General features: G+C 41.7%; 1 protein-coding gene across 1 annotated transcript; it reads left to right on the top strand.

Moving 5' to 3' along the window:
- Nucleotides 1-14,671: 14,671 nt before the first annotated feature.
- Nucleotides 14,672-33,650, top strand: sybl1 (synaptobrevin-like 1). The gene is made up of 8 exons (XM_072270606.1): nt 14,672-14,756; nt 20,215-20,378; nt 23,909-23,966; nt 24,345-24,482; nt 27,294-27,384; nt 29,052-29,119; nt 29,797-29,889; nt 31,992-33,650. The coding sequence occupies exons 2-8, from the start codon at nt 20,233-20,235 to the stop codon at nt 32,058-32,060; spliced, it is 663 nt and encodes a 220-aa protein (XP_072126707.1). The 5' UTR covers nt 14,672-14,756; nt 20,215-20,232; the 3' UTR covers nt 32,061-33,650.
- The last annotated feature ends 23,376 nt before the right edge of the window (nt 33,651-57,026 follow it).

The raw sequence follows: 57,026 nt of genomic DNA on the forward strand, positions 1-57,026 counted from the left end.
TTAATTGATTTTTGGATTGGAAGTGGAAATTATCTTTTCCAATACCATTTGCCCAATAACCCTACCTTTTTCTGAACAATAGCCCCACTTCTTCCCAAAGGTTTTCGCTAATATACTTCCCACTCATTATGTCACTTGGAACCATAAAGAGCTCATAAAGAAAGTGTATCAACCATGTGGAATTAAAACAAAATGTAGTAAGTTAAAAATAAGAATATAAAATGTCGACAATAAAACATTCAACGGTCAGCATTTGGCAATCAACACCAAAAACAAAAAAAAAATCGGTTACCTCAGTAATAGCTTGGAATACTGGGTTCTTGTTACCAGACATTCTTTCTGGCACAAAACTCTTAAGTGTCATTAGCTTTACATGCAAAGCATTTCAACTAACCAAATATAATCATCTTTAACACGAGGAAATCTGCAGATGCTGGAATCTCAAGCAACACACATAAAAGTTGCTGGTGAACGCAGCAGGCCAGGCAACATCTCTAGGAAGAGGTACAGTCGACGTTTCAGGCCAAGACCCTTCGTCAGGACTAACTGAAAGGAGAGCTAGTAAGAGATTTGAAAGTAGGAGGGGGAGGGATGGAGCCAAGAGCTGGACAGTTGATTGGCAAAAGGGAAATGAGAGGATCATGGGACAGGAGGCCTAGGGAGAAAGAAAAGGGGGAGGGGGAAGAAAGCCCAGAGGATGGGCAAAGGGTATAGTGAGAGGGACAGAGGGAGAAAAAGGAGCGAGAGAAAAAGAATGTGTGTATATAAATAAATAACGGATGGGGTACGACGGGGAGGTGGGGCATTAGCAGAAGTTTGAGAAGTCAATGTTCATGCCATCAGGTTGGCGGCTACCTAGACGGAATATAAGGTGTTGTTCCTCCAACCTGAGTGTGGCTTCATCTTTACAGTAGAGGAGGCCGTGGATAGATATATCAGAATGGGAATGGGACGTGGAATTAAAATGTGTGGCCACTAGGAGATCCTGCTTTCTCTGGCAGACAGAGTGTAGGTGTTCAGCGAAACGATCTCCCAGTCTGCGTTGGGTCTCGTCAATGTACAGAAGGCCACATTGGGAGCACCGGACACAGTATATCACCCCAACCGACTCACAGGTGAAGTGTCGCCTCACCTGGAAGGACTGTCTGGGGCCCTGAAAGGTAGTGAGGGAGGAAGTGTAAGGGCATGTATAGCACTTGTTCCGCTTACAAGGACAAGTGCCAGGAGGGAGATCGGTGGGGAAGGATGGGGGGGACGAATCTTTACTTGCTCAGGCAACATCCAAAACAGGAAAATTAAACCAATAAATAGATTTGGATATAAATGATGTGCAGAAATACAACAGCATTCAGACAGGAGGCGGACAGAGAGGGGGTGGCATAGAAAACAGACCTCCAGCACTAATTACAGGGAATGAGATAGTGCACATATAAAAATCCATTTTTCAAAGCCGAAGCTGTTCCACAATTATACTTATGGTACATTAAAAATTAATTTACTTAAGAATCAGAGTCACAGTGCAATACAGCACAGATACAACTCCTTTGGCCCAAGCAGACCTTGCGGACTATGGTACCCATTCAGCTCGTCCCAGTTTCCTGTTTTCAGCCTTTCCTTGTGTGAGTTCAAATACTTTTCAATATCATATCATCATCATCAGGTGCCAAGCCCAGTTTGAGCTTTGACTATCAAGGCCCACACACTCCCGTTTCGGGTCAAGTGGATCAATTCATTGGTATTCATTTCCAGTTCTCTGGCTGCTGTCTCCATCATCATTTGTCTTTGCCTTCTTCTTGCTTTCTTCCCTTCAATCTTTCCCATAATTACTGTGCATTCTAACTCCTCTTTCCTAATCACGTCCAATGAAGTCACGTTGCCTTTTCATGATCTCATACATTATTTCTCTTTTTGTGCTTGCTCTGTTCATGACATCCTCATTAGATATTCATTTCGTCCATGATATTCTTTGTATCCTCCTCAAAAACCACATCTCTGCTGCTACAACTTGTTTCCTCACGTTACTGGATATTGTCCAACGTTCTGAGCCATATAACATAACTGGATAAACGTATCATTTTAGTGCTCTGAGGCGAGTTGTCATGCCTAGTTTAGTGTTGGTCAGTATACTCTTCATTCTTGTAAAGGTGTCCTTTGCCATCCCTATTCTTTTGATGCCCAAGTCGCACCTGCTACCTGATGTCACCCAGCTTCCTAAGTAGCAAAAGTTCTGTACTTGTTTTATTCTCAGCCTGCAGATAGGATTCTTCTTCTTTTTGGATATCACCATAAATTCTATGACATTTATGAGACTGGAATAATACTAAAAGAGATTTAAAAGATCAGTATTTATCACTCTTCCTAAGAAACCTGGAGCAATAGAATGTGAATTACATAGGACCATAAGCTTAATGACTCATATCACTAAGATACTTCTAAGAATTTTGATGACAAGAGCTAAAAGTAAGATACAAGCTGAAACAAGTAAAGAACAATGTGGTTTTGTGAAAGACAAAGGTACAAGAAATACGATATTTATATTAAGGATACTATCAGAACAAGCTATTCAAGTGCAAAAAGATTTGTTTGTTTTATCGACTACACAAAAGCATTTGATAAATTGAAGCACAATAAGTTATTCAAAATATCACAGGAAACTCCAGATCTAGATTCGAAAGACCTCCACCTAATCAGAAATCTGTACTGGGAACAAACTGCCTCTGTAAGAATAGATGGAGAAGTAAGTCAGCTTACGAAAATCAAGAGAGGCATTAGACAAGAGTGTTTTCTCTCCCCTGATTTGTTTAATGTGTACAGTAAAACAATATTAGAAAAAGTAAAAGACATCCTGGGAATCAAAGTAGGCGGTGAAAACATCAATAATTTTAGATATGCGGATGACTGTGTTATTGCAAGTATGGAGGAAGAACTACAAAACTTAATTGATATAGTTGTTGAAGAGAGTGCAAAAATGGGTCATCTATCAATTGCAAAAAAAAAAAGACTTTTCAATAAAAGAACTATAAATTTGTTCCAACCATTGTAAGTGTGGAACTAATGTTCCAGAACAACATGATTATACCAGTGGAGTTAATTCAATAGTGAAGCTATCAGTGTGAAGTTCAACAGCACAACCTGGTTTCTAAGTTTGGTGAAGATATCCGACATTGCTGTTTAATTTATGCTATTCTAACATGAATACTCATAGCTGATTGTTACTAATACATTCATTTTCTGACTAACATATTAAGCACAGAATACAGTATATTCTTGATTTTAATTATTTTTATATAAACTTTGCAAAGTCAAATGCTACTGTCTTGATTCTTTTTCCAAACAGTGAAGAGTGAATATTTTATTGAAGTAGTTCCATGAAGACCACAAGACTTCTGCAGACTGCAGAGGGGTGTACTTGGGTTCCAGTGGTTTCTGTGAGTTCAGAGCTGATAGCACTGCTGAACTTCTTCCAATTTAGAAGGGACTTCAGTTTAATGTATCTCTCATCTTTTACACTTTCCATTTCCTACCACTGCATTTCTGATCCTCAACCTTGCCCTCTTCTTTGTGCTTCTTCAGAAGAGCTTCAACAGCACAACTCGAAACTCCTGTATGCCACAAAATTTCTGTTTGGGAGACCCTGCTGATGCAGGATGACAACCTTGTGTCTTGTTGCTATGCTCACTCTTGCCATGGTATATGTATTGATGATTTGAAGATTAAATTGTCACATAAATTGTGTCCAGGTTCAGCTCCTGAAGGGCCGTGTTGAGGCACTGCAGAGGCACCTAGATGACCTCAGGTTCATCCGGGAAACAAACTTTTCTGGACAGGACCTGTAGCGAGATCGTTACACCGAAGATACCGGAAGAGAGAAGGTGGGGCGACGATGAGGAAGGGATGGATGCTTGGAGTACAGGAGACCACGGGGGATGTGCCTCTTGAAAACTGATTCTCCCTCTTAGAAGCTGTCGGGACAGAAAACATTGCCAGTCTGAGAGGCGGACGGGGCTGCGAGCCAAAAATTGGTGCTGAAATAAAGCCGAGGAGACAGACGTCAGGCAGAGCCATGGTAGTAGGGGACTCCATAGTGAGAGGTACAGATAGGGGTTTCTGCGGCAACAGGCGGGATTTAAGGATGGTGTGTTGCCTCCCTGGTGCCAGGATCCAGGACATCACAGACCGATTGCTGGGCATCCTCAAGGGAGAAGGTGAACAGCCGGAGGTGGTGGTGCATGTCGGCACAAATGACATCGGGAAGAACATGAGACATTTTGCAGGGTGAATTCAGAGAACTCGGAAGAAGGCTGAAAAGCAGGACCTCCAGGGTGGTTATCTCCGGTTTGCTTCCAGTTCCTCGTGCTGGAGAGGACAGGAACAGGGAGATAGGGGATCTGAATGTGTGGCTGAGGAGCTGGTGCGGGAGGCAGGGATTTAGATTCTTGGACCACTGGGATCTGTTTTGGGGTAAGGATGAATTGTACAGAAGGGACGGGTTGCACCTTAACAGGCGGGGGACCAGCATTCTGACAGGCAGGTTTGCCACTGCTACACGGGTGTGTTTAAACTAAGCAGTGGGGGGGGGGGGGAGGGGAAGAACTGGAAATATAAGAATGGAGTTAAAGGGAAAGAGAGAATAAGAAAAGTTAAAGAAGACAACAGAGTCAAAGGGGCAGAAAGATCAGGAAGGGATCGGAGAGTATGGGCAAATGTAATAGGAATCGATGTGAAAGATGAGGGGAGTCAAAGTATTACTTTAAAAGGATTAAAAGTATTATATATGAATGCATGGAGTATAAGAAATAAAGTGGATGAGCTTGAGGCTCAGTTGGAAATTGGCAAGTATGATGTTGTGGGAATAACAGAGATATGGTTGCAAGAGGACCAGGGCTGGGAAAAGAATATTCAGGGATATACATCCTATCGAAAGGACAGACAGGTTGGCAGAGGGGGTGGGGTGGCTCTGTTGGTGAGGAATGAAATTCAGTCACTTGCGAGGGGGGACATAGAATCAAGAGATGTAGAGTCAGTATGGATAGAACTGAGAAACTGTAAGGGTAAAAAGACCCTGATGGGAGTTATCTACAGGTCCCCAAACGGTAGCCTGGACATTGGGTGCAAGTTAAATCAAGAGTTAAAATTGGCATGTCGCAAAGGTAATTCTACAGTTGTTATGGGGGATTTTAACATGCAGGTAGACTGGGAAAATCAGGTTGGTACTGGACCCTAAGAAAGGGAGTTTGTGGAATGCCTCAGAGATGGATTCTTAGAGCAGCTTGTATTAGAGCCTACCAGGGAGAAGACAATTCTGGATTTAATGTTGTGTAATGAGCCAGATTTGATAAGGGAACTCGAGGTAAAGGAGCCATTAGGAGGTAGTGACCTTAATATGATAAGTTTTAATCTACAATTTGAGAGGGAGAAGGGAAGATCGGAAGTGTCAGTATTACAGTTGAACAAAGGGGACTATGGACACATGAGGGAGGAGCTGGCAAAAGTTGACTGGAAAGATACCCTAGCAGGGATGACAGTGGAACAACAATGGTAGGTATTTCTGGGAATAATACAGAAGATGCAGGATCAGTTCATTCCAAAGAGGAAGAAAGGTTCTAAGGGGAGTAAGGGGCAACCGTGGATGACAAGGGAAGTCAAGGACAGTGTAAAAATAAAAGAGAGGAAGTATAACATAGCAAGGATGAGTGGGAAGCCAGAGGATTGGGAGACTTTTAAGGAGCCACAGAAGATAACTAAAAAGGCAATACGGGGGGGAGAAAAGATGAGGTACGAAGGCAAGCTAGCCAAAAATATAAAGGAGGATAGTAAAAGCTTCTTTAGGTATATGAAGAGGAAAAAAATTAGTTAAGACCAAAGTTAGGCCCTTGAAGACAGAAATGGGTGAAATTATTATGAGAAACAAGGAAATGGCAGACGAGCTGAACAAGTACTTTGGATCTGTCTTCACTAGGGAAGACACAAACAATCTCCCAGATGTAATAGCGGCCAGAGGACCTAGGGTAACAGAGGAACTGAAGGAAATTCGCATCAGGCAGAAAATGGTGTTGGGTAAACTGATGGGACCCCATGTGAGGAGGTTGATAAATCCACAGGGCCTGATGGTCTGCGTCCCAGGGTACTTAAGGAGGTGGCTCTAGAAACCGTGAAGACATTGGTAATCATTTTCCAATGTTCTATAGATTCAGGATCAGTTCCTGCGGATTGGAGGGTAGCTAATATTATCCCACTTTTTAAGAAAGGAAGGAGAGAGAAAACAGGCAATTATAGACCAGTTAGTCTGACATCAGTGGTGGGGAAGATGCTGGAATCAATTATAAAAGATGTAATAGCGGCTTATTTGGATAGCAATGGCAGGATAGGTCCGAGTCAGCATGGATTTACGAAGGGGAAATCGTGCTTGACTAATCTTCTGGAATTTTTTGAGAATGTGACTATGAAAATGGACATGGGAAAGCCAGTGGATGTAGTGTACCTGGACTTTCAGAAAGCCTTTGATAAGGTCCCACATAGGAGGTTAGTGTGCAAAATTAGTGCAAATGGTATTGGGGGTAAGGTACTGACATGGATAGAAAATTGGTTTGCAGACAGGAAACAAAGAGTAGGGATTAACGGGTCCCTTTCAGAATGGCAGGCAGTGACTAGTGGGGTACAGCAAGGCTCAGTGCTGGGACCACAGCTATTTACAATATACATTAATGATTTAGTTGAAGGGATTAAAAGTAACATTAGCAAATTTGCAGATGACACAAAGCTGGGTGGGAGTGTGAAATGTGAGGAGGATGTTATGAGAATGCAGGGTGACTTGGACAGGTTGGGTGAGTGGGCAGATGCAGTTTAATGTGGTTAAGTGTGAAGTTATCCACTTTGTCATCGTCATAGTCATACTTTATTGATCCCGGGGGAAACTGGGTTTCGTTACAGTTGCACCAACCACGAACAGAGTATAAATATAGCAATATAAAACCATAAAAAATTAAATAATATGTAAATTATGCCAGGAAATAAGTCCAGGACCAGCCTGTTGGCTCAGGGTGTCTGACCTTCCAAGGGAGGAGTTGTAAAGTTTGATCGCCACAGGCAGGAATGACTTCCTATGACGCTCAGTGTTGCATCTCGGTGGAATGAGTCTCTGGCTGAATGTACTCCTGTGCCCACCCAGTACATTATGTAGTGGATGGGAGACATTGTCCAAGATGGTATGCAACTTGGACAGCATGCTTTTTTCAGACACCACTGTCAGAGAGTCCAGTTCCATCCCCACAACATCACTGGCCTTACGAATGAGTTTGTTGATTCTGTTGGTGTCTGCTACCTTCAGCCTGCTGCCCTAGCACACAACAGCAAACATGATAGCACTGGCCACCACAGACTCGTAGAACATCCTCAGCATCGTCCGGCAGATGTTAAAGGACCTCAGTCTCCTCAGGAAATAGAGACAGCTCTGACCCTTCTTGTAGACAGCCTCAGTGCTCTTTGACCAGTCCAATTTATTGTCAATTCCTATCCCCAGGTATTTGTAATCCTCCACCATGTCCACACTGACCCCCTGGATGGAAATAGGGGTAACCGGTGCTTTAGCTCTCCTCAGGTCTACCACCAGCTCCTTAGTCTTTTCCACATTAAACTGCAGATAATTCTGCTCACACCATGTGACAAAGTTTCCTACCGTCGCCCTGTACTCAGCCTCATCTACCTTGCTGATGCATCCAACTATGGCAGAGTCATTAGAAAACTTCTGAAGATGACAAGACTCTGTGCAGTAGTTGAAGTCCAAGGTGTAGATGGTGAAGAGAAAGGGAGACAAGACAGTCCCCTGTGAAACCCCAGTGCTGTTGATCACCCTATCTGTCACACAGTGTTGCAAGCACATGTACTGTGGTCTGCCAGTCAGGTAATCAAGAATCCATGACACCAGGAAAGCATCCACCTGCATCGCTGTCAGCTTCTCCCCCAGCAGAGCAGGGCAGATGGTGTTGAACGCACTGGAGAAGTCAAAAAACATGACCCTCACAGTGCTCGCTGGCTTGTCCAGATGGGCGTAGACACAGTTCAGCAGGTAGACGATGGCATCCTCAACTCCTAGTTGGTAGGCGAACTGGAGGGGATCTAAGTGTGGCCTAACCATAGGTCAGAGCAGCTCCAGAACAAGTCTCTCCAGGGTCTTCATGATGTGGGAGGTCAATGCCACCAGTCCGTAGTCATTGAGGCCACTGGGGCGCGGCGTCTTCGGCACAGGGACGAGGCAGGACATCTTCCACAGCACAGGAACCCTCTGGAGACTCAGGCTCAGGTTGAAGACATGGAGAAGTACTCCACATAGCTGAGGGGCACAGCCTTTGAGCACCTTGGTGCTGACAAAATCTGGGCCTGCAGACTTGCTTGGGTGGAGACGTTTCAACTGTCTTCTCACCTGTTCAGCTGTGAAGCCCACCGTGGTGGTTTCGTCTGAGGGAGGGGTATAGTAGGGGAGGGGTACTGGTGGCAAGAACAGGAAGGCAGATTATTATCTGAATGGTGTCAAGTTAGGAAAAGGGGAAGTACGATGAGATCTGGGTGTCCTTGTTCATCAGTCACTGAAAGTAAGCACGCAGGTACAGCAAGCAGTCAAGAAAGCTAATGGCATGCTGGCCTTCATAACAAGGGGAACTGAGTACAGGAGCAAAAAGGTCCTTCTGCAGTTGTACAGGGCCCTGGTGAGACCACACCTGAAATATTGTGTACAGTTTTGGTCTCGAAATTTGAGGAAGGACATTCTAGCTATTGAGGGAGTGCAACGTAGGTTCACAAGGTTAATTCCCGGGATAGCGGAACTGTCATATGTTGAAAGACTGGAGCAACTGGGGTTGTATACACTGGAATTTAGAAGGATGAGAGGGGATCTGATTGAAACATATAAGATTATTAAGGGATTGGACACGCTAGAAGCAGGAAACATGTTCCCGATGTTGGGGGAGTCCAGAACCAGAGGCCACAGTTTAAGAATAAGGGGTAGACAATTTAGAATGGAGTTAAGGAAAAACTTTTTCCACACAGAGGGTTGTGGTTCTGTGGAATGTGCTGCCTTAGACGGCAGTGGAGGTCAATTCTCTGGATTCTTTCAAAAAAAGAGTTAGACAGAGCTCTTAAAGATAGCGGAGTGAAGGGATATGGCGAGAAGGCAGGAAAAGGGTACTGATTGTGGATGATCAGCCATGATCACAGTCAATGGTGGTGCTGGCTCGAAGGGCTGAATAGCCTATCCCTGCACCTATTGTCTATTGAAGCTTAACAGAAGTTGGATAATGCAACAAAACAATGCTCCAAAAGACAAGAGTAAATCAAAAACAGAATAGTTTAAAAAGAATAAAATTCATGTTTTGGAATGGCCAAAGTCAGTGTCCTGACCTTAATCCTATAGAAATCTTGTGGAAGGACCTAAAGCAAGCAGTTCATACAAGGAAGCCCACCAACATCCCAGAGTTGAAGCAGTTTTGTAGGAAGGAATGCCCTAAACCTCCTCCAGGCCAATGTGCAGGACTGATCAACAGTTACCAGAAACATTAGCTTTAAGTTATTGTTGCACAAGGGGGTCACAACAGTTACTGAAAGCACAGGTTCACATACTTTTTCCACCAAATGTTTATAATATTGGATCATTTTTCTTAATAAATAAGTGAACAAGTATAATGTTTTCTCTCTTATTTATTTAATTGGGTTCTCTTTATCTAGTTTTAGAACTTACATAGAGAACTGATCCCATTTTAGGTCATACTTATCCACTATAAATACCTACAAAGTAATCAAGTTTTTTTTATTTGAAAAAATGGCCTATTACTTGATATATTACTTTCTTTAACAAAATACAAACAATTCTCTGTAACATTTAATTTTTTGGAAAATGAATGTCTGGAAATCAAAAATGTGTTCTTTTCTAAGACAGAGACAAAAATAAACATCTGAAACAACATATATATTAAAAATCTAGGGTGCCTAAACTTTTGACGATACTATATCTCTGACAGTGGTTTGGATTAGTTAACAAAGGAAAATCTACCTACTTCTTCATAATCATATATCGTAAGGAATTCCCAAGAGTGTGGTCCTCATCATGCAATATGAAGGTGACACTTGAGTCATCACAGCCTTCTGCCTGTACCTGAAAGAAATGGAGATTGTGATATCAACAATAAACCCTGAACACACGATGGTACTGATTCTTAACTCCCACTACCCATAAGAGAAATAGCAAAAGATTGTTCAGTTGCAAGGTGTCTGCTGGGCGCGAGAGGTTTATCTCGGCCGGATTGGTGTCAGTTAAGGAGGGGTTAAAACCAGTTCCAGTGCGGATCTGGAGAGACACGGGAGCGTGTCAGTCACTGATACTGAAGAGTGTATTAGAGTTTAGCTCAGAGACCCAGACTGGGGAGGTAGAGGTCAAAGGTGTTGGGGAAGGGACAGAGTCAGTCCCTTTGCACCAGATACACTTACAAAGCAACCTGGTCTCTGGACTAGTCACGATCAGGGTGAGGTCCGAATTACCGATGAAAGGCGTGGAAGTCTTGCTCGGTAATGACATCGCCGGGGGAATCGTGTTCCCAGTCGTGAGATTGACAGGTCGGCCTGCCAGCATTGAGGCCCCGCCCATGGACTCACAGGTTCATCATGGGGCTGCGGTAGTAAATTTAGCTGAAACGTTTCTGCCAAGCTTGTACGAGAAGAGGGTAGAAAATGAAAAGAAGGAGTGTAGTGAGACAAGAGGCAGTGAGGGAGCTGGGACAGATGTAGCAGTAGCCAGGAAAGAATTTGTGCAGACGCGGGAGCGAGACGAGGGGCTGATGGTTTTGGCAGAGACAGCTCTCTCTGACACAGTTTTAACAAGGGAACTAGTAGGCTATTGTGCGGAGGAGGAAGTGCAAAGGAAAAAAGGGAAATCAAGTACAGTACCCGTAGATGAGGAGTGGGGGGTGGTGCAAAAGAGTTATGGGGATGAGGTTTTTAACATGGCCCACGAGGTACCCCCCGGTGGACATTTTGCAGTGCTGGAGGAAACAGTTGGTGGAATCATGAAAGAGGTTTACCAGCTGCCCAGGGGAAAGAATGTTATTGATCATGACCGACGTGAACTGAGACGGTCACAGGCTTTTGATATGCTAACAAACCTAGTCGGTGTTAGCGTGGAAATCAATGAAGCTAGGGGCCCCCTGATAAGAGGAAAAAACCATTTTGAAAAGATTAGTATGGGATCGATCAGATGGGAGAAGGCTATTGTTTTGACCAGGTCTACTGATAAGGTCTCTCCCTTAATCCCCGAACAAAGCGAATCTTTAGCAGAAGTAATTAAACGACTCACACCCGTGTGCTTGATTGTCCTGAGGCGATGCAAAGAACTGGGATGTTGGGTGATGTCTGTTACAATAGGGCAGCCTAGCAAACAACATCCATATATAATGAGTAATTCAGTGACTAAAGGGCTGATGAACACAGAGGTGTGTATTGGCAATTTAATACAGCTGTCTGAAGCCAGCTTGATAGTGAACCTTGAAAAAAATGAATTCGGCCACACGAGGGTCACTTACCTGGGAATTGTGGTGACACAGGGGCAGCTGGCAGCGATGCAAGCTACAGTGCAGGCTATCGCTGACCTCCCAACCCCGACAGACAAGAGGGCCCTCAGAAGGCTCTTGGAGATGGTGGGGTACTGTAAGAAGTTTTGCAATAACTCTGCGGTCACTACCCCTCCCCCTCCTACTAAGCCCTTGCGAGGGAAAACTGAGTCGGAATGGGACGACCCTTGTTATTGTGGTCCGGGACAAAAACCAAATGAGAGGTTACATTGATCGAAATTCATCAGTGTTTTTGGCCACTATGAAGTTTGCTGAGTTGGAGCCTGGTCTAAGGGATTATTAATAACACATGTAAAATGAACAGAAAATGTGATGACTGTCTGTCAAGGTGCTGACAACTTCAAACTCCCTGTGTTAGCCAAATAGCTGATAAAGATGTATATTTGTGCGTGTATCAAATAATGTATTCATGTTTGTAATTTTTACCTCCCGGTAAAAATCCTTAAAGGGGGGGGAAGTGTGACGAGAATACACATAAAATTAAGATGTTTGCTGGCCTGGGTTAGCATCAGTGGCATCAGCAGTTGGTCTGCCACCTGTCTTCAAGAGAGAGATAAGGAACACAATGAAACAGCATCTGGAGATGCTAGGTCTCTTCTTGAAAATATTAGTACTGGGGTCTTTCTGTAATCCTAAGGTTATTGTGCTGTTCCAGATTCAGTAAGATCTCAAATCCTGTATCCTTTTGTCCCTTGCAATTTTACCATTGGTTACTAGGATGTCACCTATTTTTCAACATCATCAATTATATCACCATCTAGTTATTCATGCCAGCAACAGATTTTCTGGAGAACTTTCTGGAGAATTCTCCTTCCAATCAACTGCATAATTTACAGTAGCCAATTAACTTATCAACCAGCATGACTTTGGAACATGGGAAGAAATGGTGCACCTGAGAGAATCTCATGCAGTCACAAGGAGAAAATGTAAGCTGCACACAGATGGCACCAGAGGTTGGGATCAAACCAAAGTTGCTAAAGCTGCAAGGCAGTAGCATAAATTGCATTGCCATCATATCATGGAAGAGTATGTGGCTCCAAATTAACCACCTCAGAACCCACAGAACACAAGTGGAAGTAAGCCACGCTTGAACTAGAGAGGAGAGAATAGAGGGGAGAAAGGGAGGACAAAAACAAAGCATGAGAAGTCATACAAAGAAGAGAAAATCTGCAGGTGCTGTTAATCCAAGCTCACACTCAAACTGCTGGAGGAAATCAGCAGGCCAGGCAGCATCTATGGAAAAGAGTACAGTCGACGTGTCAGACTGAGACTTTCATCATGTCACAAAGGGTCTCAATCCGAAATGTCAACTGTTTACTCTTTTCCATAGATTCTGCCTGACCTGCTGAGTTCCTCCAGCAGTTTGTGTGTGTTGCTATGAAAAGTCATACTTTGCTTCTTCCCTTTACCCTACTCTGTATTCAACATTGCACCATCTTACTTTCCCAAAGCAGCAATACCAACATCTACGTCACCATTTCCTATCGACATTACCTCTGCTACATTTATTTGAATAAACTTATAGAAGTATACAGTGCACTAATTCCATTTGCCTGCATTATGTCTGTATCCCTCCTGAGCTTTCCTGTACAAGTAGCCGTTCAAATAACTTTTAAAATATGTAATTGCATAAAATATATAACAGTGCAGCACAGTGCTGACCCTTTGGCTCACAATGTTGTGCTGAGCTATATGAACCTACTCCACTGCCTACAAACCCTTCACTCCTACACAGCCCTTTCTCTTTTTCTCCCGTTGTCCCTTTTTCGTACATCTATGTGCCCACCTGAGTCTTTTAAATGTCCCTATGGTACAGCCACTAACACCACACCTAGCAGAGCATCCCATGAAATAATGGAAATCTAAAGTACAACAGAAATATTCAGCTGGTTAACCCTCATCTAAGCAGATAGAAGCAAGAGAAATCGTTGGTCAAAATGAAACATCAGCTGTTTACTTCACTACAAACGTTGCCGTGCCTGTTGAATACCTCCAATTATCTACGACTGTTTCATAAATATAAACGTGCAGATGAAAGACTGTACCTCTTCCTAGAGATGTTGATTGAAAGATCAAACTTAACTTTTCCTTACCCAAAATAATGGTAAAAACGTGGAATTAATTCTCACGTCAAACAAATGGTAACCCTGTATTAAAGGGAAGAGGTGTCTACGGAAAAGGAATAAAAGGGATTATGAACACCAAGATGGACTAGTAGGGCCAAATGGCCTACATCTGTATTATCGATTTCGACCAGCTATTAGCTCAGATAACATACTCCCACTACAAGCGTATTATTAAACTACAAATAGCAAGTTTTTTTTTCAATTAATGAAATATTATTCTCACCACTTCTAACACCGGTTTTTTCACCCCCTCCACGGTTGCCATGCTCACGCTGCTGCTCCGAGCCAGTCTCGAGTCGGCGCACAAGTTCTATGTCATGACAGACGATCCGCATGAATGCTGGGAATTGTAGTCTGTAAACTTGAACTCTCTGAGAATCTTTTCCACACAATTGATGCTGTGCAACGTTAAGCTCAATTTCCATTGTCCTGAATTTTTTTTTTCCGTGGATAGCTTTCTTGTTCCTATAAATATCCAATTAATGTCGAAAAAAACAGACTCTGAAAATACTGAAAACACTTTAGCAGATCTGGCAGTATTGAGGAAATACAAGCTTCGGGCACTTCTGACAAATCTGAAACCTTCACTCGAATTCACTTTCCAGTAATGCTGCTCGACTTGCTGAGTATTTCCATCACCCTTGCCCTTGCATCAAAATTCCAGCATTTGTAGCTGTTTTGATTTTCAGAAACAAATAGTTCATTGTGCTCAAATATTAACTCTGGGCCTCCCTCTATAGATGCTGCTGAATATCTCAGTTCTTTTTTGAGATATCTTTCATCCGCTACTTTTATTTTCTTTCTCTTTAATAGTTGTCACCAGGGCGTTTGCTCAAACCCCACTTCCCAAGTCCTCTGTACTGCGCCGCTTGGATTGGCTGGACGTCCGCACATGCGCAGTGGGTGGAAGCGGCGCCGGCCGACGGCATTTATGCGGCGAACGCAGCGCACCTGACCGGAAGTGTGTGGAGAGGGAGTTGTTTCAGCACAACAGGGCCTTGGATAGGAGGCGGTTCAGGTAGGGTTTAATTAGTAGGCATTGTCACAACAATTTATGTAAAGCTAATGCTGGGTGTAAGGTTTCTTTCGCTTTTTTAATAGAAAATTCCTATTAGGTTCGTTACCGTTAAGTTTCCAATCTGTGAAGTAATTATTGAAAGTATAGGCTGTCAGAGTGTTAGAGGTGTAATCATTTGGTTAAAGCGTTCTTCTCCCCAAGGAATTGTTTTTATTTTTGGTTCACAAATTATTTGCAAGTTTAATTACTAGCATATATGGTTCAGAAGTGAAACTATTATCTGAACAGGGAATGAATAGGAAGGTCTGCATCAGACGCTGGATTTTATGTACAAATTGGTCATAATCAAAGACTTTAGTGCTGTGTATAACGTTACTTTGGACCAGATAGTGCAACTACTTGTTGAGCTAAGTAACATGATACTGGCCATTATTGTGAATATGAGAGTCAAAGCTGGATCTACATTTAATTTGACACTAAACAAATAGTTTGTAATAGTCTTAAACCTGGGCGAAATGCATGTTCTTTATTTTTTATTGCCTTGTTTTGCACGTCTCCAATTGCCTCTGACTCCATAACCCATACTGGCCTTCTAAGCAAGAAGCTCTGAATCTTGCTCTTTCTATGTTCCTAATCAATGCCTTTTACTGTGAGATATCTCATTCTAAAATTCTGTGCCATAACCTTAATTTTTGAACTTCCTGCCTACATCTTTCAGGGAACTAATCTTTACCAAAGTTTTGGTTATGCCTTCCTTGACTAGGCACTTCACTTTCTTAGATCATAAGACCATAATATATAGGAGCAGAATTAGGCTATTTGGCCCATTGAGTCTGTTCTGCCACTTCATTGCTGATCCCATTTATCTCTCAGCCCCAATCTCCTGCCTTCTCCCTGTATCCCTTCATACCCTGACCAATCAAGAATTTATCAACCTCTGCCTTAAAGATACATAGAGACTTGGTCTCCTTAGTTTCCTGTGGCAAAGAATTCCACAGATTCACAGCTCTGGCTAAAGAAATACTTCCTCATCTCTGTTCTAAAAGAACACCCTTCTTTTCTGAGGCTTTGGCCTCTGGTCTTCAACTCTCCCACCATAGGAAACATCTTCTCCACCTCCACACTATCACCATTTGATAGGGTTCAATGAAGTCACCCCTCATTCTTCTGAATTCTAGTAAATACAGGCACAGAGCCATCGAATCCTCTTCATATGATAAGTCATTCAATCCTGGAATCACTTTTATTATTCCCTTTTGAACCCTCTCTAGTTTCATCACATCCTTTCTAAGATAAGGTGCCCCAACCTGCTCACAATACTCTGTAAGACCTCACTTGTGCTTAATAAAGATTCATCATTACATCCTTGCATTTATATTCTAGTCCTCTTGAAATGAATGCTAGCAATACATCTGCCTTCCTCACCACAAACTCAACCTGAAAATTAACCTTTAGGGAATCCTGCACAAGGACTCCCAAGTCCCTTTGCACCTCAGTTTTTTGTATTTTCTCTCCATTTAGAGTATAGTCAACCCTTTCATTCCTTCTACCAAAGTATATGACCATATACTTCCTGACACTGTATTCCATCTGCCAATTCTTTGCCCATTCTTCTAATCTAAGTCCTTCTGTAGCCCCTTTACCTCCTTAAAGCTACCTGCCCCTCCACCTATCTTCATATCATCTGCAAATCTTGCAACAAAGGCATCATTCTATCATCAAATCATTGACATATAATGTGAGAAGAAATGGTCCCAACACCACTGCTCACTGGCAACCAGCCAGGAAAGGTTCCTTTTATTCCCACAGTTTGCCTTCTGCCAATCGGTCACTGCTTTATCTATGCTAGAATCTTCCCTGTAACATGATTGGGCATATAGCTTTCTAAGCAGCCTCACGTGTGGCACCTTGTCAAAGACCTTCTGAACATCCAAGTTCACAACATCAATTGATTCTCCTTTGTCTATCCTGGTTTTTTCTTCAAAGAATTCCAACAGATTTGTCAGGCAATTTCCCTTGAGGAAACCATGCTGACGATGGCCTATTTTATCATGAGCTTCTAAGTACCCTGAGACCTCATCCTTAATAATCAACTCCAACATCTTCCCAACCACTGAGGTCAGACTAATTGGCCTATAGTTTCCTTTCTTCTGCCTCTCTCCCTTCTTGAATGGAGTGACATTTGCAATTTTCCTGCCTTCTAGCATCATTCCAGAAGCTAGTGATTCTTGAAAGATCACTACTAATGCCTCTATGTCCTCTTTCAGAACTCTGGGGTGTGCACCATATGGTCCAGGTAACTTGTCTACCTTCAGACCTTTCAATTTCCCAAGAGCCTTCTCTCTAGTTATGGTAACATCGCACATCATGACCCCTGACACCGGGAACTTTTGCCAAACTGCCGATGTTTTCCATAGTGAAGACTGTTGCAACAGGCATGTAGTTCATCTGCCATTTCGTTGTCCCCCATTACTACCTCTCCAGCATCTTTTTCCAGCAGTCTGATATCCACTTTGTATCGGATGAAACTTTTGGTATCATCTTTAATATTATTGGCTAGTTTATTTTTGTATTCCATCTTCACCTTAACAATATTTTAGTTGCCTTCAGTTGGTATTTAAAAGCTTTCCACTAATATTTGCTCTATTATATGCCCTCTCTTTAGCTCTTATGTTTGCTTTGACTTCTCTTGTTTGTCACGGTTATGTCATCTTTCCTTTAGAATACTTATTTTTGGGATGTATGTACCCTGTGCTTTCCGAATTGCTTCCAGAAATTCCAGCCATTGCTGCTCTGCTGTCATCCCTGCCAGAGTTCTTTTCCAATCTTTCTGGCCAGCTCCTGTCTCATGCCTCTGTAATTCCCTTTACTCCACTGTAATACTGATACATCTGACTTTAGCTTCTCTCTCTCCTTCAGGGTGAATTCAATCATATTATGATCATTGCCCCTAAGGGTTCTTTTACCTTCAGTTCGCTAATCAATTCTGGTTCATTGCGCAACACCCAATCCAGAATAGTTGATCCCCTAGCGGGCTCAACCATGAGCTGCTCTTAAAAAGTCACCTCATAGACATTCTAGAAATTCTCCCTCCTGTAATCAGCACCAACCTGATTTTTTTCCCAATCTACCTGCATATTGAAGTCCCCAACGTCTATTGTAACATTCCCTTTTTGGCATACATTTTCTGTCTCCCGTTGTAATTTGTAGGCCAAGTCCTTACTACAGTAAGATCCGGCAGTTGCTTAGCTCTATCCGCAATGATTCAACACCTTCCGAGCCAATGTTATCACTTTCTAAGGATTTGATTCCATTCTTTAACCAACAGAGCAACGTCCCTTCTGCTTTTCTGCCTTTCTGCCTATCCTTTCAATCCCATGTGTATCCTCCCAGCTACAATCTTTCAGCCATGATTCAGTGATGCCTACAACATGCCTGCCGATGTGTAACTGTGCTGCAAGTTCATCTACCTTATTCCATATAATGTGTGCATTCAAATATAACACCTTCAGTCCTGTACTCACCCTTTTCAATTTTGTCCACCTTTTATGTTGCAACTCATCCTGCTGACTACAATGTTGCCCAATCAGCAGCCTCTCCTCACTACACATTGTCTCTGTTTGTAAACCAACTGTTCGTAAATTTCAGCACTATAATCCACCTATCCTATGAAACTTCTTGCTTTGATATATAGGCACCTCAGAACACTAGTTGTACCATACTCAACCCTGTGATTCCTAACTTTGAGGTTTTACCATGATCTGCCTCCGCTAACTGTTCTGGCACTCTGGTTCCTATCCCTCTGCAACTTTAAACCCCACCATGCAGCATTAACAAACCTTTCCCACTAGGGTATTAGTCCCCCTCCAGTTCAGGTGCAAACTGTCCCTCTGTACAGGTCCCACCTTCCCTGCAAGAGTTCAATGATTTAAAAATCTTAAGCCCTCCCTCTAACACCAACATCGTAGCCACTTCAGAAAGAGTAGCGGACCGCACGACCCAATTTACATCAGTGGTGCGCAAGTGGAACAGGTCAAAAGCTTTAAGTTCCTCGGGGTCAATATCACAAATGACCTGATTTGGTCCAACCAAGCAGAGTTCACTGCCAAGAAGGCCCACCAGCGCCTTTACTTCCTGAGAAAACTAAAGAAATTTGGCCTGTCCCCTAAAACCCTCACTAATTTTTATAGATGCACCGTAGAAAGCATTCTTCTAGGGTGCATCACAACCTGGTATGGAAGTTGTCCTGTCCAAGACCGGAAGAAGCTGCAGAAGATCACGAACGTGGCGCAGCACATCACACAAACCAATCTTCCGTCCTTGGACTCACTTTACACTGCACGCTGTCGGATCAGTGCTGCCAGGATAATCAAGGACACAACCCACCCAGCCAACACACCTTTCGTCCCTCTTCCCTCCGGGAGAAGGTTCAGGAGCTTGAAGACTCGTACGGCCAGATTTGGGAACAGCTTCTTTCCAATTGTGATAAGACTGCTGAACGGATCCTGACCCGGATCTGGGCCGTACCTTCCAAATATCCAGACCTGCCTCTTGGTTTTTTTGCACTACCTTACTTCCCATTTTTCTATTTTCTATTCATGATTTATAATTTAATTTTTTAATATTTACTAATTTTAACTATTTTTATTATTTGTAATCCAGGGAGTGTGAAGCACAGAATCAAATATCGCTGCGATGATTGTACGTTCTAGTACCAATTGTTTGGCAACAATAAAGTATAAAGTATTAAACTGTATAATTTTCCTCACCAGCCTCACCAGCATGTGTTTTAGGTAGCAATCCTGAGTACTCGGTGGGGGGTGCAGATGCTTTTTGCTGGTGGGGCGGGGGCCGTCATTTTGCTGCTGCTTATGCGTGGGTAGGGGGAGCTGAGGGGGGGGGCTTTAGGGTTCTAACATTTAACTGTCATTCATTCTTTGGGGCACTCCTGTTTTCATGGATGTTTGCAAAGAAAAAGAATTTCACGATGTATGTTCTATACATTTCTCTAACATTAAACGTACCTATTGAAATTCTCGATGCAGAATCTCGTTACTCATCCTACCCACGTCATTGGTACCTACGTGGACCAGAACTTCTAGCTGTTCACTCTTCTAATTGAGAATGCTGAAGAATTCATGTTTTTATATTTTGATTTTTTTGAATCACTTTCTGATTTGATTTCTATAAGAACTCCAGTGATGAGATTCTAGCAGACTACTCATGAGTGTAGATGAAGATCAGTATTAAATACAATTTTTTTTATTTTTATATGCTGGTTTTGAAATTTCTCCATCCAATATCTTTGTTCTATTGCCCACCTGAGTGGGCATGTACTATTTACATTTTTAGAAATGTAAATGCTGATCTGAGTTAAGAGTGTGATTGTAGGTGGATTTGATCTTTGTCGTGCAAGGATTAGTTATTTGCTATATAATTTTTGTCTTCTGTTTTGCAGCACCTTTTAAGAGGAGCTATGGCTATCTTGTTTGCGGTGGTTGCAAGAGGCACTACAATACTTGCAAAAAATGCCTTGTGTGGAGGAAATTTTTTGGAAGTAACTGAGCAGATTCTGTCAAAAATCCCATCAGAAAATAATAAATTGACCTACTCCCATGGAAAGTAAGTGTCAACATTTTGCTCTGAGGAGGCTGCTTGCGCTAGAACCATCAGTCAAGAGAGTGATAAAACATGCAATCTTTTCACTTCTGAATCGTGTGTATATACTGGAAATTTGCTTCTTTGTGAACATTATTTTACATAAGTCACAGTTCCTTTCAAGTCACTACTTATCTCTGGGATTAATTTCTTCAATCCTGTCTTGACTAAGATTGCCTTAGTTTTATATCCTCATGCTCATTCAGGGGTAATGACATGATTTATGACCATTGAGTTAAATATATATAATGTTTATTTCTTGGGCAGCAATTGTAGAAAAAGAAATAGTTAATGTTTCAGGTTCAAGACCCTTTAACAGCATGAAATGTTAAGTTTCTGCCACTTACTACTTGATCTGCTGTGTTTCTTTTAAAAAAAAAGCACTTGCTCGTGCAGGAAGTCATTTTTCTTCTTTCTAACATGCTTTACTTGTGAAGGTGGGGGTTTTGAGTGCTTTCCCATTTTAGTCAGCTAGTAGCTGAGGCCCTGATAACATTCCAGGTCAGGTTCTGAAAAACTCTGCAGCCCAGCTAACTGAAGTACTGACAGATATTCAACATCTTTGTGGAACAGTTCATTATCCCCTCAGTTTTCAAGGCAGCAACCATCATTCTGGTGCTAAAGAAGACACCAGCAACCTACTTAAATGACTATCATCCTCTAGAATTAACAACAACAACAAGGAAATGCTCTGAGTGACTGGTTATGGAGCACATTAAAGCCTTTCTCCTTGCTACATGGGACCCTTTCCACTTTGCTTATCACTAGAATTGAATCACTGATATGCCATTGCCTCTGCTCTTCACTCTGTCTGTCCTACTTGGAAAATGGGATCTCATATGCCAGCCTGTTTATAGACTTTAGTTTGGCATTTAACACAGTCATGCGTCAGAAACTGTTGGGAAACTGTCCTTGCTGGGTGTCAATACTTCCCTCTGTAACTGAATCATGGACTTCTTAGCAGTCAGGCCACAGTCAGTCTGTGTCAGTAGCAATGTCTCTGGTCCCATTACAATGAGCACTGGCGCTCCATGGGGGCTGTGCTCAGCCCACTACTTTTCACAGTGCTAATGCATGACTGTTGCAGGATTCAGCTCAAGCCGTGTCGTCAAGTTTGTGGATGACACAACAGTATTTGGCCTCATCAACAACGATGATGAGTCAGACTACAGTGGCTGGTGGACTGGTGTGAGAACAGCAACCCAAGTCTGAACATGGAGAAGACCAAAGAAATGATTGTGGACTTTACAATAGTGCAGATAAACCATCCCCTCTGCGCATGATTTCTCCATTGAGAGTTCAGTGCATCAAGTTCCTGGGAGTTCACATCATGGGTTATCTCACCTCTCTGAATTAAAGGCACAGCAGCGCCTCCACTTCCTGAGGAGACTGAGGCAAGCGAGGCTTCTTCCCTCTTCTCCTCGCACTCCCCCACCCCAAGTCTTTACTGAACTTTACAGGGGCACTATTGGTGCATCCTGGCGAGCTGCAGCTCCATCTGCAATGGGAGCAGTAGAGCATAGGACTGGAAGTCCCTACAAAGGACCATGAGCACAGCCAAGAGGATCGTAGGGTTCTTTCTACCATCCATTGGGAACATTATCAGGGACGCTGCATATGCAGGCCCCTTGGTATTGTCAAGGATCCCACCCAACAATTTAGCATCTTTTTTTGACATTCTACCATCAAGCAGGAGACTCAAGTGCATAAAGACAAGAATAGTCAGGATGCAGAACAATTTCTTCTCTCAGGCCATTAGGCTTCTGAATTCCCTGCTGCATTGCATTTGAAATGTCACTGTATAATTTGTACTGTACTCTATATTTATGCACTTTGTTTATGTATAATTAATTTAAAATTTAACTTTCTTTCCTAAGGTTATGTGTGCTTTACACCCTAGTCTGGAAAAACATTGTCTCATTTGACAGTACATGTGTATATAGTTAAACGACAATAAACTTGACTTGGTTTGAGACTCAGTTATAAAGCTGAAATTTCTGTTCTGCAGCATTAGTGTTATTCAATGAAACACCATACTTCATCTAAATCTTACAAATGAGCTAAAATCAGAAGTATGTTGTTTATGAAAGGAAGGAACAAGGGTTAAAAAGCCAGATATTATTAGAGATGAGCACAGCCAGACAGTGAAGAGGCATAGGCATGTATTTTTCATGTTCCTTTTTCTACTTCGGCTTATCTGTGTCTTTTGCCATGTCTCTACTGAAAATGCTGCATTTATGCAATGAATCCAAGTTAATTTTTAATGAGCACCAGGAAAGAGAAACTTTTTCATCTGAACTCATCCAAATGCTTGATATCGCCATTTAAACTTTTTTTACACAGTCTGTTGTGGAAGGAGTATTAACTATTTTGGGACAGACTCTAAGGGAAAATGATAAAATTTGGTTGTTTGTAAAATGTCTAACCAGAATGGTTGGAATAACAACTAGCAGTTCGGGCAATTTGTGATAGTGAGGAATAAAAACAGAATACTAGAAATGCTCAGCAGGTCAGGCAGCGTCTGCTGAGCTGAATCTCTGCTGAAATATTTGATGTTTTTCACCCCATGCTGGTCAACCTGGATAGTTTGACTAATTTTCTATTTATTTTTAGGCTTCCAGCATTTTTAATCTTTTGTATTACTGAGAGCCTGTGTTATTTGATTCACCAGAACATTGCTTTTGTAGTTGGTCCACTTCTAATATTGTAATCTCTTAATGGAGTCCCTACCCATGTTTGGTCTATCACTAGAACCATTGTAATTTGCACATGGAAATTTAAGTACATGCAGTTCTTTGCTTATCTATTGTATCACCTTTTCATATTTTTTTCCAATTTCTATCTTCATTGATTTCAATTGAATGTCAAAACTTTATTTGAATTTGCTGTTTAGTGCTATATGAATTTGCTTCTGCTCGTTAACTCTGCTTCCAAATAAGTGCTGGTGTGCCACAGTGATTTTGAATTTTTGAAATCAAATTGTATTTTGAATGTTTCACTACTTAATGTTACTGAGCTATTTGAACATGTTTTCCATTATGTCTCCTGCTTTCGTGGGGTGGGCAGGGCAGAACAGAATGTAATGGAGGAGTGGTGCTTATTCTTCCCTCTCCCAACCTCCTTCCACCATCAAATATTTCTTTTAAGTTGTTTCTCTGCAAGTATTTCACACTCCCTTCTCTGCCATCAAAGTCCCAAGCCCTCAATCTCATTTCTGACTGCATTGGCAATATCCATATGCACATTCCTTATTTTCTGCATAACACTGCAACTCTTGCTTTATCGGCAAAGTATTTTGGGGCAATTTACAATGTTTAGAGCAACCACAATGTTCTACAGTTAGTGATCTGTTACATAAATGTTGTATTTCTATTATTTCCCTCGGCTATCACACTGCAAGTCGTTAATTACAACATGTTAGTATCATTGCTAAAATTTTGTAACCTGCTTAATTAGCCATTTTTGCATGCCAACGGTTTTCTTCTCTTCCACAGTTACCTATTTCATTATATTTGCCAAGATAGAATAATATACCTGTGTATCACAGATGATGTAAGTATAATTTTTAAAGAAGTCTCCTTTTAGGGGGAATTTGTGATTGGTTAAATGTGTTATGTGTGAAATATATTACAGGCAATGCATGTGGGATACATGTGTTCACTTCTGGTGAAACCATTAGTTGGTTGTGTAGTTATTTTGGCTGTTACAAAACTGTATTTTTATCTTTATATTACTGTTAAATACTGGGCATGTTTTTTAATGTCCTGGCCAACTTTCGTTAATATTGAAGGAAATGTTCTTCCTTTAGTTGGTGTTGCAAAAGGATTGATGTTGCTTCATCACGGGACAGCTGTAGAGTCCTTTTTAAATGTTTTTGTTTTCAATGCTTAGTTTCATTCAAGATGTTGAAACTATTCTCTTTGTTTTAAGGATTTTGAACGATCAAGAGCATTTACCTTTCTAAATGAAATAAAGAAACGATTTCAGACCACATATGGTTCAAGGGCACAAACTGCATTGCCTTATGCAATGAACAGTGAATTTTCCAGTGTTTTGGCTGCACAAATGGTGAGTGTATGTCCACCTTCTGTAATCGTTCAGAAACTAGTAAAGGACAATTGTATTTCAATTGAGAAATAGTCTGATTGGGGAAAAAAGCTGAATACTCAGTATATTTAAAACATGGATGTGGTTTATCATCTAGTATCTAACTGTCATTTATTCCATTCTATCCATTCTTGTCACTGTCTAAATAATCCCTCTGGATCGACGATGACTTGTTTTTGCCCCAGTTCTGTGGGTTCTCAGATTGCTGATGAGACCAATGTGGGAGTTGCAAAATCTACCATATGTTGAGCACAAGGTTCTCAAAGCAAGCAGGCAAATAGTTAGGAAGGTGGTGCACTCCTTCCAGTTGCATAGACGTACTGCTTCCAAAAAAAAGCTTGAGGTTCTTCATGCCATCTTCTCTTGGGCATTGAGGGGGCCGGGTGACATGGTTGTTGGATAGGCTTTGGTTATTCTAGCAGTCGTAAGTACTTGTCCTGGATATTTTTGCTGAGGTAATGGGAGTGGAGGCAGGCCGTGATGATCTCCAAAGTGGCTACAGAAATGGTGGATTCTCTTGATACCGTCTTTCAAAATACAGTGTTCTGGAATGTTTTCATGCAGATTGGAGGATAGCAAATCTTCCCCCACCAAGGAAGAAAAATGGTAATTTGTTAATGTAACATCCATGGTAGAAAGATTGTTGAAATCTATAATAAGCAATATGATATTAATACACAGAAAATAATACAAGTTGGCATTGTGAATGTGGATTTATAAAAGGGAAATGTTTGTCTAATTAATTGAAATTCATTGGGGACAGATCTACCAGAACAAAATGAGGGGGATTCAGTGAGTGTGGTAAATTTGGACTTTCAGGAGGCTTTCAATAAAATCTGACATGGCTAAATATAGTTAGAGCACCTGGAATTTGGGGTGTTGTATTAGCTTGGACTGATCTGGTTAACTGGAAGAATAACTGCATCTCACTTGAAATGCAAGCTATAAATATTGAGGTATCAGAGGTTAGTGCTTGGATCCTGTTAGCAATCTATGGCAACAATTTGGATGAGGAGGTCAAATTTCTAAATTTGCTGATGGTATAGAACCATATGTGAGTGAGAGTAGTGATGAGGATGCAAATGCAAATGTGCTTCAAGAGGTTATAGATAAACCAACTGAGTGGGCATCACCATGACAGATTGTGGGGGGGGGGGGGGGGAGGGGCAGCAATGGAGGTTATCCACATCAGTTTAACACAAAATTGATCTGCCTGTCAGTCAATTCTCTGTCTATGCTAGTATCTTTCCTGCAATGCCATGGGCTATTGTTTCATAGCCTCATATGCAGCACCTTGTCAAAGGTATAATTTAGATGTGGCCAAATTCATGAATGGCCTGGGCTCTTGTGTAGTGTCTGGACTCATTGTCTAGTACTGTACATTCAAAGTGAGACCAAATGCTATTGCCTCTGAGAGCTGTGTGCTTTATAGAGAATGAGCAGCCAACGTATAACTTCTCCCATTCTGTGCATTCTCTTTTCCCCCACCCCCACCTCCACTGGACAGCAGATGCAGAAACTTGAAAACACACACCATTAGACTCGAGGATGGCTACTATCCCACTGTTATCAGACTATTAAATGAACACCTTGTACACCAAAGATGAGCTTTTGACCCAACCATCTAGCTCATCCTGACCCCCGTACCTTTATTGTCTACCTGCACTGCACTTTCTGTAACTAATACTATATTCTGCATTCTGTTTTTGCTTTTTGTTTTGCATGCCATTCATACAGATTTCAAAACACAAGTTTTTCATTTTATTAGTACAAGTCCAATTTGTTACTCTGTTCTGAATGTCTTACTTGGATCTTGAGTTTAATGACAGCTATTGTCAATACATTTTTGTCTGAACCTGAATCAAATAATTCAGTGAGATATTTCATACCCAGAAAGCAGTTTTGACCATTACATTGTGGGTAGGTCTGTATGTATTTTAAGGAGAATGCAATGAATTTGGGGAAGGTGGGTATTGCATTAATAGTGAGATATAAATTGTGGAGGTTGAAGTGTTAAACAAGATGTCATTGGGGGGGTGGGGGAAATTGCAGACAGAAAAGGGGTAATGATTTGCTGATGGAGCTAGAAAGTGTGCTGTTAGAAATGAACCTGTTCAGTAGTTTTGTTTGCTTTATTTCAGTAAATAGTCTAGAGGGCGTTGAACTACCTACTTCGAAGTTATTTGTACTTTTCCAATAACATTTCAGTAAAATGTTGGGTTTTCTTTTAAATATATAAAAAAATACTCTAGTAAAATTTTCTGAAACTGCACAGACATAAAAATAAAACACATAAAATGCTGGAGGAACTCAGCAAGTGAGACAGCATCTATGGAAATGAATAAACAGTCAATGTTTTGGGCTGAGACCATTCATTGCCCTGATGAAGAATCTCAGCCTGAAACAGCGACTGTTTACACATTCCTATAGATGCTTCCTGACCTGAGTTCCTCCAGCATTTTATGTATGTTGCTCTGGATTTACAACATCTACAGACTTCCATGCATTTAGGCATAAAGTTGAGACTTTTACTGATGACTTGCACTCTGCACTGATTTTTTTATTAATCTTTTTAATGAAGAAGCAATTCTTTGCCTTGAGCAGTGTGAGAGTGACTACTCAAGGCTGATGCTGCGTTCAAATTTTGTCAGCATTTATTCAACAATGGTTCTCGCAATACTCTAAAACAATCTGTTAAATGTAGGTTAGTTGAATGTCATGGATACAAAACTGAGTATTTGATGGTGTTGAATTTGTCACGTCTGATTTCAGAAATACTTATCGGAAAACAAGAACTCCGACCGTATTTTGGAGACTCAGACCCAAGTGGACGAGTTGAAGGGAATCATGGTCCGAAATATTGGTATGTATGAATATAGAGAGCATCAATCTTTGTTTTGAAAATCGAACTTATTTTAATTCTCATGCTAACACCCAGTAATAGGTGCTCAGAAGCAGTTGCTATTATTTTTAACAGCTCAGAAATATTCCTAAAGCCGGGACTCTAAAGAGCAGCATAACTTGCGAAGTGATCCATGGATATTGCCGGTCTGTGGCACTGTCATGTAACACTGTAATCAGCTGCTACTGCATTTGTGCTATATAACGTTGACTCTTGATTTTCATAATATTAAAATAACATTGAAATGTATTGAACTGATCGATGTTCTCATCAGTAACTCTGCTTCAAAATATTTTTGGATAGAAAACGCTGGAAATACTTTGTAGCCTGTACAATATAAATGCAGATGGGAATATGAGGTCCAATTTTCAACTTGATAATCATTCAGTAATTTTTGAGAATTTTCTATTTGAAACGTTAACAGTTTCCTTCGCCCCATTGATGAAACCGGAGATTTTTCATTTCGTATTTACAATGTGTGGCTCTTTGCTCTGAGGTCTGATGTCTTATTCCTTTGTTTTCAGTTAGTATTCCCACAAAATACTTTGCTAAAGATTTTAATAATCAGTAAGCAGCTTGTACTCTACTGGTATATGTATTAAAACAGGGCTTTGAAGTATTATGACCACATCTGAACAACTGAAACTATTTACTTTCCTATTGCTTAATTTTATTGCCCTTGAAGGAATCCTGACCTTCTGTTTTTAAAATGCATGAAAGGTGCGTGCTTTCTTTGAACTAATCTTCAGTAAACACTTAGTTCAGGGAATGTGTAAATATAGGGGGGGGGGGAGGGAATAAAGAAACTACTCTCAAATTTCTAACGTTCATTGCTGATATCCCAAGTTCAACATTGAATCCATATGTATGCACCATAAGCAAGACTATCATGTATTGCCCACCCGTAGATGACCTTGAGAAACTAGTGGTAAACTACCACGTCGAGTTGTTGCATTCCTTCTGGTGAAGTCAACTGTGGTAATATCTATAGGGTTTTGCACCCTTCAGGCAGGACCATGGTTCTTTTTATGTCACGTCGCATTAACCCAAGCTTGAATAGAGTATTATACAATGGCACTCATATTTTTCTCACTTTTCCCGGTGGAATCCTGTTTAACATGGTGATCTTGATAAGGTAGTCTTTATATACTTTAGAGTAATTACATGATGCACTACCACGGGTCTCTGCTGCTCCCAAATGTGTTATTTTGTCACCTCTAATCTCCTTGCGGCTGCGTCCCCACACATCCCCTCACTGTTAATTTCCATCAGTCTGTAACATGTTTGTTCCAGTGCACCCATTGTGACCTATGTTACTTCCCACATTACCAGCAGGTTGAATGTTAGTTTTCCTTCTCAAATCCATCTTTGTGCTTGTTTCGCTGTAACTTTGCAATTCCTGATGAATGGTTCAATTTTCTCCTGTTGTATCCACTAAGTGTTGTAAACCTGAACTCTTCACAGCATTTAAAGCAAACTAGTTGAATTTGAAATCTGTTAATATCAGAAGTTAGTTGTAAACCACCTTGTGGAAAAGGGCATAAAAGGTTCTGTTCTGTTAATGGATTTCATTAATCTCATGTCACCTCATGTTGTCAAACTTGACCTTGCAATTTTCCTGTATACAGATTTGGTGGCACAAAGAGGAGAAAAACTGGAATTGCTAATTGACAAAACTGATAATTTAGTGGATTCTGTAAGTATTCAGTACTTTGTAGCTAGCGCTAAAATACAAAGTTAACATTTGATCACATTTATCTGGTCAAGATCTTGTAAAACACGTTTAGAGTTGAGAAAGGCAGAGGTGTGGGGAGAGGGGGATAAATATTCATCCACTAATATCATGAGTATGTGATCTAACAGCTTGAAATAGATGAATACAATGCCCAAATGTTAGTTTGGACATTAATCCTACAGTTAGGCAAATTCCTATTTAATATTGGCCTTTTAATCAAAGGGGGGGGCAGATTGGAATGTAACGTGATCATTTGCTTGGAAAAAGTTCATTTTCATTAATGAATCCTTTTATATTTTGCCAGTCATCTGAAGCTTGTCTGAGATGCCAAGAATTATTTCAGTGTAGTTACCTACCACCACTGGCATCAATTTAAATTTTTGGCTTGGTATCAACAGATCTTCCCTTGAACTTTGGGAATCTTTGTGTCCAGAAACCTTGGGGGAAGTGAGGGGTGTGGGGAATTGTAGCTACTAGATTCTACCTTCTAGATTTGTCTGATCACTGCCTTTCTAATTGATAGATAAATAGTGAAGATGAGGAAATTTTTCCTCTTGTAAAATGTACATCTGTTAATGGAAACTTTTTTTTGCACTGAGTTTCTTAGAATCAACTAAATGCAATTTTTTTATTTGTAGTCAGTCACATTTAAAACCACCAGCAGAAACCTAGCCAGAGCAATGTGCATGAAAAACCTCAAGCTGACCATTGTTATTGTGATTGTAGCAATTGTAAGTATTTCTCAATTGTTTGTCATGTAGTTCCTTGGGTATTACAATGTTAATGAATTTTCACACCTTGATAAATGCTTCTATCTCTGTAATATAAGTCATCTCCAGCCTGCTGACTGAGGCTACGTCTACACTACACCAGGTAATTTTGAAAATGAAGCTTTTTCTCTTCATTTTGACCCTCTGTCCACACTAAAACGGTGTTTTCAGCCCCCGAAAACGGAGATTTTCAGAAACGGTCTCCAGAGTGAATAAATCTGAAAACGCCTAATATCCGTTGTAGTGTGTGCAGGGTAAACGGAGAGATTTAAAAACGCTGTCATGACTACACCACAACAACAATGCTTTTTCTGCTTCTGCTTGGTACTGCACAAGCACTGCTGTACGGCTATTATAACGTGCAGTCTGTGTGAACGGCGTGAGAGTTAAATTGTAAAGTCAGCTTTTTTGACTATTTAAAAACGCTGTCATGACGTGCCGGAACAGATGGCCGCAGCGCGGCATTTCATTGTTTTCTTGAACGCAATCCCCCACATAACCTAACAATTTCAGAACAGACGGCAACGAGACTGAAGCCAGAAGAGTTAGAAATGTACTCACCAAATACTTTGACCCATAGCTTACTGAATAAATAAGTATACTCACTTTGCCCTGTTTTCTGCCCTTGCTTGTATGAAGGTGGTTTACCTACTTATGCAAGTAATTCTCTGACAATAGATGTGTAACAGCCTAATGTAACATTGTATGGAAATACAAGATAACACTGATGCAGAGATGTTTTATACATTTAACAAGGTGCTTTATTAATGCAACAGAGTTAGTCAGTTTTTCAATGTTCGTCGTCAGCCGGGTCATACTGTCCGTAAACTCCCTGTTGGTTGCCTCCATACGCTCCAGTATTTGTTTTTTTTTAGTTTTAAGTCCTCCTGCGCGAGAGCCAAGAGCAATTCCTTTTAAGTTTTTCTGCTCTGTAGCTGGACAAACGCGCACCAGGTATACCATTTCCTCTTCGCTTGTTTTCTTTGTGTCCTGCGCATGCCCAGTAGGAGGAGATTCGCCCAAACATCCGTCTAATGTGGACAGAGATATTTTGAAAAACGCTTAGTGTGGACGCCTGTCGTTTTCACTCGAAACCGGCGTTTTCAAAATTATCCGGCGTAGTGTAGACGTAGCCTCAGGTGGTTGGAGTTTTAGGGGATAAGTTTAGTTTCTCAGCTGCATTGCTAAACTTTTAATGATTCATTATCCCCTTGTGGCTCATTGAATTATTGGCAAAGAGAAAGGAAAGGTTTAACTTGAATTGTTGAGTCAGCTAGAAGTTCAGTTTCAACTGACCAAATAAAGGAAGGAATCTGCACTTGGCAAACTGAAATTGACTAAAGAGCCTCTATCATAAACATGGGTTGTTCTGAGTTCGTAAAACATAATATCAATGCACATTTTCTATCTTTGGTGCTTTCTTTTGGTGTAATTGGTTACTTTTAAATTGAATTTATGGGGAGAACTTCAACGTTTTATGCTCTGTTGACAAGGTGCTAATTGTAATTTGCATCTTCCCATTGAGAAACTCCACTTTTTCTAAAATGGTTGTTTTTGAATGTGACCTTCAATGAGTGCACAATATTGTATAATTTGTATTGATGTCCTCCCTTTGATTTGGGTTATTTTGAACTATCAAAATGTTTTAATTCCTCCGAACAAGGGTTGGTGTTTAAAGAACGACGCAATGAAAAATAAATAATGGCATCAATCATGTCCTATCAGTGAGTTCATTCATTTATACCATCAACAGATTTGCTATGTAATAGAAGTATTAGGGGTGCTGAAAGATTTCAATTATTTAATGTTAAGCCATTTAAGTACCAATGGAAGACCTGTTCAGGCTATTTGGCTTAGACTTGCAGGAACTATAGAATAAATCATTAATACCACAGTGCAGTGGTGATAGTGTGAACAATTTGTGGCTACTTGTTTTCCTGCTCTTGGCTTCACCCGTGTGTTGCTCGTCTGTATTTAGCAAAAAGCAGGATAGTATATGGGGGGTGGGGGGGAGCCTGTGATTAAAACGTGCATTTTTATCAGTGAAATATTTTGTATTGCAGGTTGTCATTTACATCATAGTTTCAGCAGCTTGTGGCGGTCTCTCATGGCCAACCTGCATGAAGAAGTAGGAACCAATCTTATTAGTTGGAGGGAAAATCTGAAAAAAAATTTTAACCACTGCAGGAGGATTTCATTAGAGATCTATGTGTAATAGTTCATCTCAGCCTCCAAATATTATGCATTGAAAGGCTCTAGTTTCTGCTTGCCTTATTTCTGACATTTTTATACTTTTCATATTAATTGAAGAACTTGCTGCACAAAAACTGAAACACAAATCCATATTTTATTCAGTGACTGTGAAATAAAATTGTAACTTTTTTTTTAAGTAGTTCATTTTGAATCAATCGGTTGAGCACTTTTCTAAAATGGTGTGCAAAGATTTACATATTGTCACTATCCTTTAGAATACACTGAGATAATTGGGATCTGTTCTTTTCCCTTGCACCACCTCTTTGTCCACCATCACTTTCACCCAGTGAAATCTGATGCAAAATCTTGAATTATCTGGATGGAAGTGGATAATGATAATATTTCTCAGCCTTCAAGAGGGTGCTAACTATTTGGTCACTTCTAACTACAAAATGGGAAACCATATTGTTAAATAGCTCTGTTTCACAATTGGGAAAATGTATATAAAGTGTCGCATAGCTTCAGGAACAGTTATAAAGCATTTAGAACTATTAAGCAGTCATTTTAGTTGTAAATTAATGGCAATTGTTACTAGCCTAATGTAAAAATGTAAATATTTCTTATGCCAATCACATAGCCAGTATTTATGTACAGGACACCAGCAAACAAAGTATAGCAGGTGTAATACAAGTACTGTAGTGATTGTGTACACAGCTTACTTGTAATGCTGCTGAATGCAAAGCTTTTGCTAACTGAACTTGTTTGTAAATTTTTTTATGGTCTACATTGTGTACTTGTGCTGTTTTGATCCTTATCTAGGCAATGACAGTGCCAATGTTTAAAATAAACTTTGAACCTGAACTAGCTTCAACCTTTCTAGAATGACTTCAGGATGCAGTTTTTGCATGTTTCTGGACTGAAAGGCATAAAATTCCATTTTGTAACAATGAAAGAAGTTCATGGGCTTGGACAAATCACTGACCTTTCAGTGGATGGAGAACGTCCAAGTGCTTGTACTTGATATTTTGGTTTTGTGGGGGGGGCGGGGAGAGACTGCCTCTTCCTTTAAGGTCTAGGTTTGCATCATTTTCATGTGAAGATCACTAATTTTCCTCTGCCCTTGGGAGTGAAAAGACTGGGTGGTTGTGGATGTGAACAATTTCCTTTGCATGTGAATTAAATGAGCAATCTGAGTTGGCTCCTAGCTAAACTTTGCTTATTTTAATTCCTTTTCATTGCATAAATTAACACCACTGTAATTCCATCAGATCTCAGATTACAAGAAGGACCTTTATTAAATTATTAATTTGTATCAACAAAATACTTTTGCTCAGTTATGCCAGTCAATGAGTAAACACATTGGAGGAAATGATGGTTAATTGATCCATGTTGGGCTCAGAAATGTGAATATTGTTTTGCATCCAGCTTAAAATAACAATTCTCAAACTCTTGGTCCATACTTTAGAAGCATTGTTTGAGAGCTTTGCGAAGTATAAATAATAAAGTTGCAACTGTTTTCTGAACATTTTCCACAATACAGGGTACATTGAGCTTGTATATTAGCTGCATGTTTAACCGTAAGAACTATCTCCTTTTTGAATCATCAGCTATGTCACAACTTGTGAATGAGCTCTCATCCTTGCCTTTTGATAAGCACAAATTTACATAGAGGGGTTAGAAATCTCAAGTCAAGAATATTATTTAAATCAGTAACTATTTGTTTTACCCAGACTCGTGCACTGGTTCCTCTTTATACTTCTGAATAGATTTTAAATAGGGTGTAGAGCAAAGGAACCTGAGGTATAAAGCATTTTTAAATTGTAGGATAATGTGTTCATGCTATTATACTTTAAATATACTGTAATTTGTGTCATTATGAATTTACTATTAGCAAAAAAAATATTGCATCTCCCATCCCACACCGGCCTTAAATGATAAGAATTCAGGTTGCTGTCCAAGTTATAAAATTGCACAAAATGTGAATGTATTAAATGAAATTCTAGAATCTTACTATTGTTAACATATTAGATCAGTTGTAATATATAAAATTGTTTCCGCTCTGTATAAGATGCTGTTGCACTTTGCATTGTATCAAATGGTTAAAAATAAATTATTTAAACATAACAGTTTGCGTTGTCATATTTTTGGTAGAACAACTGAATTAACAAATACAACTGCAGCCAATGTCAATGTAAACATGACTGTACAGCTCATTTCTCCGGAGAATTCATTTCAAGTGTTGTCCAGTGCTACTGTCATTAACGTTTCGATGTTTTCATTGGGTGCCAGGGTAGCATAGCAGTTAATGTGGTGCTCGTACAGCTTGGGTCATTGGGGTTTCGTTCCAGTTCCATTTGTAAGGAGTGTGTGGTTTCCCTTGGGCATTCAGGTTTCATCCTGCAGTCCAAACACCCACTGGGTAGGTTAACTGTTGTAAACTGGCCTGTGATTAGGTTAAGGTTGAATCAGGGTTACTGGGGCAGCGCAGCTCGAAGGGCTGGAAAGGCCTATTCTGTGCTGTGTATCATCATTGTGTGCTGTATCACATAGTCTTCCTTCTCTATCCATGACCATGATTGTCCTCGGCAAGTTTTCAACAGAAGTGGTTTGCCATTGCCTTCTGGGTAGTGTCTTTAAAGGCGGGTGACCACCGCCACCATCATGCTCTTCAGAGACTCTGTCTGGTGTCAGTGGTTGCATAACCAGGACCTGAGATAGGCACCAGCTGCTCAGAAGACTATCCACCTGCTCAGTGGCTTCATGTGACCCTGACTGAGGGCTAAACAGGTGAAACATCTTGCTCAAGGGTGACCTGCAGTTAATGGAGGGAAGGAGTGCCTTACACATCTTTTGGTAGAAATGTATCTCCACCCTGCCACCCATCTGAATACTGCATCTGAATAACAATTTTTAATATACTGATTAAACGCATTTGAAATTCTGCACTAATCAGTGATGTTGAATGTTTAGGTTTTTGTGTTTAAGACTTTGTGGTCTGCTGTTGAAATGGATTCTAATTTAAATTGTAAAATGTATGATCATTGATCGTGGAAGTATCAATTTTAATGTGTGGTTAATATTTAGGTGGTTAAGTTTTGAGTAATAATTGAGCTACTCTCAGTTGTCTATTTAAATGTGATAAACCAATTTCATTGGGTCTGTAATTGCAGTATCAATGTGATTACAGTTTTGTTTAATGCTCAGAGCTCTGTGGATGCCCGTTTTCATGGCTTAACAGATCTCTACAATCCTCAGTGTGCAAATTGTTTATAACAAACTTCACTTTTTAAGAAATCATTTTTGTAAGAAGACCTGTACCCAGTTGTGTGGCTGGTGGCTAAAAATTTGTTCAGTTCATGATGCCATGTCAAATTTCCCTTAATCTGAAGATGTTTAAAATTGCATTGAAAGGTTAAACCTTTGGCACTATATATATTTGTTCATGTGCTTATCTTGCAACTTTTGCCTCAAAAACTTCATTCTGTGGCACATTGGCATCACATCGATTTTTATTTTTGTAGCTGGTTTAAACTCAGTGAGTAATAATGGTGGAAAATTGATGCCTTTCTGAGTAAGGTGCCAAATAAAAATATTAATTGCAGTGCACCAATATTTAAAGCTGCTGTAAGAATCTCATCAGTTTCTTAGCAACTCCACCAAGTTAAACTTGGAGTGAAGTGAAACTGACATTGAAACACTGTAACACACATCAAAGTTGCTGGTGAACGCAGCAGGCCAGGCAGCATCTCTAGGAAGAGGTACAGTCGACGAGGTACAGAGACCCTTCATCAGTCCTGAAACGTCGACTGTACCTCTTCCTAGAGATTCTGCCTGGCCTGCTGCGTTCACCAGCAACTTTGATGTGTGTTGCTTGAATTTCCGGCATCTGCAGATTTCCTGTTGTTTGCGTATTGAAACACTGTCCTAGTTGTAGGCTAAAAGTTTCTGGATCTAAGAGCTAAAGGAAAAATACCCAATTAGGATGCAGGAAAATATAGTGGAGGTAGAGGGGATTGACAGGAAGAGAAGTCCTTAATATCATTGTAGGAGCCATGTGTTCATTTTCTGTCTGTATTGTATTTTGTAGAATGTTTATGGTAAACTGTAAAATATGGGTTGGGGCATGGTAGAGGCAAATGAGTAGTTGTGTATACAAGCTTTGTCTTAGTTTAGCTTAGTTAGAGACAGCTAGGAATGATTTTTTTTGTTGACCACTTAAATATGCTAATTAGTTACATTGTTACTTCACTAACTAGATCACTAATGCTTATTTTGTTAATTTGAATGCTTATGCTATTGGACCGCAATTTAAACCATTATATTGCTAACTTAGTTTTGTTAGATTTTTATTGCTACAAGATTGTTTATCTTTACTGGTTTCATAATAAAGGATCGAACGTACCTTTTGTCAATTTGGAAATTTGTTATTTGGAAATGGTGCTGAGTACCCTGGCTTAGTGTCTCAGCAGTTTCGGTTTGTTTTCAAGTAACCACTACATTTTATCGACAAAAAAGTGATAGTTATACCAAATGAACACCAACCTATAGCCAAAGATTGCCTTGGACCTGTTCAAAATTGGAATCACAACAGTGACAACATGTCAGAAACAGGAGCAGTTTGCAGCAGGATTATCTGTGACCTTTTGTTGACTCATGCTGTGTTTATGGTTTAAACAGTTTTAAATGGTCAGTGCTGCCTGCCAATTGAGGACAATTGCTTGATCATGTGGTGTTTGCGTAAGTGTTCATTGCTTTGTTTTATTGAAGTGCTGAAATATTCTGGTTACCAGCATTTGAACTGAAGGCTGTGTTTAGTCTGCTTTAAGTGCTGTGGATCTGTGGACAATTAGTTTGACCACATTTATTAAATCTAACATCATTGGTGCTGCAGGCAAACAATGAGTTAATTGCATTACACAACTAGAGAAAGTAACATGGGTGTATCAAAGCATAGAATTAGTGCCAATGGCCCTGCAAGTGTAAAATTAAAGCTAAGGCTAAACCAATTGTAAGTCTTTAAAAGGAGTATGAAACAAATGTGGACAAAATTAAAAGTTTAATACCATCAATTAACGATCTTGCGAAAATCAAAACAAATGCCTTGTGCAATCTCATCTTGAGGACTTGACTAATTTCTGTGAAACTGTTGTTAAGCAACATCACAGCTAATCTCATCATTTCCCAAAGCCAAACAAGAAAAAACAGAACCAAGGTTTTAAAACATTGATCATCATTGCAGTGCATTCATAGAGGATGCAGAGCAATGGTTGAACCAAACGTGTTCCAGTGAAGGTCACTTTGCTGCAACATGTGAATGCGTCTCAGGTTCCATCAATGTTTCTCAAATTCCAAGGCATTAGACAATGTGTCTAATGTCAGCACTTGAAGCTCTGCTGTAGGAAGAAAATCTTTATCTACTACTACCTCCTCTGCATGCATTAAAACGGGCTTATTTCAGTATATTAATTGCACGAGCAATTATTGAAAGACAAACGTGTTGGAAGAGCAAGATAGCATCTACAGAAAAGGAAGGAACAGATTAAGTTGGAGGAAGATGCTGCACATATGGCTAAAGTTAATGTGCTAAGGACTTCAAGTATGGTGATTGTTAAGTGCTCCAGCCGAGCAGCCCTATGGTGAGTTTCTATATTGAAAAGGCACAAAAAAAAAACCCCAATGACAAGCTGACTTATTCATTCCTCATTTGTCTGTGAAGCATAAACAAGACCCTCCAGAGATAGGTCCGGTTGTCTACTATCGGCCTGCATTAATGAGGTTCTCTGAGCCTATGTCATATCCAACAGCTCGATGTGCTTATGGAAGCACTCTTGTTTTAAACGATAGAGGTCAAAATTGTAATATTGATGTTATGAGGAAGCAAAATAAAACAGCAGCCTTATTGGTACAACAGTGCATTTCATCTTTGCCTAAAAGATTGAAATTTTCAATGGAGATCTATTGCTGTATCATGTTTTCATGAGAGTTTTTGTAAGCAGTAAAAGCAAGAATGACAGCTATAGTGACTGCCTTTATTTCCATGAACAGTACACTAGAGGTCGCCCTAGAGTACTTGTCAGAAGTTGCCAGCATGCTGAGCCTAAGAAAGGATATCAAAAAGTTAAGGTTTCAGTGCAGGAACATTTTGGTAGAGAACAGAAATTGCATCTGCCTACATTCAAAAGGCTCTTGTGTACCTAACAAATGTAAAGATGTGAAAACTCTTCAAGACTACAGTCTTTTAGGCTGTTGCAATGCCATGGAAGAAGTGAAGTACATGCATGAACTGGACATGCCTGTAAATATGCTGATTGTCGTAAAGAAATTGCCTTGTATGCTTGGGGATTAATGGAGAACTGTGGTCTGCAAACTGCAAAAAAAAAGCCACAACAGTAAGATTACTTGCACTTAAGTTGTCTTTTAGAGAAAGGCAGGCAAAGATTGCTATACACATGCCATTTGGGAATATACAGGATGCTACATCACTGGCAATAAACAAGGGTGTAAACAAAAACAGGTCACAATTTTGTTTTAAGGCTTACAGGAAGCAGTTTTGCCAGTGAGAAGTAAAGCTAAAATTGAACCTGGAACCAATGGAAGGGAAATGATCTCATCAGTCAAGTGTTGGCCTGTTCTGCAAGGGTGAACATACACTAGATTCAGACCCGCACTTGAGAAAAGAGTTCATAGTGCAAAGATTGCCTTCCTAAAAGAGAATGGTCTCTGCTTTGGCTGTTTGTGTACAGGACACACCAGCAAGGGTTACAGGAGGTGCCTTCTGTGTAGGGTGTGCAGCAGCAAGCATCCCAGCATACTTCATATTCACTCTGATGAAGAGGGTGCAGAATCAAAACCAGAAACAGGCACAGCAGTGAGGGGTGCTCTGGTATCTAATGACTTTGCAGGGACAGCAATCATGGTTGTGAACTTCCTATAGTTCCAGTACAAGTGGAGCCTAAGAAGAGTAACAATTCAGTGGTTACTTAATGCTTTCCTAGATCAGCATTTTTGCACAGTGAGCCTTGTGAACAAGCTCAAAATCTCAGGAAAAAGGACAAGCATTTTGTTACGACCGTGGGTCGAGATGGCAGTGGCCTCTTGGGGACCAACCAAAGATGTGTTTTTTCTTTGTTAATTTTTTTTTTAATGATTGCAAGACTACTGGACTCGAACAACTTCAGGTACAGCAGGTCTACCACATCAGTGAGCTCCTAGTTCATCAGAGGAGCCAGTCAGCGTGCAGACTGAGTTGCCTGTAATTCAAAGGCATCAGAGTTAGTGCACAAAGGCAGCATGCAGTGTAACATGGGTAATTGTCTTTGACATTTCTCTTGGGATCACAAGACTCTGGATATTGATAATAAAAGTTGCTACAGGCCTGCTTCTCTTTGGGGAGACAGGTGGCGTGGGAGCTGTGTAGCTTCAGTTACGGCGAGGACGAGGCCTCAAGTCACAAGCTTGCCTGCTGCTGTAGTCCACGTGAGGAGACACCAGCGGCAGTATAGTGCTTGGTTGGGGAGCGGCCTCTTCTGTCATTGCTGCCCCCAGTGTTCGATTAGTGGAATAATGGGTTGATTCATTGGGAACTCTACTACCAATTTGTGGGACATGTCACTCAGGGTTTTGTTTTTGATTGTGTGACTTGTCTTTTTTTTTTCTATTTTGAATATGCTGTATAAGTTTCTGCACCTTGGCCCCAGCAGAACGCTGCTTTGTTCAGCTATATCAATGAATAGTTGAATACTAACCAGACTTGATTTGAAGAGAGCATAGGTTCAGGAGCGGAAATGGCTGGACTAGATGGTGAAAACTATTGTGAGCTACCTAACATCTCTATGCAAAAAAAAAAACGCCTGTCCACAAATGGAACATTTCACGACAGAGGGATTTCCAGTATGGTCTCACCTGACTCGTGTCCATTTGCCAGAGGCTGATTCAGAAATTGAGCTGCTATAGGAACAAATGTGCCTAAAGTATCGGAACCGTTGCAAGTAGTTCAGTGTTAATGATGGACTCTATGCCAGAAAGAAAGGGTCTCAACCCAAAACAGCAGCTGCTTACTCTTTTTCAAAGATTCTGTCTGACCTGCTGAGTTCCTCGAGAATTTTGTGTGTGTTGCAGTTAGGACAATGTTGGGTTGAACTGTGAATGGACCATTGAAAGGGGACCATGGTGATGGAAGATTCTGTATGCATAATCAGAACTGACAGGTAACAGGATCTCAGGTTTAAAGTTGAATGAGCTTTGACAACAGCAGTTCAAGGCAGACTGCCCTGAATGCAGTCAGGATGAACAAGCTGGTTTGTCAAAAGATCAGAGTTCATGGAACCAGTTATGAATTCTGCAAACCTGGTGGATGGCCACTACTAGATTAGTTTATCTTTGAGCAAGAAAATTATAAGTAATGCTAAATAATAGGAAGGTTGCTGAATGGTGTTCTAAATCTAAGGAAGAAAGGTCATCTCCAAAGGTTATGTCAGAAGAGCATCAGCAGAGTATCTGGCAAGCGGTGATATTCCACATGGTGCTTATCACCCCAGATGTTGACTTTTCAGGGAATATCATTTGCTGCTCAGCTTTTACAGTAACAAGATCTTATCAGCTTGCTGATTGGAGTCTTAACCAGATTCAGAAAAGAACCAATGGTGATCATGGCAGATATCATGGCATTTGGATTTGAATCAAGATAAATCTTCAGTAGAGAGAGTACTGAGTGTGAAATGGTGCATTCAGTTTGATACTTTCAAGTTTAAGATCATGATCCAAGATAGACCACTCAGCAGAAAGGGTATCCTCTCCATAGTTACATCTTTGATCCTTTCTGAATCTTGAGTCTAAGATCCTACACAATTTACGTAAGAAAGGGTTTGGCTGGGTTTACACTGCCAACATCAGCTGCTCATGGGTTGACAAGCTGGCTGGAAAAACTCTGCCAGTTGGAAGACTTCAAGGTTGTTAGATGTTTGAAACCATTGGATTTTGGAGAAGTTATTGCTGCATAGTTATACCACTTCACAGATGCAAGTGACCTACCTAGTGTTGAACAACCCATGCATTTACCTTGGGAAAATCTAAGGTACCTCCATTGATGTTAGTTTCCATCCCTCGTATAGAGCTCACTTGCTGCTATGATTTCAAGCCATATCGGCACATTGTGGAGGAAGGAATTGCAGGTGCAGCTTCAGACTCTGTGTTTCGGACTAATAGTACTTCTGTACTGAAATATGTCCAGAATTAAACTTCTGGGTTCTGAACCTTTGTTGCAAACAGTTTCATTACCTGTTAAAATTTTATTTATTTATATATATATATATATAATTTTTTTTTCTTTTACACTATGTTTATTTAATATATATTTGGTGTGATTGATTTACTTATTTTTCTTTCTATATTATCATGTATTGCATTGTACTGCTGCTGCTAAGTTAAATTTTATGATACATGCCAGTGACAATAAACCTGATTCAAAAAGTCTCCCAAGCATCTCAATGGAGGTAGCAAACATTTCAAACAACCCCGATGTAGACCCTAGACAGCTGAAGGTGAAAGCATTCCTGAAGAATGAGACCAGGGCATCAGGGATTCAGTATCTTCAGCCTGAGAGTAAATGGCCTGTGAATCCTGATTGTTCTGGAGAACTTCCATGAGATGATCTGGAAGTCAAGAGGAGTGTTACAATGAATGCCATGCAGATTGAAGAGGTGGACACAGTAATGCATATAATCCATTACTGCTCTCCTATGACCTGTTTGAAGAAGACAGTGGCCTGGATTCCTAGATTTATGAACCTGCTCTTGTTTCTTAGTTAAAAGAGGAAGTAAGTGATCATTGCTCTTGCTCAGTCTGACTTGGATGAAGAACAAGGATATTTTTGGAGAGAGAGAGAGAGATAAAGATTGAGAAGGCCAAAGGTCAAATCAGCCAAGATTGTGTCTCAGTGGAGGAGCTCAGAAAGGCTGAAATGGAGATCACTGGATTTTGCCAAAGAAAGATTTCCAGATTAATTTTCAAGGTTGCAAAGTAGAGGTGTTGTGAAATGGAACAGCCATGTTTTCAAGCTCAATCTTGTACTTGAAGATGTCTTGGGAGTTGATGGATGGCATAGTAGGGCAGTCATGCCTGGAGAGGGTAAACATCCTGTTAAACTGGCAAAGGGTCTTCATATCTCATATCTCATTCCGAAGCATAGACATCAAGAGGTGGGACAATATGGCTGTAACCATGTTATCCAGGTTGTGTCAAAAATACTGGATTCCCAGTACTAGTACTGCTAGAAGAAGAATCCTGTCTGTTTGGCGACCATTGCACACAGCTCCAGGATGCCAGCACTCTGGCAGATCTACGTCTGGACAGTTTCTTTCCAGATGAACCTCCGTTTAAACAGAAGTGGATTACTTTGGACCTTTTGAGGTGAAGAACAGGAGGAGTACTGTGAAGGGGAATGGATCATATTCTAGCAATGTGAGCTATTCATCTTGAAGTGGCATCTTCAGACACAGTTCCTTTGTTAATGCACTTCAATGCTTTATAGCAAGACAAGGACAGGTTTGTGAACTGCACTCTGATAAGGTGATGAGCTCAGTGTGAGTTGCAAGAATCATTCGCAGATCAGTGATGTCATCCTTTGAAAAGGAATTAAGTGGATTTTTAACCTGTTGGCTGGTTCACATCTTGGAGGAACATGGAAAAGATTGATCAGGTCTGTGCAAAAGGTCCTGTGCAGGAAAGTACAGAATCTTGGCGAAGAGGGTTTCCACACAGTTCTTTGAAATACAGGCTAATATCAATGGTCATATAATTACTAAATCATCCTCTGATCCCAATGATTTGGAAGTACCAACATACAACTGTCTGTTGTTTCTGAAGACCTCACCATCCTTGCCATTAGGAAGGTTCCAAAAGTGGGACAGTTCTGCTCGCTATAGATGGAACCAGGTCCAATGGGTCAAAGGACCACTTACAGGAACATCAGATATGGTCAGGTATAAAATGCAATTTCCTTCCAGGAGACATTGTGCTTATAGTTGACGACACAGCACCTCGAAACTCATGGATTGTGGGAAGAGTTATTCGAGTCTTTCCAGACAGAAAAGGATTTGTGCAGCAGGTAAAGGTTTGAGGAGCTACAGCTCTAGAAGTTTCATAACTTTCTGACTTCAGAGTGGTGGTAAAGATCACTCTGTACTGGGTTAAGTGCTGGTAACCTTTGGCCTAGATGGCTGTTACATGACTCAACTGGAAGAAGAAAGAACATTTGTGTAAATGTTAAGATGTTTGTCCCTGAAGTTTTGCGTCTCCTTTTTTTAATAGTATGTGGCTGCAATTATAGTGCAATAATTAAGAGGCTGGGATGTAGGAGTCGTGTGTCTATTTTCTGTCTGTCGGAGCCAAGTATCCATTTTGTGACATGTTTATTATGGGTAATGTCACATAGGTTTGGGCATGGTAGAACCAAATGAGTATAGTTACCTATTCACACTCTTTAGTTGGTTAGAGGCAGATGGGAATGTTATTTTTTTTATTGACCACTTGAGTATGTTAATTAACTATACTAACTAACTGGATCGCTAATTGGAACACTAATAGTGCTTAGACTCTAGTTATACAGTTATATCACTAGTTTAGCTAGTTTTTTTATCACTACAAGATTTTTCGTCTTAACTGGTTTCACAATAAAGGATTGAATGTACCTTTATTGATTTGGAAATTTGTTATTTGGCAGCATGTCACACTGTCAAATATCCTGGTTTAGTCTCTCAGTGGTTTTGTTTTTTTTTCAAATAACTGCTACAATCACTAAAGAGAATTTAAGAGCACCACATCAGATAAATACTCTTGACTAGAACTAGTCCACTGTTAATGGCTGGTTTGAGTTTGTTCACTTAATATGAAATGTATCCAAAATAAATATATCTCTGCAATGATATCATATGATTACAAGATACATGATTGTTAAGAAAAGGTGGAGGATTTGTTCATGCAATTCTGAGGTATTTCACAAATTCTGGAAGCTGAGTGCTTTGAGTGAAGACACAACAATACAAGTACAAAGATAAGAGTGGCAGCTACAGTGGACCCTCCACCAGCAACCACACAAAGTATAAAAGGAAAGTTACGGGTTTTAAAGATAAGGGAAGTTTTAATATACATGGACTGCATAAAAGCAGATGGACAAAAGTGAACTGAAAGGGAGAATTCATAATACTCTGAAAATAAATTGAGGTTACCAGAACTGCTACTAAAATTTAAATGCAAGTAAGAGCATGGACACAGATCTAGCTAAAGTAAAGCAGCACGACACAGTCAATTAAGATGTAATGGTAACCACTGAGGGATTCATTATGCATGGATTATGACTCATTGAGAAAGGAAAAATACAAGGGAAGAAAGCAGCTGTTATGATTTAAGTATGAAATAAAAATTGTGAAAGATGGGTGATGGAGTGAATAATAAAAAAATAATAACTAGGAAACAGCCAAAGTCAGCCAGAAGTAAATAATAAATGAGACTCTGGAGATGCCGGAATAAGAGGGTGGTCTACCTTATTCTGGAGAATTCAGAATCTGGATAGCATAGCCTTTTGCCCTTAAAAATAACAGTGAATACTTCAAACTACTTCAATCTTCCCAGCAAAGCTACCCCTGCAGTGCTGGGGAAAGTTCTGGAGTTTAGACCAAGCAACACTACACAAGTCAAGGTAATGTACTGCTTGGTAAGGAAGCTAAACCTTTCCTCAGTGGTAGACATGGTTTATTAGTCATCGAACATGGAAACAGGCTGTTCAGCCCAACTCATCCATGGTGTCCACCAAGCTATCTCATTTGTAATCACCTGTGTTTGCCCCATATCCCTCTTATCCATGTACATACCCAAATATCTTTCCAAAGACACTGTGCTGTAGGAAGTTGTCACCTGGTCTATTTTTTTTTCGGTCTCTCAGCTCTCATCTTAAACCTCAGCTCTCCAGTCCCTTCATGGGACAGGGGGGTGGGAAGAGAGGTTAGCAGTCACCCACTCTATCCCTCATGATTTTGTATGCCCCAAAAGGGTTACCCCTCAATCCCCTACATTTTTCTTCCTGTAATTTAGGCTGAAGTCCTGGCAGCGTTTCAGTGGAATGCCTTTCCTATAAATGGGTGACTAAAACTGTATACAATAATCCAAATGCATTCTCACCTACACCTTACACAGAAAGCATACAGCACAATACAGGACCTTTGGCCCACAAAGCTGTGCCGAACATATTCCTGTCTTCGAACTACCTAGGCTTTACCCATAGCCCTCTATTTTTCTAAGCTCCATGTAGCCATTCCTATCATTTCTGCCTCCTCCACTGCCGCTGGCAGCCCATTCCACACACTCACCGTGCTGTGTAAAAAAAAAACTCTGTACCTACTTCCAAGTACCTTAAAATTGTGCCCTCATGTAACAGCCATTTCAGCCCTGGGGAAAAGCCTCTGCTTATCCACACAATCAAAGACTCTCATTATCTTGTACACTTCTGTCAGGTCACCTCTCATCCTCCATCACTCCAAGGAGAAAAGGCCAAGTTCACTCAACCTATTCTCATAAGGCATGCTCCTCAATCCAGGCAACATGCTTGTAAATCTCCTTTGCACCCTTTCTATGGTTTCCATGTACTTCCTGCAGTGAGGCAGCCAGAACTGAGCACAGTACTCCAAGTGGGGTCTAACCAGGGTCCTATATAGTTGCAACATTACCTCTCGGCCCTTAAACTTAATCCCACTATTGATGAAGGCCAATACACCATATGTCTTCTTAACCACAGAGTCAACCTGCGAAGCAGCTTTGAGAGTCCTATGGACTCGGATCCCAAGATCCCTCTGATCCTCCACACTGCCAAGAGTCTTACCATTAATGCTATATTCTGCCATCATGTTTGACCTACCAAAATGAACCACCTCGCACTTACCTGGGTTGAATTCCATCCGCCACTTCTCAGCCCAGTTTTGCACCCTATCAATGTCCTGTTGTAATCTCTGACACTATCCACAACACCCCCAACCTTTCTGTCATCAGCAAATTTACTAACCCATCCCTCCACTTCCTCATCCAGGTCATTTATGAAAATCACAAAGAGTAGGGGTCCCAGAACAGATCCCTGAGGCACACCACTGGTCACCAGCCTCCATGCAGAATATGACCCATCTACAACCACTCTTTGACTTCCGTGCGCAAGCCAGTTCTGGATCCACAAAGCAATTCCCCTTGGTTCCCATGCCTCCTTACTTTCTCAATAAGCCTTGCATGGGGTACCTTATCAAATGCCTTGCTGAAATCCATATACAGCATATGGCTTTATCTTCATCAATGTGTTTAATCACATCCTCAAAAAAATTCAATCGGGCTCGTAAAACACGACCTGCCTTTGACAAAGCCATGCTGACTATTCCTAATCATATTATGCCTCTCCAAATGTTCATAAATCCTGCCTCTCAGAATCTTCTCCATCAACTTACCAACCACTGAAGTAAGACTCACTGTTCTATAATTTCCTGGGCTATCCCTACTCCCTTTCTTGAATAAGGGAACAACATCTGCAACCCTCCAATCCTCCGGAACCTCTCCCATCCTCATTGATGATGCAAAGATCATTACCAGAGGCTCAGCAATCTCCTCGTTTGCCTCCCACAGTAGTCTGGGGTACATCCCAACCAGTCCCAGTGACTTATCCAACTTGATACTTTCTAGAAACTCCAGCACATCCTCTTCCTAAATATCTACATTCTCAAACTTTTCAGTCCACTGCAAGTCATCCCTACAATCGCCAAGATCTTTTTCTGTAGTGAATACTGAAGCAAAGTATTCATTAAGTACCTCTGCTATCTCCTCCAGTTCCAGACACACTTTTCCACTCTCACACTTGATTGGTCCTATTCTCTCATATCTTATCCTCTTGCTCTTCACATACTTGTAGAATGCCTTGAGGTTTTCCTTACTCCTGTCTGCCAAGGCCTTCTCATGGCCCCTTCTGGTTCTCCTAATTTCATTCTGAAGCTCCTTCCTGCTGGCCTTACAATCCTCTAGATCTCCATCATTACTTAGTTTTCTGAACCTTTCGTAAGCTCTTCTTTTCTTCTTGACTAGATTTACAACAGCCTTTGTACACCACGGATCTTGTACCCTACCATCCTTGGCATGTCTCATTGGAACGTACCTACTCAGAACCCCACACAAATATCCCTTGAATATTTACCACATTTCTTCTGTGCGTTTCCCTGAGAACACTTGTCTCCAATTTATGCTTCCAAGTTCCTGCCTGATAGCCTCAGATTTCCCCTTACTCCAATTAAATGTTTCCTAAACTTGTCTGTTCCTATCCCTCTCCAATGCTATGATAAAGGAGATAGAATTGTGATCACTATCTCCAAAATGCTCTCCCACTGAGAGACCCGACACCTGACCAGGTTCATTTCCCAATACCAGATCACGTACAGCCTCTCCTCTTGTAGGCTTATCTACATATTGTGTCAAGAAACCTTCCTGAACGCACCTAACAAACTCCATGCCATCTAAACCCCTCATTCTAGGGAGATGCCAATCAATATTTGGGAAATTAAAATCTCCCACAACAACCCTGTTATTATTATTCCTTTCCAGAATCTCGCTCCCTGTCTGCTCCTTGATGTCCCTATTACTGTTGGGTGGTCTATAAAAAACACCCAGTTCGGTTATTGACCCCTTCCTATTCTTAACTTCCACCCACAGAGAATCCGTAGACAACCCCTCCATGACTTCCTCCTTTTCTGCAGCCATGACACTCCCTGATCAACAGCCCCCACCTCTTTTGCCTCCCTCCCTGTCCTTTCTGAAACATCTAAAACCTGGCACTTGAAGTAGTTATTTCTGCTCCTGCACCATCTAAGTCTCTGCAATGGCCACAACATCATAGCTCCAAGTGCTCATCCACGCTCTAAGCTCATCTGCTTTATTTATGATACTCCTCGCATTAAAATACACATCTCAAACCATCAGACTAAGTATGTCCCTTCTCTATCACCTGCCTATCCTTCCTCTCGCACTGTCTCCAAGCTTTCTCTATTTGTGAGCCAACCTCCCTTTCCTCCATCACTTCAGTTCGGTTCCTACCCCCCAGCAATTCTAGTTTAATCTCTCCGCAATAGCCTTAGCAAATCTTCCCGCCAGGATATTGGTTCCCCTCAGATTCAAGTACAACCCATCCTTTTTGTACAGGTCACACCTGCCCCAGAAGAGGTCCCAATGAGCCAGAAATCTGAATCCCTGGCCCCTGCTCCAATCCCACAGCCACACATTCATCCTCCACCTCATTCTACTCCTATACTCACTGTCATGTGGCACAGGCAGTAATCCCGAGATTACTACCTTTGATGTCCTGCTTCTCAACTTCTTTCCTAACTCCCTGTAGTCTATTTTCAGGACCTCTTCCCTTTTCCTATGTCATTGGTACCAATATGTACCACAACTTCTGGCTGTTCTCCTTCCCACTTCAAGATAGCATGGACTCGATCAGAAACATCCCGGATCCTGGCACCTGGGAGGCAAACTACCATCCACATTTTTTTTCCTGCGTCCACAGAATCACCTGTCTGACCCGCGAACTATGGAGTCCCCCATCACTGCTGCCATCATCTTCCTTTCCCTACCCATCTGAGCCACAGGGCCAGATTCTATGCCAGAGGCACAACCACTTGCTTCCCCCAGGTAGGCTGTCCTCCCCAACAGTACTCAAGCAGGAATACTTATTGTTAAGGGGGACAGCAACTGGGGTACCTGCTTCTTGCCCTTCCCTCTCCTGACTGTTACCCACTTCTCTGTCTTCTGTGGTACCGGAGTGTCTACCTGCCTATAGCCCCTCTCACTCCTCACTCTCCCTGACCAGACGAAGGTTGAGCTGCAGCTCCAGTTCCCTAACACGGTCTCTAAGGAGCTGCAGCTTGATGCACCTGGTGCAGATGTGGTCATCCGAGAGGCTGGGAGTCTCCAGGACCTCCCACATCTAACACCGAGCACAGAAAACCGGCCTCACACACATACTCTGTCTTTATTTTAAACAGGTAACCTACATCTTATACAACTGCAACATAATGTCCCAGTTCCTATGATCAATGGCCTGATTGATGAAAGTCAGTGAACCAAATCCCTTCACTAGCTTATCAACCTGACACTGCTTTCAGACGTTGGAATACTTGTACTCATAGGTCTCCCTGTTCCACAACCCTCACTAGGACCTGAACATTGTCCCCACAAACCCTACCCTAGTTTGACTGCCTGAAATGCACCTATCCAAATTGAAAGCTATTTGTCAATTCTTGGTTCAGTTACCTAGCTGATTAAGAGATCATAATTTCAATGCCACTTTCAATGGCTACAATACAACCCATCATCTACAAGCCTACTAACCACATCTCAATTACATAAAGAATTTGAATCTAAATGTATTAAGTACCAGCACCAACTCCTGTGGCACAGCTGGATGGGGTCACACTTCCTGAGTTTTTGGAGGTGCACGCACAGGCAAGTGGAGAGTATTCTATTACATTATAAAGATTTAGATGGTAGAAAATGCTTATTGGAAGGAGATGATTTGCTAATCAGCATTCCCAACTTTTTACCTAGGAATATTTGGCAGATGAATGTGTGGCCGAGGAACTGGTGCAGCAGCTTCAGCTTTCTGGATCATTGGGATCTCTTCTGGTGAAGGTACAAAAGGGATAGGTTGCACCTGAACCTGAGGGAGGAGGCAAAATTCCTGTGGAGTGGTTTGCCAGAACTGTTGGAGCAAATTTAAACTTAATTTGGCAGGGGAATGGGAATCAGAGTAATTGGGAAGATGTTGGGACAGTTGGTGTAAAATTAGACGTAGTGTGCAGTGCGATTGTCAGGAAGGATAGGCAGATGATAGGGCAAATATACAGTCAGCAGGATGAGTTACAATGTAACATGGGGACAAAATCATAAAGGTTGATGAAGACAGGACTGGAAGTGTTATATTTGAATGCAGTCAACAGAATAAGGTAAATGATACTGTAGCACAATTATAGATCAAGTAGGTATGATGTTGTGAGCATCAATGAGTCAAATCGAAAAGATCATAGTTGGGAGCTTAACATCCAAAGGTACACATTGTATCAAAAGGACAAATAAAAATAAGGCAGGGACAAGCAGAGCAGCCAGTGTTAGAGTGAAGATCTGAAGATTTAGCTCTTTGGGGCTTCAATGAGCCAAGGCTTGAGTGAGAGGTGAGAAGCTGTAGGTAGAATTTTTTTTGAAAGTTAATTTATTATTTGACTTTATTTTTGGAGTTAGAATAGGGATAGTTGAATGCTCCTCTTGTGGGATGTGGGAAGGCAGGGAGACCTCCATTGTTCCTGACGACTTCACCTGCTAGAAGTGCATGCAACTACAGCTTTTAACACTTGGTGTGAAGGAGTTGAAGCTGGAACTGGATGAACTTTGGATCATCCGGGAGGCTGAACGGGGGTGAGGGGTGTGTGGGGAGAAAGAGGAAAGTACACCAAGGTGCAGGACACAGTCAGGAGGGTGAAAGGGGTTAAAAAGCCAGCGCAGAGTACTGTACCCCTGTGGCCATCCTTCTCAACAACAGAAAGGAGGGCCTCGGATTTTTGGATCATTGGGCTCTCTTCCAGGGAAGGTGGAACCTGTACGGAAGAGATGGATTGCATGTAAACTGGAGGGGGATATATCCTATCAGGAAGGTTGGCTAATACTACATGGAGGTGGGGTGTTAAACTAGAGTTGCAGGAGGATGGGAACCAGAGTGCCATTACAGTTAGTGGAGTAGTTGTGGAGACATGTTGCTGACAACTCAAAGTCAAGTCAAAAGACTGAGTATGGTGGGATTAATGTTTTTAAGTTGCATATATTTTAATGCAAGATGTATTACAGGAAAGGCAGTTGAGCTTTGAGCAAGGATCAAGACATGGAATTTTAATATTGTAGCAATTAGTGACACTTGATTACGGGGGGGGGCAGGACTTGCAGCTCAATATTCCTTTATTTTAGATATGATAGAGTGGGGAAGGTTTAAAGGGGACAGATGGCATTACTAGTTGGGGAAAATGTCACAGCGGTGCTTAGTCAGGACAGATGGGAGAGATCATCTGTGAGGCTTTATGGATGGAACTGAGGAATAAAAAAGGGATGACCACAATATTGGGGCTCTATTATAGATCACCCAACAGCCCACAAAATTTAGAGGAACACACTTGTAGAGTGATTGCAGACTGTTGCAAAAAACATACTGATTGGAACTCCCATAGTTTGTTAAATGTAGGAAGAGGTGCAGTCGACGTTTCAGGCCGAGACCCTTCGTCAGGACTAACTGAAGGAAGAGTGAGTAAGGGATTTGAAAGTTGGAGGGGGAGGGGGAGATCCAAAATGATAGGAGAAGACAGGAGGGGGAGGGATAGAGCCAAGAGCTGGACAGGTGATAGGCAAAAGGGGATACGAGAGGATCATGGGACAGGAGGTCCGGGAAGAAAGACAAGGGGGGGGGGGGGACCCAGAGGATGGGCAAGAGATATATTCAGAGGGAGAAAAAGGAGAGTGAGAGAAAGAATGTGTGCATAAAAATGAGTAGCAGATGGGGTACGAGGGGGAGCTGGGGCCCTAGCAGAAGTTAGAGAAGTCGATGTTCATGCCATCAGGTTGGAGGCTACCCAGACGGAATATAAGGTGTTGTTCCTCCAACCTGAGTGTGGCTTCATCTTTACAGTAGAGGAGGCCGTGGATGGACATGTCAGAATGGGAATGGGATGTGGAATTAAAATGTGTGGCCACTGGGAGATCCTGCTTTCTCTGGCGGACAGAGCGTAGATGTTCAGCAAAGCGGTCTCCCAGTCTGCGTCGGGTCTCGCCAATATATAAAAGGCCACATCGGGAGCACCGGACGCAGTATATCACCCCAGTCGACTCACAGGTGAAGTGTCGCCTCACCTGGAAGGACTGTTTGGGGCCCTGAATGGTGGTAAGGGAGGAAGTGTAAGGGCATATGTAGCACTTGTTCCGCTTACACGGATAAGTGCCAGGAGGGAGATCAGTGGGGAGGGATGGGGGGGACGAATGGACAAGGGAGTTGTGTAGGGAGCAATCCCTGCGGAATGCGGGGGGGGGGGGGGGAGGGAAAGATGTGCTTAGTGGTGGGATCCCGTTGGAGGTGGCGGAAGTTACGGAGAATAATATGTTGGACCCAGAGGCTGGTGGGGTGGTAGGTGAGGACCAGGGGAACCCTATTCCTAGTGGGGTGGCGAGAGGATGGAGTGAGAGCAGATGTACGTGAAACGGGGGAGATGCGTTTAAGGCACGAGTTGATAGTGGAGGAAGGGAAGCCCCTTTCTTTAAAAAAGGAAGACATCTCCCTCGTCCTAGAATGAAAAGCCTCATCCTGAGAGCAGATGCGGCGGAGACGGAGGAATTGCGAGAAGGGGATGGCGTTTTTGCAAGAGACAGGGTGAGAAGAGGAATAGTTCAGATAGCTGTGAGAGTCAGTAGGCTTATAGTAGACATCAGTGTATAAGCTGTCTCCAGAGACAGAGACAGAAAGATCTAGAAAGGGGAGGGAGGTGTCGGAAATGGACCAGGTAAACTTGAGGGCAGGGTGAAAGTTGCCACACCCCGCACTTCCCGTTTCTACCTCCTACCCAAGATCCACAAACCTGCCTGTCCTGGCTGACCTATTGTCTCAGCTTGCTCCTGCCCCACCGAACTCATTTCTGCATACCTCGACACTGTTTTATCACCCTTTGCTCAATCCCCTCCGACCTATGTTCGTGACACTTCTCACGCTCTTAAACTTTTCGATGATTTTAAGTTCCCTGGCCCCCACCGCTTTATTTTCACCATGGATGTCCAGTCCTTATATACTTCCATCCCCCATCAGGAAGGTCTTAAAGCTCTACGCTTCTTTTTGGATTCCAGACCTAACCAGTTCCCCTCTACCACCACTCTGCTCCGTCTAGCAGAATTAGTCCTTACTCTTAATAATTTCTCCTTTGGCTCCTCCCACTTCCTCCAAACTAAAGGTGTAGCTATGGGCACCTGTATGGGTCCTAGCTATGCCTGCCTTTTTGTTGGGTTTGTGGAACAATCTATGTTCCGTGCCTATTCTGGTATCTGTCCCCCACTTTTCCTTCACTACATCGATGACTGCATTGGTGCTGCCTCCTGCACGCATGCAGAACTCGTTGACTTTATTAACTTTGCCTCCAACTTTCACCCTGCCCTCAAGTTTACCTGGTCCATTTCCGACACCTCCCTCCCCTTTCTAGATCTTTCTGTCTCTGTCTCTGGAGACAGCTTATACACTGATGTCTACTATAAGCCTACTGACTCTCACAGCTATCTGGACTATTCCTCTTCTCACCCTGTCTCTTGCAAAAACGCCATCCCCTTCTCGCAATTCCTCCGTCTCCACCGCATCTGCTCTCAGGATGAGGCTTTTCATTCTAGGACGAGGGAGATGTCTTCCTTTTTTAAAGAAAGGGGCTTCCCTTCCTCCACTATCAACTCTGCTCTTAAACACATCTCCCCCGTTTCACATACATCTGCTCTCACTCCATCCTCTCGCCACCCCACTAGGAATAGGGTTCCCCTGGTCCTCACCTACCACCCCACCAGCCTCTGGGTCCAACATATTATTCTCCGTAACTTCCGCCACCTCCAACGGGATCCCACCACTAAGCACATCTTTCCCTCCCCCCCCTCTGCATTCCGCAGGGATCGCTCCCTACACAACTCCCTTGTCCATTCGTCCCCCCCCATCCCTCCCCACTGATCTCCCTCCTGGCACTTATCCGTGTAAGCGGAACAAGTGCTACATATGCCCTTACACTTCCTCCCTTACCACCATTCAGGGCCCCAAACAGTCCTTCCAGGTGAGGCGGCACTTCACCTGTGAGTCAACTGGGGTGGTATACTGCGTCCGGTGCTCCCGATGTGGCCTTTTATATATTGGCGAGACCCGACGCAGACTGGGAGACCGCTTTGCTGAACATCTACGCTCTGTCCGCCAGAGAAAGCAGGATCTCCCAGTGGCCACACATTTTAATTCCACATCCCATTCCCATTCTGACATGTCCATCCACGGCCTCCTCTACTGTAAAGATGAAGCCACACTCAGGTTGGAGGAACAACACCTTATATTCCGTCTGGGTAGCCTCCAACCTGATGGCATGAACATCGACTTCTCTAACTTCTGCTAGGGCCCCACCTCCCCCTCTGCTACTCATTTTTATGCACACATTCTTTCTCTCACTCTCCTTTTTCTCCCTCTGAATATATCTCTTGCCCATCCTCTGGGTCCCCCCCCCCCCCTTGTCTTTCTTCCCGGACCTCCTGTCCCATGATCCTCTCGTATCCCCTTTTGCCTATCACCTGTCCAGCTCTTGGCTCTATCCCTCCCCCTCCTGTCTTCTCCTATCATTTTGGATCTCCCCCTCCCACTTTCAAATCCCTTACTCACTCTTCCTTCAGTTAGTCCTGACGAAGGGTCTCGGCCTGAAACGTCGACTGCACCTCTTCCTACAGATGCTGCCTGGCCTGCTGCGTTCACCAGCAACTTTGATGTGTGTTGCTTGAATTTCCAGCATCTGCAGAATTCCTGTTGTTTGTTAAATGTGTTCTGCAAAGTTTCCTTAATCAGTACATAGAAGTCCCACTGATATGAGATAGGTCAGGTGACAGAAGCTTGTGTAGGGAAACACTTTGTATCTCAGTCCTGCTGAGTTCCTCCAGCATTTTGTGTGTTGCTTGGATTTCCAGCATTTGCAGATTTTCCCTTGTGTTAGGGTGGTTAAGAAAGCTTTTGCCACATTAGCCCTCATAGAACAATATTGAGTACAGGAATTAGATGTTGCATTGAAGATCTACAAGATGTTAGTGAGGCCTAATTTATAGTATTGTGCACCATTTTGGTCACCTACCTACAGGAAGGTGACCAAAACCTCAGGTGATGTGGCTCTGTTGGTAAAGAATGAAAACAAATCCTTAGAAAGAGGTAGATGTAGATTGCTTGGGGGTAGAGTTAAACTACAGGGTAAAAAGACCCTAATGGGAGTTAGATATAGGCCTCCAAATGGCAGCCAAGACAATGGTTGCAAATTACAATGGGAGACAGAAGAGGTTTGTCAAAAGAGCAATATTACAATAGTCATGGGGATTTCAACATGCAGGTAGGTTGGGAAAGAAAATTTGGTGCTGAATCTCAAGAGAGAATTTGTAGAATACCCATGAGATGGCTTTTCAGAGCAGCTTATGGATGACACCACTAGGGGAAAGGATATTCTGGGTTGGTCTTGTGCAACAAATTGGATTTGATTAGGGAGCTTAAGGTAAAGGAATTTTTTTAAGGAGGCAGCGATCATGATACTTTAGCTTCTCTCACTCAAACTCAGATCTTTCAGTATTACAGTGGAGCAAAGGGAATTACTCCTTTAATCCACATGAAAGAGGAGCTAGCCAAGTTGACAGCAGAACAGCAATGGCTGGAGTTTCTGGGAGAAATTCAGGCGTATCCCAAAGTAGTATTCTACAGGCAGGATAAAGCAACCATGGCTGAGAAGTAAAAACAAACATAAAAGAAAAAGAGAAGAGTATAACAGAGGACTAGGAAGATTTTAAAAACTAACAGAAGGCAACTAAAAAGCCGTAAGGGAAAAGATGAAATTGTAAGGTAATCGAGCCAATAATTTCAAAAAGTGTGCCATAAGATTTTTTTCAGATAAGACACTAGCTGTATGTCAGAAGTTATGAGTGCAATCGTTAATACTAGGGAGAAGGTGCTAGGGAAGCTGAAAGATCTTAAGTTAGATAGTCACCTGGATCAGATGAATAGTTCCAGAGGACTGGAAAATTGAAAATGTCACTGCCATTCTACAAGAATGGAGGAAGGTAGAAGGTGGAAATTATAGGCCAGTTAGCCCAACCTCAGTTGTTGGGAAGTCAATTGTTAAGGATGAGATCTTGGGGTACTTGGAGGCACATGATAAAATAGGCCAAAGTCAGCATGGTTTCCTGAGGAAAATCTTGCCTGACCAATTTGTTGAATACTTAAGAGGAAATAAGCAGGATAGACAAATGAGCATTGGTGGAGGTTTGTGGACTTTTTATTTTCATTAGTCCTTTGACAAGGCAAGAGGCTGCCTAACAAAAGCCAATGGTATTACAGGAAAGATAATAGCATGGATAGAGAATTGGCTGATTGGCAGGAGACAAAGTATGGAAATAAAGCCTTTTCTGCTTGGCTGTTGGTGACTAGTACTGTTCCATAGGGAACAATGTTGGAACTGCTTTTTACAGTATGTGTCAATGATTTGGATGATGGAATTGATGGCTTTGTGGCCAGGTTTGCAGATGATATGAAGGTAGGTGGAGGGGCAGGTTGTGTTGGGGTGGCAGGGAGGCTGCAGGATGTAAAATTAGGAGAATAAGTGGCAAATGGAACACAACGTCAGGAAGTGCAAGATGATGCACTATGGTAGAAGGAACAAAAGCGTAGTCCATTTGGCCAAAAACTTAAAAATGGGGAAGCACAGTAGCATAATGGTTTACAGTACGCAGACCCGGATTCAATTCCCACTGCTGCCCACGAGGGGTTTGTACATTCTCCCTGTGACCGTGTGGCTTTCCTCCCACATTCCAAAGGCTTACCAGTTGATGAGAGTAATTGTTCATCCTAAACGGTCCTGTAATTTGGCTAGGACTAGATCAGGGGATTGCTGGACAGTATGACTCAATAGGCCAGAAGGGCCTATTCCACGTTGTACATCTATAAATAAACAATCCGAGATGCAAAGGGACTTGGGAGTCATCTTGCAGGATTCCCTTAAGATTAACGTGCAGGTTGAGTTAGTGGTGAAGGCAGCATATACAATGTTAGCTAGCATTCA

This window comes from Mobula birostris, chromosome 10 (assembly GCF_030028105.1).
Source record: "Mobula birostris isolate sMobBir1 chromosome 10, sMobBir1.hap1, whole genome shotgun sequence".
In the NCBI taxonomy this organism is placed as follows: Eukaryota; Metazoa; Chordata; class Chondrichthyes; order Myliobatiformes; family Myliobatidae; genus Mobula; species Mobula birostris.

Excerpts from the sequence above, each read along its gene's own strand:
- sybl1 (XM_072270606.1), top strand. The coding sequence starts at position 20,233 with ATGGCTATCTTGTTTGCGGTGGTTGCAAGAGGCACTACAATACTTGCA. Across the intron at positions 23,967-24,344 it reads ACCTGTGTATCACAGATGAT|GATTTTGAACGATCAAGAGC; the intron begins GTAAGTATAATT and ends CTTTGTTTTAAG. Across the intron at positions 29,890-31,991 it reads TTATTGTGATTGTAGCAATT|GTTGTCATTTACATCATAGT; the intron begins GTAAGTATTTCT and ends TTTGTATTGCAG.